Raw genomic sequence first — 72,089 nt, 5'->3', positions numbered from 1 at the left:
GTTGACCTAACATTAACCACATTTTAAAAAATCCGAAACTAATGAATTACAGTATAAACAAGAATTTAGTCAATTAAGAAATAAATATAATACATACAAATCCTTATTTACAGATGTGTCCAAGGATGGTGGCGCAGAAGCTTGTGTCACTGTCATTGGATCCAGAACAATATCTTCTCGATTGCCTGATAACAGCTCCATTTTCACAGCAGAAGCAAACGCAAAACTAACAGCTCTTAAATATATTAATAGACACCCCAAATATAAACAATATATCATATTTTCAGATTCTCTTTCTTGCTTTCAGGCTATAGAAATCTCTCTTGTAAACACCCACTTTTAATTGAAATAATTGAAGTGTATAATGGCCTTGCAACTGGCAAATACGACATCGTCTTTTGATGGTTACCGAGCCACGTTGGCATTTCTGGGAACACAATGGCCGATCTTGCTGCAAAGGCAGCACTCAACAAATCTGTGACACCACTTCTTATTCCTTACTCTGATTACAAAGCTAGCATTAGAACTTACATACGTGATCTGATGCAAACGAAGTGGGACACCCAAGTAGGTATCAATAAATTACATGAAATAAAACCTTATATTGGTTACACCTACTTTGGTTGTCAGTCCAGATTTGAGGAAGTCATTATGCGACGATGTCGCATTGGCCATACGCGTTATACTCTCAAATACTTGTTAAAAGGTAAAGATCCTCCGTTGTGTATCCCTTTTGATGTGAGAACCACGGTCAAGAATTCTCCATCATAAGGGATAAATATTTCAAAGTAAAAACTGTAAAGGATCTTTTAAATAATGTCAATTATCATTTTATTATCGATTTTTAAAAAGAAATAGAACTGATAGATGAATTTTGATTCATATGTTTTGTACATACATACATTTTTAGTATTGGTGATATTATGAGAAACTGAATTTGTGAGTGGCTGTACCTTCGAAGGGGGTTGAAGTAGCGTAAAAATATTGTCCTCCTGAGATGGTACGTAGGTCCCAAAACATTTCAAGTAAATTTAAGCCTACCAAATTTTTAATCGTGGAATGGAAATCATATCAAAAGATTATATTTTCGAGCTCACACAAACTCAGACTTTAGATGGTTCCAATATTCTTTAGTACATAGAATCTTGTCTATAAACCTACTTTTGTTTAAGATGGGGTATGTAGAGATTAAGATATGCTCATTTTGTAAAAATGCACCAGAAAGCGGAGTTCATCTCTTTTACGATTGTCCAAAATCTAAAAACATATGGAATCAATTTTCTAATTGGATAAAAATAACAACAGATATCACATTGAATACCGATAAGAAGAAAGTCATATTTGGATTCTCTGAAAAAAGGAACGATGTCCTTAATCTCTTGATAACAGTGGAATTTACTCTCTTTAAAATAACAACATATACTTGTACACCAAGTTCCGATATGATCAGAAATGAAATATGTAAAGTTTACAATATCGAGAAAACACATGCCATATCTTCTAGCAATTTCACCAAATTTGTTGGATTTTGGTCAGATTTTCATCAATTGTTTGACTGATGCTAACGTACAACCGACCAATTTTTTCCTACAATGTCTTTTGTTATAACATGCTTACCAAACTCTGTATTCAGACGCATGGTTATATTTGACTGCTATTTGATGTCATGGTTTTGTACCTAAAAAAGTTGAATAAATTTATTTTTTTTAAATTAATCGTAGTATTTTTTTCATTTTAATGTATGGCTAAATCTCAGCATAAACGCCAATGGCTGAAGGAATGGTGTAAATCCAGCTAGGGTCCATGCAGGTAGCAAAGGCACTGTAAGTCCCCATGGTCCCTAGTATGGTGATCTACCTTCAGTTGTTGGCGATTACTAGCCCATTTTTACATTGTATTGTCCAAAAATAGTTTTCTACTTTTAAAGATATATACAAGCTAGTTTTAACTCATTTTGTGATTAACTAGTAATATTTTACTGCCCTTCGTTGACAGGGTTTTATATATATTTAATCTATGTATTATGAATTTAGAACTAGTTTTAGTCACGATATGGCTGATACATTGCCGATGTGACTTTAAAGTTTAACTCACTCACTCACTCTTACAGTACAACTTGTTGGGCGGATCGAACAGATAGCACACTGCTTGTAGAGTCCGGCAGAGGCTACAAAGGGAAGGCACCGAATTTAACTGACACTTGGGCAGTAGATAGGCTGGGTTGACTGGTCAGTTCGCCCCTTCTGTCCTTTGCCTGCCTCCATTTTGGTGTGTCCGCACTCCTCTCGCTGTCTGGAGGATTCCGGGTGCCAGTGCTCCTCTCGCTGCCTGCCGGCTCTTCTCTGACGGCTCTCCTCTGATTGCCTGGCCTGCTTGCTTTTTAAAGGCAGGTGGACGGCTAACAATATGCGGCGGTCGGCAGTTCTCATGGACATTTTCTGCTTAGCTGGTCATATTTTGACGAGCTTGACAAGTGTGCACGACAATAATGTCACATATGGTTGGCCAGTTGTGACAACCATGTGCACTTCATTGTAATTTCAAGCCATTCCATACAGAAACGTTACTTCACACGTTGTCCTTGATCAGGTTTTCCTTCATGTTGATAGAAAGACTGAATTTTCTGTCAGGTATGTTTCAGCAGGACGTGTATGAGTTGTGAACAAGAGACGTCAAATGCAGTGCCTATCGCCCTGCGTCTCAAGGGGCATTGTACACAACGCAAATGGAGATGTCGACACCTAGTGTGCTTGTACAAACCTGAATTCGATCTCCTAGATACAAACAACAAAGAAATCCTAAGGCATCTGTACTCCATGCAGGGTCGTCTGTACATTTCTGATCATGAATACCTATCAAAATAGTGACGATACCTGATGTTTGCGAAATTTGGGCGTATAACAACAATCTCTTCCTGATTTCTTTCAGGTGAACAGCAACATTTGACCAGCCTTTGCATATATTTATGATAGATTCCAACAGTAGGGGTATTATTACATAGAGGTGATACAGGATGTTCAAAAAGGCGAGGACATGCGTTAATGCCTCTCAGTGATCAAGATTTCAAGGGGCGGTGGGGTAGCCTAGTGGTTAAAGCGTTTGCGTGTCACGATGAAGGCCCGAGTTCGATTCCCCACATGGGTACAATGTGTGAAGCCCATTACTGGTCCCCAGCCGTGATATTGCTGGAATATTGCCAAAAGCGGCATCTAACTCTTGCCTTCCAGGTACACAGATGTTCACTTTCTAATGGAATAATCATTGGAAGAGAATCTGACAGAAGTATTGTTGGCTGTTTTCTTGCGGACTATGGATTTGCTCAGGTAGAGAGCTCTTGAAAGAGTAAGACCATAATTATGGTTTCTCCAGTTTTGAAACCGACAGATGCAAATAAAGCATCTATACTGACAATAGCCAGAAACATATTCCATTGGGCTAAAATTGCAAAACTGATGGAGATGATATGAGTTGCCTCTTAGTTTGTTACTGAAATACGATGAGAGTTATATTGGAAGAGAAACCTGCTCCATTACAGTGTTTACTGGTCACAATCCACCGACTGAGGAAAACCAGATGTTGTATACAGGTTGAAATAAAACATTTTTGGTGACCTAATTGAACACCTGGCTAACCTCATTTCACAGGGGTGTCAATGACCTTGTACTGAGCTGACCTAAGAAATCAGGGTCATGGGTGTCCGTCGTTGGTCTCGGGGATTAATGACCCCGTACCCCGTGGGAAAACGGATCCGGTGTGACTCACGCTGACTGGGAGGTTAATGACCGCGGACTCGGTGGGATCCGGCGTGACATCATAGCATCACACCATGACATCATGCCATTGTTTTGGACCAATCAGCACAGAGCGAACTCACTCCGGTGTGACTCACGCTGACTGAGGGGGGTCAATGACCGCGCGCCCCGTTGGAAACACATCATAGCATCACACCATGACATCACGCCACTAATTTCGACGAATCAGTGTAGATCTCACTGGACCACTGACCACAAACTAGTTTCATCCGGTTTCAATTCTACCTATAAAAATCCCTCTGACAGTGAGTTGAGGTTAGGGACAGAGAAAGGACAGCCAGGTGTTAGAGAAGCACGTGCACAAGTGCCGACAAAGTTATTGATTCATTAAACTGTGCTGTGCCGTCTCCATCCTTTCTCGCACACCTGGCTGTCCCTTTCTCTGCACTCCTCCCTCGTAACAAATAGTGAACTGTGTCAATATTTTAATGATAGTTTGTTAAACAACTTTTTATTTTTAGGACATAAATTCTGAAAAAACTCACATAGTTGGTCTGACGTTTTGATTATGATCAGTGTTTCATTGAGTATTTTATGTTTATTAGTTTTCGAGTTAGATTGCAATTCATCGGTCCGCTTTTGAGCCAAACGGACTATAGGGTGTGTCAGCTTTGTGCGTTCTCGTCATGGAGATTGTAATGCGCTTCCCAACCTATTTAGGAATGCAACTTTCATGGAATTCATCTAAACTTCCATCAGGAATGGGTGTAATTGTTTATTGTTAGCATGAAAGAGTAATATATGAATGACAATGCACTGGTGTATATTATTATTATATGGGTATTTATATAGTCCTATAATGCATCCCGCATGCATGCTCAAAGCGCTGGTAAATTTTTCCTTGGATGTCAATCTCAGTCATATTACCATTCTCAACTCCCCGGGGATCATCTTGCTGCCGCTAGGCACACCAAGTTAATGTGGCTTTCCCTTTCTAACCAGGTATACATGACAAAAAACAAGATAAACTGATTTCATTTTTTTTATTAGCTCCGCTTCAAATGAGTAGAACTACGGGATAGGAGCGCTCCCATAAGGCTACCTTACATCTGTTGTGCGAATTGTTTTATTGCCCCTCCTCATCGTCCTGAACTTCACTCTCTTCATCAGATGTTATGTCATCATCTTCAATCAAGCCTTCGACCCAAGACTTATATTGATACAGATTGGAAAACACGTCATGATACAGATTATTCTCCTACTTGTTTCAGTATTCCTTGTGTCTTTGGACGCAACTGCATATGGTACAGATAAGTAATAAATCGGGCATACGTCTCTTTAAATGTGCTCCAGATGAATTTGTTCAGTTCGGCTTGAATCATGTGTTCGTTTGAACCTCTTTCATGTACAGCTGTCGTTTCTCATCCAAAAGTCCTTTATTCAGCTCACGTGTATGTCAATACATTTGTCTTATACCTTGCTCTTCTTTCGAGATCAGCCATATTTTTTTCCCTGTTTTGTGTGACATCACTTAATGATTCATCATCATCATCATCATTTTCCATTTCAGGACATTGTTTATCGTGTAAATGTCTTTGTAAACTATGGTTATTGCTAAACACTTGACCACAATAGTCACAATCTGACAGTGAACGTGGTCTCTTCACAGGAGAGAAGTTGTGGTCTTCCTCCCATTTCCTTTTAACTTGGGGTATCCCCGGTGGACCCACTGAAGACTTTACGGGACACCAGTTTCTTCTGTGTTTTTTGCAAATCCTGCACGTCTTGAAACATGAGTCCACAGACATCACAAGATGGCATGGTTGGGAGGTTTGCACTGGTTGCTGCTGCTGCTGCTGCTGTTGTTGCTGCTGCTGTTGTTGATGTTGTTGTTTGTTGTTGTTTGTTGTTGTTGTTGATGCTGCTTGATATCTTCTGAATGTTTTGTTCGAATACGACGGGACAAGTCATGAGACCAAACATATTGTTTGGAGCATACGGGACAGGAATGCATAATGATGTTCACATGTCGACAGTCCTACTACAAATGACACATTTAGCCTTTTGTCTCTATTTAAAAATATGTTTTCATTCGCTTTGTTGACACTGCTTCCATTGTGTTTTCCCTATTGACGACACTTTCCCTTTCTCTCTTCAACTTGGCTTCAGCCTGCTGAACCACTTGTTGGGTGGGAGACTTGAGTGCAAAAATCTCTTCAGAAGAAGGGGGTAGGTCCATCTTGACGCCTTGCTTCTCGTAATAGATCACATAATCATCCACGTTAGTAAAGGGATTGGGATATCCTTTAGCCTGCAAATAGTAATATTTGGTCCATTTCTTAGGGTCGTCCAGATAGGGTCTCCAGTATTTCCTGTTCATTTCCTCTCACACAGAGGTTTCTGAAGTGTCACTATCACGGGTCCATGGCTAAATGAAGCTAAATCGACGTTTCTCCTTTATATAGATGTCTGCTAGCTTCTAACTCCTAAAAAACATGTTGTTAGTGGTTCGATCCACGGCCCTCTGGAGCCCAGTGTGCTTCCACTGTGCCACTCCGCTCTCCCTTCACCTACCTACCTTTGTTAGGACTTTTATACACTGCACCAACCAATGACAACCAATATTGATTTATTCTCAAATAGTCACAAATACATACAGTATCGTACAATGAACATCACACTCTTACACATGTAAATCTACATGACTACTCCCAGCGGACCACCTCTTTCTGAGGTACTCCTACCAGGGCCAAATACGGACAGTTTGGAGACTATTTTGCATGTTCGACCCAAGGATCATCCTCTACGTCCCAGTTCTTGAGAACAACACCACATTGAACACACTTGCAAGCGTCCCTCTGATTAAGTACACAAATTCTGCCTGGGCCATTTGACTAGGACTCTGTTTCATCTGCACAGGCCAAGACTGAAAAGGAATTCAGCTGTTCTTGGAACCGTGTTCGAGGTCTGGGAGGGATACTGTCCATACATAGGTACCCACCTAGATCATCCTGTCTGTCTCTAGTCCCAACAATGTCATGGCTGGTATCTCTCTGCATTCCTCCAAAGCTTTACAGAAGAGGGTGTAAGCTTGGGGGTCCTCGCCGGGGAAGGGTATCTAATAAAGCTCGGACATGGTCAAACGAGGTTTGTGGTTTTTCGATAATCTCTGCCTTCATGAAGATGGTAAGGACTTTAAACTGCATCAGTTTGTCCACAACCTCTTCTACACGCTGTATAGCTTGCACTAGACCGGAGCGATTCTTCCTCAGGATATCACGGTGAACAGCTTCCATCTTCAAGATAAACAGCCAACAGAGAGAGAGAGAGTTGTATAGCTGGATGTCGTCTGTGTAGTCAGGGATGAAGTGATGCATGATCCGAAATGAAGGGGTTTATATATTTTCATTCCAAAAACCGGATTAAACCAGTTGATCTATCCATATTCCATGATGTAAAATTCTCTTTCGGTTGCTATGCACCTGATCTAAAAATACCCCTGGGAAAGTTTTTGCGGACTATTGCATAACAAGAACCTCATAAAAACAATCTTCACAGTTGTGAGGTGGATGTTCTTGCCAAATCGTCAGTAGTTTCACCTTTTATAGCGTAAGCAGTACTGTGTTTCGACTGATCATAATCTTGCTCCTTGATCCCACTTTCAAAAGCATATTGGCCTTCATTCCGGTCATCTTTAGTGCTAAAACACAATACGTTCACTCGACCAGTGGCACAGACGTCTTCTTCATCACATATTTCGGGGCAAAATCGATTGTTCCACAGTAAATCCTGAAACCAAATAAAAAAACATGTGTCACATAAAAAATGTCATCCGTGAAGAGAAGGTTATTTTGTGTTTTTCTATTTCAATCTACAAATATCTCTAGCCTGACGAGTAAAAAAAACAAAACATACAAACGAAAAGACGAAATAAGACCTATTTTTTTAAAACCAATGAATTTCTTAAAATGTTTACCTTGCACATGCCAGGTGTATCGTAAAGGTCTTCTAACTTCAAACTTGCGTAGTCGTCACCCCAGACATGGACAATCAACAGCATACGCGAGGCAGTGTCGGAGAGCAACTCCCCTTCTTTTTGTTTTTCTCTAAGATTTCGATTAAATCCTCTTTCTGTTTTCTTTGATACTAGCCATGTCCATGACTAAAATGATGCAGTTCTAAGGGTATCAAGCTACCAGTTCGAACGCTATAAATCGGCCAGCTGAATGGTAACTGACTTAAAAACTTTGAACCTATTTATACTACTCATGCAGCTGATGACCTTAAAATTGCATCAAAACCCATCCTGACAAGGTGATTGTATAAAACGAACAAGCCCACTGCTGTCAAGGTCATTGTACCCTGTGAAATGAGGTCAGCCAAGTGTTCAATTAGGTCACCAAAATGTTTTATTTCAACCTGTATACAACAACCAGACATATCAGACTGCATGGTCACGTGGTATTTGTCTGGAAATCAAACATGTTAAGGACGAAGACAAAGTAATTTCAAACGCTCGTTCTGGACCCGTAAAGAAATGCAAATTTGCTCAGTGTGAAAGGAGCATATAGTTTGTATGGCGATTGTGTAGTGAATGTGAGGTCAGTGACATCAAATACCGTCAACGCTACTGACATATAGACCTCTGAAGTGGCAAGATTCTCACATATCGGATGTCAGAAGTATCTTTTTTATATAGGTAGTATTTTTCCTGTACCACGATTGGTCAAAATACCGTCACATGATTGACTACAAAACACGATATTGACTTGAGTTTTCTGATAATTTACGATATTGACTTGGGTTACGACAAGGAATCCCGTACGAAGGGGCTTGACCAATCAGATCACTCAGATAGATGGCACAGTGTGTGCATTAAAGTTTATGTTAAAACGTTTCTCTTCATTATATAACAATTATAGAGTTGTATATTATTATGTAATATTTTCCCGGCTACCTGATTGGTCTAGAGGCGGTCACCTGACCGTCGACAGAAAGGCATATTGACTCCAACCCAGGTCCGACCAAACGTTCTATTGACTTGAGTTAATAAAAATAGATTGTGACGTCAAGCTATGACGTCATTGCATTGTGTACATGTCACAGTATTGTTGACATAACGTTATTGGTTTGTAGCGAAAATACAATTACTTTTCTTGACTAAATGGACATGTTTTGGTTTTTAAAAGCTTGTCATAGTATGACATGGTCACTCATACAATAACCTCTATGTCCGTGTTCTCCATGTCATGTTGTGGGTTGTTTTGTTGTTTTACGCCGCACTCAGCAATACTCTAGCTATATGGCGACGGCCTGTAAATAATCGAGTCTGGACCAGACAGTCCGGTGACCAAGATCATGAGCATTGTTAGAAATAAGCAATTGGGATACGATGGCTTGTGTCAACCAGTTCAGTGTGCCTGAGCCCCCGATCCCATTAGTCGCTTCTTACTATAGGCATGGGTTGCCGAAGATCAATTGTAACCCGGATCTTCACGAGTACCCCATATCATGTACCATTTATTTGAAGGGGTCGGTAAGGTAGCCTGGTGGTTCAGGTTGAAGACCCGGGTTCGATTCCCCACATGGGTAAATGTGTACCCATTTCTGGTGTACCCCGCCGGGATATTGCTGGAATATTGCTTAAAGCGGCGTAAAACTCACTCACTCACTACGTTTCTCGGAGGAAGTTACCGACTGCTGTATTTATTGGAAATCGTTTTCTAGACTGATAACTTCATGCGATAGATTAGGGAATAGTGAAATGCGCAGATCTTTCATTATGTGATACACGTTTTTTCCTAAATCTGCATATTTCAAATACAACACCTTTATGTGTCATCGCCTCAAATGTTCTAGATGATGTAGGACTCTGACGTCACTTCCGAAAACGTCTACAAGATATCGGAGTCCTAGATGCCATTCTATCGGTGTTCCAACTGTAAGAAGTGACCCATTAAAGTTATCGGATATCGACTGGAGAGCGAATGTGTCCGGTGACATTATGTATTTCATATTCGATGGGAAGAGACAGAGAGGAACCCAATCAATCAATATTTTGCCTTCAGGAAACAGTGTGTCTCGGATTTTCTCATCCTCAAGCAATGACGTCATAGTTGATGAGTTGACCTCCTCCAGAAGACCCGATTTCTCTGATGTAGCATTAACATCTTCAATACTAAAACAGTAACTTAATATGGTCTGCAAGAAGAAAAACAGATGATATTAAATATAGAAACGCTCGTTCGCAGCATTCAAGTAGAACTGTAGAAGTGCGTCCATTGCAGGGGTCGTGTGGTCGTAGGTGTCAGCGCAACATGAGTATCTGCTGGAACATGACGAGTGTTAGCCTCCTTGAATTGCAGTATGTGTTGACAAGGTCAAGTATAGCTGTTCTGTTGTCTTCGTAAATAAAATAGTTTTACATGTTCATGCTAGTTTTAGAGTCCATCTGTGATACTCTAGTTATTTTACAGTCCTTCGATGACTGATTATTTAGCAACTTAAATTTATTGTTTATGTAAAACATTTCTCGTCACTATATGGCTGAAATATTGCCGAGGTAACGTTAAATGTTAACTCACTCACTCACTATAGTTGTTCTGACAGCGAGAACAAGCGATAATATCACTTCTGGCGGAAACGTAATGTACGATATGCCGTTTTCAATGTGTGCAAAACATCATAAAGAAGGTACTGTATGTCGCTACATATATCCGAAAAATATATCCCGAAAGAGTGTGACATTGACTATCTAGACGATTTTCCATTGAAATCTATTTTGTACGTTCTGGGGTACTTTTCTTTAGACAGACCATTTCAAGTGACAGCAGTATCAAATAAGATACATCGAATACACGCTTAAACTTGCAAAATGTGTAAAACAAATACTGAATTCATGTTTGATGTCATTGTGTTTATATTAAAGCCATTCTGTGGGAATGCAATGTTACACACTCAAGTAACTCAGGCAGTCTGACCCGTTGTGTCTGTAATCGAACCCAGAATAAGAGCAGGGTTGTATGATGTAAGATGATATCTCATGTACCAGGTTTCATCAAGACATATTGAATGCTCAGAGTGAAAGTATTATCCTGAAACCTTAGAAACCCAATATGTAACAATTATATAGAACGTCGAAATAGCAAAAAGCATCGGCGTAACTGTCATGGTGCCCGATTGATATATGCAAGCGGAAAATGGTTACTGTGCTTCATTTAAAGAGGTGTAAATGTTATGTTGTTGCAAATAGCATATTATTTGTTCATTATCTGATATATTATGATCGCACATTGACAGCACTCATACCAGGTAAGTGTAGACGGGACGAGGAGTCCAGAAGAAGCATGGAATCCCTGTTACAGACTTGTCTTCTGCAAATACACCAAGGTGCTTGTGCCTAACAGTGGCGTGGAAGGAAGTTTGGAATATCACAGGACGTCGGATGTCGTGCTCCCTCAGCCAGAAGGCGGACGGTGGGGTAGCCTAGTGGTTAAAGCGTTCGCTCGTCACGCCGAAGACCCGTGTTCTATTCCCCACACGGGTACAATGTGTTAAGCCCATTCCTGGTGTCCCCCTCCGTGATATTGCTGGAATATTGCTAAAAGCGGCGTAAAACTCAACTCACTCACTCAACCAGAAGCGTACGGACACTGGTTGGTGGCATCCAGTGAATTCTCCGAGCTGTTTATGTGGCAGAAGTGTATACATTCAGTAGATGCACCAACAGACTATGGTTGTCTTGTTGATATGATATCACATCTTGAAGACCTGTCCGTGGCACGTTGGGTGAATCTATTTTGGTTGGTTGGTTGGTTTTGTGTTTTACGCCGCACTCAGCAATATTCCAGCTATATGGCGGCGTTCTGTGAATCTACAATGTGCACATAATTTGCTGAGATATTGCCGTTGTGGCATTACATTTCAATTCACTCAGTCATATTCGTATTAGTGAACCTACCTTTGTCAGTAAGTGGCGTTCGACCTAACACACTCAGGAAGCTCTGACACCAAAGAACTATTAATGTGGCCATATTTTTCCTTTCAACGAACTGTCGACTGTTATACAGGTTTTCTAATCGTTAGTAGTAAGGTGTCCATTTGTCAAACATCGTGAAAGGGTTACTATGCGTAACACTGATATATAGTGACAAACCTTTCTGAACTTCACAGTATATGTTTTCTCAAGACATTTCTTCTGTGCTTCAAAGCCGTTGTTACTTGAGGATATGACGTCGTATTTGATGCTGCCTACGTCTCTGTATTCCGTGTAAACGTGTTTGAGTAAGGCGACCAAAAACCCCTTTTCCTCGATAGACCATCTTTACCCTGCTTGCTAGTACAAGAAAGGTCAAACCATCGTCGATCAGGATAGCGGTGGAGAAACCAACCTGCGTGGACGAGGGGTCGGTAATAAATAGCCCATACATTATCACAAGGTATCTAGAACATAGTCCATCGTCATTAAGACTAACGCAGCAGAAACCAACCTATTGACAAAGATATCATTTGGAACAGTGTAAACCTTGGATTTGTTCCTTAAGATTCGCATAGTCATGAAATATGGTGTACCCAGAAAGATCCAAATAAGAATCGGTCTTCAGTAAACCTTTCTTTTTGTAAAAGGCAACTACCGGGATCGGGTGGTTTGGCTTGGTTGAGTCCCATACACTCTTGCCGCATAGTTCTTGGTATGAGTCATGGGATTCCGTATTGTGGTCTTGAATGGCATGAGATAGTCACAATTGTTATCAAGGTACTCACAATCTCTTTCCCGATGATGTAGACGTACGACTTGGCGTTACGGTCGCCCATGAACTTGTGGTAACGATGGCGCAGGTAGTCAGTCCCCATGTACACGTCCCCGATGTCCATGACACCGTCAAAGTCGTCAACCGTGGCACGCCGTATGTGATAGTCCGACATGATTTTCCTGCAAGGATACATGGACCCGGAAGTACGGGAATGAATTTGGGAGTAAGACGGTGGGATGGAGGTATGGGTGGGGGTTGGGTTTGGGGTTCAAGGGGGGTGAAAATGAGATCCCGGTGCTGGATGGGATTGTGAGTCGGTGAGACAGAAGTCAGAACGTAAATGTCCCGAATTCCAGTGCAGGACTGTGGCGTTTAAGAAACAAACCTCATGCACTCACGCCAATCTCGCACTCACGCCAATGATTGCTTACATTCAAGTCTCGGCGACAGTACTTTGACTATGCTATTTGAAATCACACATTTAATATACATGAGCTCACATTATACATAAATACATTCAGTACATGAGTCGAAATGCATCTTGGTAGCTCTCGACATCCAGCTACGATAGATTGAAGAGGACTAATTCATGGGGTTTTATTTGCGTGAATCATCTGATGTAATTAGATACGTATCCATTTTCACAATTATGCATGGCTTCTCACATAATACCATATGGCACTGCACACAAAGTGATTGCTACATCACGAATTCCAAATATAGTGTAAGTGGATTGTTTAACATGTGAATCTAGTAAACAGACTGATGTTACAATGATATCTCGCCCAATTTGTTTAAATATTTTAGGATTAAATTATAAGCACATTCCTCTTTAGCTATTCTATGGAGGTCACCTGTTTAAATATAATACTCTGTGGTCAGTCGAGTATGAACGATATGAGGTGAGGTGAGATGAAATTGGGTTTTTACGTCGTGCTTGAGAATATTTCGCTCATATGACGACGTGCATGCGTGTGTACCCCACTCAGACACATTATACTGACTCCGAGCCGACCAGTCCTTGTTGTACCCATTAATGCCGAGCGCCAGGCAGGGACCAACAAGTACCATATTTTAACGTCTTTTGGTATGATGCGGTCGGGGAGCGAACCCGCGACCTTCCGCTCTCCGGGCGGACGCTCTAACCACTACACCACGGAGGGGGTCATGAACGATATGAAATCCACAAAATCATGAAGGCTGACTACCTAACGACAAGGATAGGCTGCAGTGATAAAGGCGCGGCGCTGAAACCCGCGTGACTAAGTGACACTGTACGCCGACTGTGTAGGAAATTACTATTGCTATTCGACATAAGATTGTCTGGTCCAGATTCGACTACTTAACATGGCCGTATTACCACGATAGTATAACGTGCATTAAGATTAATTTGCAAGTTTGTTTCAAATCTGTGTGTTTATGCTATGCCAATAGCAGCGTTAAATATGCAAAAATACTATTTTCTATTTTTTCCATTGTATTTATGCTCTGAAACCCAAACATGAACACGTTCTGATGCATTTATCACCCAGACTGAACATGTATTGAGGGTCTGAGGATACCCAATCGCCCCTAGTGGTACAAGTCCCCACATGGGTACAATGTGTGAAGCCCATTTCTGGGGTCCCGCTGTGATATTGCTGGAATATTGCTAAAAGCGGCGTAAAACCAATCTCACTCACTCACTTCCAGAGGGAAGCATATGTAAACTTACGTTCTTCAGTTGAGCCTTGGTAAAAGTTAGAAATCTGCAGTAAAGCACACACAATTCATCAGTCACATACCTTCAGTGATGCGATGCCACATAATCTATTCATATGTCACCCAGGCGGCGTGTGGATCTTATTTCATTGCGTTATTTATGGATTCTTTCACTTAATCGAGCAGCGGAGCTCATAATTACAGAGCATCGAGTAATAAACCTAATTTGATTAATTGTAAGGCTTACCGTAGCGAGTAAATTTACACATAAATGACACATGTTGGAATATCGCTGCTTCCGACAAATTATGAGGGTGTAATACATATGACAAATAAATTTCATTTGATGTTATGTAGCAATAAATTTATCTGATTAACAAACAGACACAACGGAAACTGTGAACAAAAACCCGTTTACCTGTACACAGATTATATATTGACGGAACGTTTGGAACTATTTTGTATCAAGTCATATATCCTTCACCTTCACCAAAGGCATCGTATTCACTTCTGAACCAGTCACTGCTCTAGCGCGTCACACAAAGTGCTCACTCTATCTGCCCTCTTCTTACTCTCTACAGCATGTTGGGTGGTGGGGTAGCCTAATGGCTATAGCGTACGCTCGTCACGCCGAAGACCCGGGTTCGATTCCCCACATGGGTACAATGTGTACAATGTGCGAAGCCCATTTCTGGTGTACCCCGCCGTGATATTGCTAGTGTATTGCTAAAAGCAAATGTAAAACTACTCACGCTCCGCAGCATGTTGATCTCCAGGCGCTCAGTGTTCAACGTCCCAAGCCCTATATCACCATGGTTGACTGGAATTGACACAATCCCCTATGGGGAACTACACATACAAGCAATAAGGGGAAACTACTTGAAGTTTTATTTCAATATGTCTGTTTAATGATAATCCCACCACATATTTACATTATAATTCATCTATAACAGACTTTGATCTCCTTAATATGTTTCACTTTAGTCCATGACAAATTCTGTGGAATCACAATTTTCCAAACATTCTCAAAACTATGACTCCATCTGATTTTCCTCTGCCCTAAAGGCACTGGCCTACGTCTGAAATACTCTCTTCAAACAAATGAAAACCTGAACTGTTCACAGATGTTTCCGACCGCGGGCAGTTATTCTCTGATGAACTAAACACAATAGCCGATGAATGTATTCCTAAGTCCTCCGCAAAAATGACTGCCAGCAAGCCGGGAAGGCAAAGGAAAAGGCTGAATTGTATCTGTCGCAACCCTATGGTTTCAAAGTGTCATCTATAAAAGATCTTTTTAATCATCGGATTTTTAAAAGAAACTGAGTTAATTCATACATCTTGACAATGTGTAGAGAGCTGTTGTGTAATATTGGTAGTGTTTTATTTTAAACTTGGATGGTTAGTGGCTGTATCCTTAAAGGGGCTTGAAGTAATGTAAAACTCTTGGCCCCATGAGAGGACATATCAGACCGCATCATTTAATATATTTTCTTCCAGCCACGTGTGTAGTCTTAATATATTTGTGTATTTTAATCGTTGGTACCATTGCATACACTCGCCAACAACTGAAGGGATGGTGGGGAACCGTGTAGGAAGCAGGCGTATTTAAGTCCCCACTGTCCCCAGTACGATGGTCCGACTTCGGCTGCTGCCGCTCAGTAAATGTGTTGTAAGTAAAACCTATCAGAACATATGTAACGATCATTACCATGCGTCCTAAGCAAAACTGTTATAAACAGTAAGTAAATATTCAATATCAAAATGTGTTTGAGGAATTTGTTTTGAAATATAACTTTCCTTCCATATAAACTGGGTCTCATGGATGTATAACTGAACTAATCTCTGTGTCGCATTATATTTCAACTCATTCAGTGAGTGTGTGTGCAGCTGTAACGTCAGCAAATGAAATTAAGGAGAAATGAAGTCTGACTCTCTCATTTGCCGCAAATAGCTAACTGATTTCATCGGAAACTCTTTTCAAAATAGATCATTTCAGACATCGGAAAATCTAATAGAGGAACACCTAGATCTCTCATAATATCTTTCCCGATATTTCCTAATTCGAATACAGCTATGATCTGAAATACCACGTCCCCCTGTGTCAGCGACCGCAGATATTCTAAGTGACGTGTCATGTGATGATGTATGGCAGAGGCATCACTTCCGAAGACATCCAATGAGTACCTCATGCCACGTTCACACCATATTGGTGTTCCTACGGTGAGGAGTGACACGTGGGAGTTATCGCCCCCTTGACTGGAGAGCCAGTGCGTTTGGCGCGAGTATGTATTTCATGTTAACAAGTAACAGTCGCAGAGGAACCCAGTCAATTATTATCTTGCCTTCAGGGAAAAGTTTCTCACGAGTATTCTTGTCCTCAAATAATGACATCATAACTGACGAGTTGGCTTCCTCCAGGACTGGACCGGTTGTGGGGGCGGGAGTATCTACATCTTCCATCTTGAATTGGTAATTGAGAAAACACTGAAATGACAAGAAACAATATAAAGGTGTGTCTCAGTATGATACATGTGAAAGTTCGCGTGTGCCCATGTGCTTATTGGATTCCTGACATTGACTGTCACATTTGTATGCTTTCCTGTTGAGTACTAATGGTCCAGCGAGTACAACCAGCGGCATACAGTGACGTAATTATGGAAGTTTCTACCATATCAGCGTAAAGGAAATAATGTGTTTTAGGACATGGTGACAAGGAAACTGTTTATCAGAAGAAGCATTAGTTGTCACAGACTCTGAAACAAATATACCCATGTCATGATACCTAACCATAGTTATAATGTCTGTACAATTCTTCTGAGTTCACACGCTTGTAGTTTATGGTTAATCTCCAGGGCCCCGTTCCTCAAAGCGATCATAGCGCTACGACAGTCGTAAGTCTATGTTAAAGTATGGGAGTTACGATCATCTTAGCGCTACGATGGCTTTGAGGAACGGGGCCCAGATGTCATCAGTGTTGAGTGTCAGGACACAGTGAGACTCCCCTACCAATCTCCGAGTCCCCAGACTGAGCTAACAGCTGTTCCTTCTCTATCTCCTGCCCTAGCACTCAGACAAGTGTACTCTGATGACATACTAACACACATAATCTCTTGAGCATGAGCATCGATCTACGTAAGTGGCACACGATGACATGTGTCAACCAAGTCAGTGAGCCTGAGCACCAGATCCCGTTAGTTGCTTTTCTCACGACAAGCATGGGTAGCTAAAGGCCAATTCTAACCCGGATCATCACGGGTGATTATTATTATCAATAAAGGTCGTTGTATTTGATAGAAACAGCATACCTGCTCTCCAAACTATATCATCTGACCACTTTTCCGCTCCAAAGAAGCCAATTAGTTTTCTTCCTGTTCGTATATCAATTATGGTGATCTACCTTCTGTTGTTGGCGATCTATAGCCTGTTTTTATATTGTATTGTCCCTATAGTGCTATTAGTTTTAAACTTTCCACGCTAGTTTTAATTCTAATTGTGATATTCTAGTTGTTTTACTGTCCTTCGTCGACAGGTTTTTATAATGTACATGTGTTTCATTTCAATATCAAATGTTCTCGTCACGATATGGCTGAAATATTGCCGATGTGACGTTAAGTATTAACTCACTCACTCACTCACTCACTCACTCGTATATCAATTACCAACCTTTCTGGAAACTTCAGTATGTGTTTTCTTCAGGCTGTCTTTCTTAGCTTCAAAGTTGTAATCGTTGGTTGTCATTGCGTCGTATATGATGCTGTCTACGTCCTTGTACTCAGTGTATACATGTGTCATTAGACGGCCGTAAACGCCTTGTCCACGGAAGCCCTCCTTTACCCTGCTGCCTCGTACAAGAAAGGTCAAACCATCGTCGATCAGGAAAGCGGTGCAGAAGCCAACCTGCGTGGACGGGTCAGTCATACATAGCCAGTAGTAAATGGCATGGGCGGATCCAGGAATTTTTTTTATTTTTTATTTTTATTTTTATTTTTTTTTATGTTAATTTTATTTTTATTGGGGGGGAGAGAGAAAAAGAGGGGCGGGGGGGACACCCCCCACCCCCATTTGGCTCTGCCAACGCAAAAAAAAATCTCCAGTGTGGTTTTAAGTCATTTTGAAAAGGTGGGATTCGAACCCCTGAAACCCCCCCTCTGGATCCGCCAATGAATGGCTCATACATTATCACAAGTGAACAACAAAAGTCTGATAATCGTTCACAAAATCTCGTTTTAACTGCTTTTCTGTGAAACAGACATACAATTTTAACTGCTATTTTTTTGCTTTTTTATGTCAAACGCAAACTTCTTGGTCTAATCGAAAATGGTTTTCTGACGCTGACATTCTATAAATAAAAAGGAAATCTATTTCAGAAAAAAATGAGAAGAAATCTCGTTTGCTTCGCGTTTTACACATATACCAATTTCCGATTGAGATGTTACGAATGATAAACTGCGTGTCTTGAAAATGTGAAAGATCAAAATAGCTTCCCATTCATCGAATATTTACCAGACAGGATTTTAAAGATCTCAACTTCGTATTTCTTAGATATTTTAATTAAGATTTATACAGAGTTTGTCACTTTACAGTTGTGACACTGTTTATTATGACAGCTGAGCGTGTCACTTACTATCTCCTCACCCACGACGTAGACGTAAGACGTGGCGTTAGGGTCGTCCATGAAGAGATGGTAACGATCCCGCAGGTAGTCAATCCCAAAGTACACATCCCCGATTTCCATAACACCGTCATAGTCATCAACCGTGGCAGGCCGTATGTGATAGTCAGACATGGTTACTTCTGCAAACCGTCATGAAGTACGGAAATGAGGATTAAATAAGACAGTAAGTGAGTAAAGGTAGCACAGATTAATTAGGTTTCCTGTCGCAAATATGACTTCCTAAAAATGTTTGAAAGCGTATTATACCTCCAATTTGGCCATCACAGGAAAAGAGGATATATACAGTGGTTCTAGGAAAAGTCTGGCTTTACGCACTCAGAGAGAAAGTTGTGAAAAGTCTCCCTCTCTCTCTAAGCCCTAACTCCAGTGTCAGCTCAGTTGGTTGGCCTAGTTGCTTTATCAGAGCTGACTTAGAAAAAAGAAATCGGTTTCGGTCAGGACGACCCGACACGACGAACCCTTGGTTCAGATTACCAGCATGTTCAAATACTTTTTAAAAAATCCAAACAGCTCGTGTTTCAATAAATGTATGTTGGTATAGCTCCATTATTCAAACATAGCGGCCTTCTCACATGATCCCCAAATATCATAAGATACTACTCACTGTTAGCACACCTTACATAAGAGTGAATACTGAACATGTAGCACAAACACTACCGACCTGACTGCATGTAGAACTCACGAGTCAAACGTGGCCCGTAACGCACAACCTCGCGGAGGTTAGTCGTTGTAGGTCAGCCTGCATAACACGACTGATAGTTGGTTAATTATGTGCACTCGAAGAAAATACTTGACCTGTCCAGATTTAGGTTAAAGCAGTCAGTCAGTCTATTTATGACAGCGCATTGGTCTCCTGTATAGTCCGTTTGACTGACTGTTAGACCGATGAATTGCTCACTAACACTAAATCTAATAATTGCAACAAATCCAAATTTTGCACAGTCCCATGAAATCGACAGACCAACTCTGATGATTTGTCTGATAATTTTGTACACCCGAATAAAAAAGTTGTTTAACAAGCGACCATTATGTTGTGTCACATTCGTAACTACTCGCCTCTTTCCGTGATCTACAAGAATGCCGGAATGACACGAGTAGTTACGAATGTGTTGTGTCACTGTTCGCTATTTCGTACGAGGGATGACCAATTGCTGGTAGAACAGCCAGGTAATCAACAAACGTGTGCAGTGAAATTTAAATTTCACACGTACAACTGGCACACCTGGCTGTTCTACTAGCAAGTGGTCCTCCCTCGTAAGAAATAGCGAACAGTGACACGAAATAATGATCGTTTGTTAAACAATTTTTTTATTCGGGTGTCCAAAATTATGAGACAAATCATCAGAATTGGTCTGTCGATTTCATGTGACTGTGCAAAATTTGGTTTTGTTGCAATTATTAGATTTTGTGTTAGTGAGCAATACATCGGTCTAACAGTCAAACGGACTATGCAGGGGACCAATGCGCTGTCTTAAATAGACTGACTCACTGCTTTAACCTAAATCTGCACAGGTCAAGTATTATCTTCGAGTGCACATAATAACCAACTATCAGTCGTGTTATGCACGCTGACCCACAACGACTAACCTTAACGGACTATAGGAGCAATTGTAGTTTATTCGGTGTGAGACTCGTTTACATTGTTCGACATCGAACCTCCAGCATTCGGGTTGAATCGAAGGGAACAGCTGTTGTTTGCTTATACATACGCTCAGTGTTTTTAACTATCTATGAATGGGTATCTGTTCATAAATTGTTGTGACTGCTTCACTAAACATAAGAGAGAGAGAGAACTGCATTTGTCCAGGCAATCTCTACCAAAGAAAGAGTTGACTGTACCATACCGCATCATGTACAAATGTCGTGGAAAGTGTTTGAATAAATAAAGGTTCTAAATAGGGTAAACAAAGTAACTATAAGCTTAGAAATAGTACTTCCATTTAAACTATTAATTGTAGAACGCGAAGATATTCTCAATCATTTTTACCGAGCGCGATTATGACGTGGAATTCATTGCCTGATGGAGCTGTTAACGCTATTTCCCTGAATCAATTTAAAACCATGATAAACACAACAGAAACTCACAATTACTTTGATTTAAATTTTGGAACTAGATTTTGTCAAATCGTTCATTGTCGCCTCAAGCCCGGCTGTAGTGATCTAAACGCAGACAGATAATCGGCATATATCGGACACACCCAGGTGCTCATGTGGTTATTATAACGAAGACGTTATTCACTAGCTTTTAACATGTCCGAACTATCAAAATTTAAGAACAACTGTGTATTTTATTTTCAAGGATATGATGTTAAAACTACTTTATACGGTAACGGCGCATTTAATAACTCAACTAATAGTGACATTCTTAACTCATTACACCTGTTGATTTCTAAAAGTAACCGCTTCCAGTGATTATCCCCTCAACATATATATTCAGTGTAAGACAAATTTTATATAACGTGATTTTCTGCGGCAGCCCATTTCGTTGCTAGGCATAACTCAACACCAGAACGAACATATTTGTTACTCAATCAGATATTTGGTATTATTCTTTTGTTGTCAAACTATTTCATTATGTATCCAGCTATTAATTTTGAACAATGTACTGGAGCGGCGTGAAAATAAGCCACTAGGCTTGTTCGCCTATCCAGGTTTCTGCTTTGGCGAAATAAAAATATGTTTAAACCAAATAGGGTATTTTAAATGTTATAATAAATTGCGTATCATGGTGTTTTAATATATGCCTCTCTATTGCAATAAAAACATATCTAATTATCTCAATGTCAATCAATCATAATGACAATGGCAATACTTTATTACACGTGAGGGAATTCTTGTGTAAAGTACAGAGCTCAAACATTGATAAAATGATTAAATTATTTTCATACAATAAATTACACACATATAACACGCTAACAAGGTTAGACAATCACTAGGAATCATTTAAAAGATTATTACTGACGGGAACAAAGGATTTCATGGCACGATTGGATTTAAAACGGGGTAAATTATAACGGCACCAAGAGGGCAGTAATTTATACTCATAGTGGATGGGATGATCTGGATCAGATATAACCTTACGGGCTGACTTCAGAACTCTCTCTTCATATATTTCATTTAGGTTAGCAAAAAATACACCTGCAATTTTACTGGCTAATAAAACTATTCTGGTGAGACAGTTTCTGTTATTAAGGGACAAGGTTGCATACCAGCATTGTACAGAAAAAGCCAGAATGCTCTGTATAAAGCACTGATAGAAAAAACACATAATTGATTGATTAACATTGAAAGATCTCAAGTTGCGCAAGAAGTGTAACCTTTGTTGACACTTTTTGAATATAACAAACACTTAAATTAACGTTTGATTTCAGCAATCAATGAATAGTTAATAATAATAATAAGTTATAAATAGCCAGTAATTAGCAGTTAATCCTATTATGCCTTAGCAGGCCACATCTTACCCAAGCGTGCTGATTGCCAGCTACATGTACACACCATGTGTTGGCCGATGCAATCTCTTGTAAAATTACAATGTCGGTTAAATAGAGAGAGTCAATTTACACTAAAAACATGTTTTGGGACCTGATTTGAGTGTCGGAATTCGGAATAGAGGTATGTCGGATTAGAGGGAGTTTAACCCTAACCCAAACCCCCTATATGATGTTATATAGGGACAACTTCGGGACCAAATAAGTACGTCGGTTTACAGCTAGGGAATGTCGGATTAGAAGGATATGTCGGTTTAGCGGGAGTTCACTGTACGAATTGAATCTTGAGTCAAAAATAAATAAATAAATTTAAAACACTGGCAGCAAGGCAGTTTACCTAGCGCATTTATATCGCTTATTTATTTTCTTCTTTTATTCTATCCATAAAAAGTGTTCCACTCCGCTTATTATTGTCGCTGTAACTCCCTGTCTGTTCACAGATCTCGCCTGCCTCAGTGATACTCACATGTCCACTCGTAGACTGGCTATCGTATCCTCCGCTTGGCACGGCAACTCTTACTTGGCCAAGACTGCTCGCTAAGCTGGAACCCCGTCTCTCATATCCCACGTTGTATCGCTGGTAAAGTAGACTGGTTTCATGTAATGTATATCGCCTGCTATTGGTTGAAATACAACGAGGAGCGCAAGCGCTGTTGAACAGTGCAGCTTGCAAAAGTGGTCAAGGGGAATTAACTCTGACCGCCTACAGTGAAGCTCTGATTCAAACGATGATATCATTCTCGCTGTAAGGAGCTTTCATCCACTTCCGGTAATGAGAAACGTGTTACAAGCGTATCTTCTTGCGGTAAAAATATCCCAGGTTTGTATAGCTGAGATCATGTTTGGTGTTGAAAAAACCCCAAGTTTGCCAGTATATTTGTGATTTAATTGAACACGTTGTTCGGAAATGTGTCACAATGCTGTTCTGTTGAACTGTTGAATGTAAACTAATGTCAAAGTTTCTTATGAAATATTATCTTTGCTGGAGTGAGTTACAGAAAATGTAGTACTGAAGCCAAAATTTATAGATTTACTAAATCACATGCTGAATGAAAGAACTCCAAGAAACATTGAAAAAACTATCAGGTGCAGCTAAATCAGTTGCAACACTATCTTTTTTCATGTTTGTAGTTTGATTCTAAGTTAACAATATTCCTTCCATTATCAGCTTCCCCATATGTCATTAAAGGTATCTCTGGATCTACAGGTCAGAAAAATGTGTCAGTATTCAATTCAGCACCAAATTCTCGTCAGGAGAGTCGCAGCCATAGGTCACACATTCTAAAACCTACTTACAGTACACAGCATGCTTAGTGTAACAGTGTAGATGTAGCTCAGTCATTGCCTGTCCTGCCCCCAAATCCCAAGATGGCAGGATAGGATTCTCAATAAACTGTCTGTCTTTGTTGTGTGACTTATGACAGAGATCATCCTCAGGAGAATATGTTCTGTTTTCCAAAGCTGCTCCCGCATTTTATCTTAAATTCTTTCAACAAGGCCAGCCAAAATGTGTAGAATTCAATTGAATCAATTTAACATGTTTAAAGTTTTGAGTGTTTTATGCAAGAACTCATATGTTATTTTTCAATGTGATATAAGCAGTAGCATAACGTGCTTCACTTTGCCATTTGGGGAAATGTTTTTATATAAAGACATTGGTGCCACATATAAATGATAATTGATATACATCAAAATATGAATTGATTACAAAACAAATGAATTGTGTATGGTATCGTTTTAAGATTACCAGTGCTGCACTGGTGACTCATGACATTACTAATGGAATGTTGGTTACAGACTCTGATTATTTAGGCAGCTGGAATCTCGCTGTCAGTGTACATTGTTTAGGAATACACCAGCAAGCTGAAAATGTTACTGTTGACGTTTGTCACTTTACACATTAGATTAGAGCCTGAATCTATTCTGTTCAGTCAAGTAAGCTGATCAATTCTTCCGAGACCTCCCCTCTGAAGTCAAGGTGAAACATGTATGAGGAAAATTCATGTTGTGTCATTATTTTGTAATTTTCTTGATATATTTACTCCTGTATACTGCTTAACTTTGCTGCTATATATTATAAATGTATTATCATGTGTGAGGTTGTTCCCGGTATTTGGACAGCATCGTACAAACGCAACCATCATCAACATTAGCGTGCCCCTGCATGTGGACTCGTCAACTGTGACATGTGATTGTTTCTCGATTGTATTCAGTCTGCGTCTTTGTCTTTGTCTTAAATGTCTTGTGTTTGTAAAATGTCTTGTGTTTGTATATCGTGTTGTGTTTGTGGGCCTCAGTACCTTACACATGATTATGATGAACTTGAGGTGTTGGAGTGAATTAGTAAGGAATTATATATTGTTTCAAGTTGCAAATTTACTGCCAACTTCAGTTGATGAAATATACATAATTTTTTAGCATGTTAAGTATGTTGAGAAAAGGTATAAAAATGTAGAGAGACCTCTGATTATATTTGCAGAATCAGTTGTGTTTCCTGCTTTTAATCCTGCTAGTCACGCTAACTGATAATAGTGATATGGACATGAAGTATGCAATTCCTGTCTCTTTACAGAATTTAAGCTCAAACCGACACAGCTGTCATCTTGGAGACTGAAATATTCTTTCCTGTTTATCATCATGATTGAAATTACCTGTAATGACCGTCTTGGAAAGAAAGTTCGTGTGAAGTGCAAGTATCCTTTATCAGAGTGTAAGAGGTTATAATTCCCCTATATGCCTCAGCATGCTATTACCATTTCATAGAACTGGGAATTAACGTGGGGATTCCACGTTAAAATTGTCCCCAAGAAATCTATGCTCATCAATAGAGGCAAAATCCATCGTCAAGTTGGTCAGATTGTTTTCCCAATGAAGGCATCTATGCTGTTATCAATAGCAGGCAAAACTCTGAAGATCCGGGTAGAATCTTCATTGTCAGCAGTTGGTCAGATTTGGTGATTTGACTTGACACATGTCATGCCAATTACACAGATCATGCAATTGCTGGATTGTCTGTTATCATAACAGACACTATAGCTGGAATATTGCTAAACTCACTCACTCTACACTACACATGATTCTTACAAGCCAACCACATACAACTGGAATATTGCTGAGTTTGACATGAAAATATAGGTTCTTACTGGAAAACAAGGATAAGTTGAGCACCGACCTGACAGTTGACCCACTCATGTATGAGTGCCACCCACTGGCGCTTACCATTGTTAGCGAAGGGCCCCCAGGTTGTCCGCGATCACCGACGTGAGAGTCTTATGAGCAAAGCGTGTGCAGCTACATGCGGAATCAATTTCATTGTCATGCAGTACACATGGACTAGCCTATATCTACTCTACCTTTCATAAACCAAATGGGTTTGCTCATTGCCGTGCACTGCCTACTTCACAAATGCACTAGCCTATATCTACTCTTGGCTTTGCATAAACCAAATAGGTTTGAAGCTCATTTGTGGTGTCCCCGCACCGTGATGTTGCTGGAATATTGCTAAAAGCGGCGTAAAACCAATATCAGTCAGTCAGTCAGTCACAAATGCTCTACGCTGGTCCAACTTATCCTTGTTTGCCAGTAAGTGGGTTTTACTGAATTGGATGTCAAAATTCACTGATTTACTCATGATATGAACATGATGAATCACGCCATCCCAACCCATTTATCAATTCATCATTACCTACTTTTTAATGTGAAGTTTACAGAATTTACAGATTTTTCATTTTCATTGAATGTGAGGATGGTCACCTGACTTTGAATCTGACATTCATAAGTGTATGAACAACTCATTTTGATGTTTACATGTCTTTCAAGAGCTGTATTCTTGACAAGACATGAACACAGACTGACTACATCCACATTCCTGGGGAAAACCTACATCGATATGGCTGTAATATTGCCGATGTGACATTTAAATAATAACTCACTCACTCTTGGGGGAAAACCATGCTCAATAAATATACAAGCATTGTTTCTGATCATTTGAATAAAATCTTGAACTTAACCATGTTAATGTTTGAGCATAAACTGGGGTATAGTTTGATTAATACAGTTTGGGGCTCACTCTGGGAGGATTAAGGGCACTGGGGTAGCTTAGTTGTTGAGGCTTTTGCTCGTCACGCCGAAGACCTGGGTTCGATTCCTCACATGGGCACGATGTGTGAAGTCCATTTCTGGTGTCGCCTGCCGTGGTATTGCTGGAATATTGCTAATAGTAGCATGAAACTAAAAACCCACTCACTGTGAAGATTTATGCTCCAATGAAGTCACACAAGGTGAAAGTCAGTTCTTAAATAATGTTTCAACATCACCAGAGACCATGTTAATTTCCACTTATGATAGAAAATGCTAAGTCTGATGGCACAATGGAATTAGAATTGGAGAAATTAACCAAAGTTACAGGCAAAGTGGTTGATTTGAACAATCTCAAATTACCTGCTAATTTTCATTAGCATTTCACTGACCAATGAGATATCTGTTATTTTGCTTATTGCAAAGTGAAGTTGCATACCTGAGACCTTACAACTTCTTTACATGATCTCAGAGAATTATTTTAACACTTATTATCTAAACTGAGTTTGAGAGTTCTTGCCATACCTTTTGTTCCAGAGAAAGGGTCATTAAGGTACCGGTATATCAATTGCTCATATAGTTCCTGTCTCCTCTTAGAACTCTTTCATTCTTCATTTGAAGAGCTACTTTCTCTGTGTGGAGTTGTCTCCCCTGAGCACATCAGAACCTATGTTTGCGGGGTTGAATCCCAATTCCCTCTTTGTGTTTGTAGGTTTGCCAGCTCCCTACTAAAGCAAAGATATCTCAGACAATTGTCACATTCTTGCTTGCAAATTATTCAAGTATTCAGATTTAAGGAGACATATTGGAACAGAAATGACTCCGACTCTACTTTGTTGAACAGAATATCTCTAATTTTAAGCAAACTGAAATGTGTTCACAGGAAGATTAATGTGTTCATACACCTACAGCGTGAATGGTTGCTGATGCAATCAAACCCTATAGTGTGTTTGGCTCAAAAGCGGACCGATGAATTGCAATCTAACTCAAAAACTAATAAACATATAATACTCAATGAAACGCTGATCATAATCAAAATATCAGACCAACTCTGTGATTTGTTTGCAGAATTTATGTCCTAAAATTAAAAACGTTGTTTAACAAACTATCATTAAAATATTGACACAGTTCACTATTTGTTACGAGGGAGGAGTGCAGAGAAAGGGACAGGCAGGTGTTAGAGAAGCACGTGCACAAGTGCCGACAAAGTTATTGATTCATTAACCTGTGCTGTGCCGTCTCCATCCTTTCTCGCACACCCGGCTGTCCCTTTCTCTGCACTCCTCCCTCGTAACAAATAGTGAACTGTGTCGATATTTTAATGATAGTTTGTTAAACAACTTTTTTATTTTTAGGACATAAATTCTGCAAACACCTCTCAGAGTTGGTCTGACGTTTTCATTATGATCAGTGTTTCATTGAGTATTTTATGTTTATAAGTTTTCGAGTTAGATTGCAATTCATCGGTCCGCTTTTGAGCCAAACGGACTATAGCATTCAGATGAGACTTGATTTTCCCTATTGTTACATGTTTGTAATATTACTTACTGCACTTATACATGTACTTGCTACTCAATCCAGTCACACTGGACTTGTTGATGCCTTAACCCAACTCCAGCTCTGATGACACCATAGGTGACCTGAAGAAGTTGATAGCAGCACAGACCGGCACCAGGTGGGAGAAGATTGTTCTCAAGAAATGGTATGTAAAGCAGTCACCAGGGCCCATGGGGATTTGAGTAATACTAATATGATTTCAGGAGGAAGATTGGACAATTCTACTGTAAAAGCATAACCAGTTTTACTTCAAATATATATATACGTATTCCTTCATTTTTCTTTAAAATATTATTACTCTCTTGCGTTTGGACTTTCAAATCTCGAGTTAAGATACCAACTTAAAGGAGTCATCAGTGGTCTTTAGAAGAACACAAAAGAACTTTTAAACATTTTTTTTAAAATTTATTTTTCATAGGATTCATAATTTGTGCTTTTGATTAAATATCATTCAGGTGCTATATTCCGTAGAACTTGAAAATATGGAAATGAGTGTATTGATTGAGAAAAAGGGTAAATTTATGAATTACTTACATTTTTTGCAAATCTTTCCGTGATTGCAGAATTGGACATTTTGTCTAGGACTGGTTTTAGATTTCAATATCTTATTGTTGGGCATACAGAGTATGGGATCAGGTATTCAGGCTCTCAACTGACTGCATTTACCTGTAGTGATAGGACCGCCTGCGTGGTGTAGTGGGTTCGATCCCACAATTGTTGTTCTCTGCCTGATGCTCGGCATTAATGGGTACAACAAGGACGTGTCTGAGTGGGGTATTCATGCTTAACTGCGGCATGGTATCTCAGCGAGCTGGCACTATAGAACCAGTTTAAGTCTGGGCTAGTACAAGCAGCCACACACACACGCATGCACGTCGTCACATGAGTGAAATATTCTTAAGTACGACGTTAAACCTCATTTCACCTTCACCTGTTGTGATAGCACATGGTGAGACAGAGATTCACAGGCTGCTGTGATAACGCTGGGTGACAGCAGCCTTCAGTATTCACTCACACCTTCACCTGTTGTGATAGCACATGGTGAGACAAAGATTCACAGGCTGCTGTGATAACGCTGGGTGACAGCAGCCTTCAGTATTCACTCACACCTTCACCTGTTGTGATAGCACATGGTGAGACAAAGATTCACAGGCTGCTGTAATAGCGGCTGGGTGATTCACTATTCACTCACACCTTCACCTGTTGTGATAGCACATGATGAGACAAGAGATTCACAGGCTGCTGTGATAACGCTGGGTGACAGCAGCCTTCAGTATTCACTCACACCTTCACCTGTTGTGATAGCACATGGTGAGACAAAGATTCACAGGCTGCTGTGATAACGCTGGGTGACAGCAGCCTTCAGTATTCACTCACACCTTCACCTGTTGTGATAGCACATGGTGAGACAAAGATTCACAGGCTGCTGTGATAACGCTGGGTGACAGCAGCCTTCAGTATTCACTCACACCTTCACCTGTTGTGATAGCACATGATGAGACAGAGATTCACAGGCTGCTGTGATAACGCTGGGTGACAGCAGCCTTCAGTATTCACTCACACCTTCACCTGTTGTGATAGCACATGGTGAGACAGAGATTCACAGGCTGCTGTGATAGCGGCTGGGTGACAGCAGCCTTCAGTATTCACTCACACCTTCACCTGTTGTGATAGCACATGGTGAGACAGAGATTCACAGGCTGCTGTGATAATAGCTGGGTGACTGCAGCCTTCAGTATTCACTCACACCTTCACCTGTTGTGATAGCACATGGTGAGACAGAGATTCACAGGCTGCTGTGATAACGCTGGGTGACAGCAGCCTTCAGTATTCACTCACACCTTCACCTGTTGTGATAGCACATGGTGAGACAAAGATTCACAGGCTGCTGTGATAACGCTGGGTGACAGCAGCCTTCAGTATTCACTCACACCTTCACCTGTTGTGATAGCACATGGTGAGACAAAGATTCACAGGCTGCTGTGATAGCGGCTGGTGACAGCAGCCTTCAGTATTCACTCACACCTTCACCTGTTGTGATGGCACATGGTGAGACAGAGATTCACAGGCTGCTGTGATAACGCTGGGTGACAGCAGCCTTCAGTATTCACTCACTCCTTCACCTGTTGTGATAGCACATGGTGAGACAAAGATTCACAGGCTGCTGTGATAAGGCTGGGTGACAGCAGCCTTCAGTATTCACTCACTGATAGCATATGATGAGACAGAGATTCACAGGCTGCTGTGATGGCGCTGGGTGACAGCAGCTTTCGGTATTCACTCACACCTTCACCTGTTGTGATAGCACATGGTGAGGACAAAGATTCACAGGCTGCTGTGATAGCGCTTGGGTGACAGCAGCCTTCAGTATTCGCTCACACCTTCACCTGTTGCGTGTCTTCATGGTTGAGACAAAGATTCACAGGCTGCTGTGATGGCGCTTGGGTGACAGCAGCCTTCAGTATTCACTCACACCTTCACCTGTTGTGATGGCACATGATGAGACAGAGATTCACGAGGCTGCTGTGATAACGGCTGGGTGACGGCAGCCTTCGGTATTCACTCACACCTTCACCTGTTGTGATAGCACATGGTGAGATTAAAGATCTCACAGGCTGCTGTGATAGCGGCTGGGTGACAGCAGCCTTCGGTATTCACTCACACCTTCACCTGTTGTGATAGCACATGATGGGACAGAGATTCACGGGCTGCTGCGATGGCGCTTGGGTGACGGCAGCCTTCAGTATTCACTCACACCTTCACCTGTTGTGATAGCACATGGTGAGACAAAGATTCACAGGCTGCTGTGATAGCGGCTGGGTGACAGCGGCCTTCCGTATTCACTCACACCTTCACTTGCGATAGCACATGGTGAGACAGAGGTCACAGGCTGCTGTGATAACGCTTTGGGTGACAGCAGCCTTCAGTATTCACTCACACCTTCACCTGTTGTGATAGCTTACATGATGAGACAGAGATTCACAGGCTGCTGTGATAACGCTTGGGTGACAGCAGACCTTCAGTATTCACTCACACCTTCACCTGTTGCGAGCAGCGCACATGGTGAGACAAGATTCACAGGCTGCTGTGATAACGGCTTGGTGACAGCAGCCTTCAGTATTCACTACACCTTCACCTGCTGTGATAGCACATGATGAGGACAGAGATTCACAGGCTGCTGTGATAACGCTTGCGACAGACAGCCTTCAGTATTCACTCACACCTTCACCTGTTGTGATAGCACATGGTGAGACAAAGATTCACAGGCTGCCGTGATAACGCCAAGTGACAGCAGCCTTCAGTATTCACACCTTCTGCCTGTTGTGATAGCACGCTGATGAGATTAGAGATTCACAGGTTGCCAGGATAACGCTGGGTGACAGCAGCCTTCGAGTATTCACTCACACCTTCACCTGTTGCGACAGCTTTGTGGGTGAGACAAAGATTCACAGGCTGCTGTGATAACGGCTTGGTGACAGCAGCCTTCAGTATTCACTCACACCTTCACCTGTTGGGCGATAGCACATGGTGAGACAAAGATTCACAGGCTGCCGTGATAACGCTTGGGTGACAGTAGCCTTCAGTATTCACTCACACCTTCACCTGTTGTGATAGCACATGGTGAGATTAAGCAAAGATTCACAGGTCTGCTGTGATAACGCCAGGGTGACAGCAAGCCTTCAGTATTCACTTCACACCTTCACCTTTTGCGATGCGATAGCACATGGTGAGACAAAAGATTCACAGGTTGCTGTGATTAACGCTGGAGTGACAGCAGCCTTCAGTATTCACACACACCTTCACCTGTTGTGATAGCACATGGTGAGGATAAAGATTCACAGGCTGCTGTGATAACGGCTTGGTGACAGCGGCCTTCGGTATTCACTCACACCTTCACCTGTTGTGATAGCACATGATGAGACAGGATTCACAGGCTGCTGTGATAACGCTTGGGTGACAGCAGCCTTCAGTATTCACTCACACCTTCACCTGTTGTGATAGCACATGGTGAGACAAAGATTCACAGGCTGCTGTGATAACGCTTAGTGACAGCAGCCTTCAGTATTCACTACACCTTCACCTGTTGTGATAGCACATGGTGAGACAAAGATCTCACAGGCTGCTGTGATAACGCCTGGTGACAGCAGCCTTCAGTATTCACTCACACACCTTCACCTGCTGTGATAGCACATGGTGAGACAAAGATTCACAGGCTGCCGTGATAACGCTTGACTGCAGCCTTCAGTATTCACTCACACCTTCACCTGTTGTGATAGCACATGATGAGACAGAGATTCACAGGCTGCTGTGATAACGCTGGAAGACAGCAGCCTTCAGTATTCACTCACACCTTCACCTGTTGTGATAGCACATGGTGAGACAAAGATTCACAGGCTGCTGTGATAACGCTTGGGTGACAGCAGCCTTCAGTATTCATCACACCTTCACCTGTTAAGCGATAGCACATGGTGAGACAAAGATTCACAGGCTGCTGTGATAACGCTGGCAGACAGCAGCCTTCAGTATTCACTCACACCTTCACCTGTTGTGATAGCACATGATGAGACAGAGATTCACAGGCTGCTGTGATAACGCTTGGGTGACAGCAGCCTTCAGTATTCACTCACACCTTCACCTGTTGGGCGATAGCAATATGGTGAGACAAAGATTCACAGGCTGCTGTGATAACGCTGGGTGACAGCAGCCTCTCAGCATTCACTGCACACCTTCACCTGTTGCGATAGCACATGGTGAGACAAAGATTCACAGGCTGCTGTGATAACGCTGGGGTGACTGCAGCCTTTCAGCATTCACTCACACCTTCACCTGTTGTGATAGCACATGGTGAGACAGAGATTCACAGGCTGCTGTGATAACGCTGGGTGACAGCAGCCTTCAGTATTCACTCACACCTTCACCTGTTGTGATAGCACATGGTGAGACAGAGATTCACAGGCTGCTGTGATAACGCTGGGTGACAGCAGCCTTCAGTATTCACTCACACCTTCACCTGTTGTGATAGCACATGGTGAGACAGAGATTCACAGGCTGCTGTGATAACGCTGGGTGACTGCAGCCTTCAGTATTCACTCACACCTTCACCTGTTGTGATAGCACATGATGAGACAGAGATTCACAGGCTGCTGTGATAACGCTGGGTGACTGCAGCCTTCAGTATTCACTCACACCTTCACCTGTTGTGATAGCGACAGAGATTCACAGGCTGCTTTGAAGAAACGCTGGGTGACACCACACTTTGCTATTTACTCACTCACTCATTTGTCTTCCTAACATGTCCCAGCGTCCAATGGTTTGGAGTAATTGGAGATCAAATACCTCATGGGCCCTCATTATATTAGTTTTTTTCAGGGTCTATCCTGGCCTCGTAAATGTCATTGGTTCACCCAATTATCTGCGGTGATACAATTTGAAGTGTATAGTTGCAGCCTATTGACGTACCAGAAACCTGTGATTGTGGGCTAGGTTGTTTAAAGGTTTACAATCACCAGGCCTGTTGGTTTCAGCAGAGTGGTAAATGTCTCACACCTGCATCACCTGCGTTTTGTTTTCAATAAAGTCACCTCAAGATTAGTTACTACTATAATATCACAGCAATGTATCTGTCATTTTGGTGTTGTATGCTGTTTGTTCTAATAATGGCAGGGAACTATATGCATTTATTGAAATGCATGCTGTATTGAAAAAGACTTTAGCATTTTGATAGATCTGGATTATATTCTGGATATGACCAACGAGGGATTTGTCCTTTCCGAGTCATCTCCCTTAATCGGACTGTGGGTTAATGCAGCAGTTAATGACCAGGGTACCGTTGTACGAAACAACCCAAGCAATAAGTCTAGTGTAAATCTATGTTACGATATGGGAGTTTCTGTCATCTTAGTGCTAAGATTGCTTTGTACAATGGCACCCAGGGGTGTGCCACTCACATACTCTGCCAAAATCGGAATGACAAATTTTCCACTGAACTGTGGATCATCAGTACCTCTATTGCTTGTTAAACATTAACACTGTTTTTGGTTTCAGGTACACAATCTTCAAGGACCATGTGACGCTAGGCGATTGTATCCTTTCCTATATGAGAAACATTTCAACGAATAACCTAGCCCATCCTGTCAAATGGTAATGCTGTAGGAGTGGTGGTGATCCAGGTGTGAAGCATACCCCACAGAAGTTTGTCCCCAGCTTGGATACAATATGTGAAGCCTAGTTCCCGTGATATTGCTGAAATATGCATAAAAGTGGCATGAAAACCAGCTGAATGACTCTGAGATAAATAAATCTGCTCACTCACTTTCATCCTGCCTCTTGAAGCTGTTATTCATCATGCCTCATTCTCAGAGTATACGTTTGACTCCAGGATGGGACTTACCCCCCCAAATGTACTGGAATTTGTACTAGAATACTGAGAAAGTGTAATCCCAAAATGTGACATGTTACATCTGACAATATAGAACAAACTTTATGGATAACAACTTCTCTTTATTCGTGAGTGCGACGTTTCGATACAGATTCTTGTACTGTTGTCAAGCATAATGGAACATGAAGAAGGGGGAAGTATATATATACTGGATGTAACAATGTAACAAAGAAAACAACATAATTAACATAATTGGCTAGGCAGAAAGCTGATGAAGCCAGAGAGTAGACAAAGGACAGGCGTGGAAGCCAATGATGTACAAATAATAATGAGATGTTTATACAGCAGAGTTTATACAGTAGATTGGGCTTGGTGGATGAGTGCATCTGTACAAGAATCTGTATCGAAACGTCTCACTCTCGAATAAAAAGAAGTTGTTATCCATAAAGTTTGTTCTATATTGTACTTCCCAACTTCTAAAATGCCACTCAAAGAATTTACATTTGACAACATTTGAAAAGGCCTTGTGTGTTCATAGCTTCAGTAATTTACACCAATGTACACTTGTCAGAGGGATACGGAAGGTTTGTGTTCCAGTTGTCAGACTTAAACTTGAGTGAAAGCAGTGGTGGCGGGTTCGGCGAGATCGCTGATTTGTGTGCTGGTGATTAGGTGGCTTCAAACCCCTGATGAGATTCAACCCCCTAAACCACTAAATCTGTATTTCCCCGAGAAAGTGTATTCACAAATACAACATGTTACTTTTGCGTGTTAGCATAACCCTTTGGATCTGTGCCAGTTTACACTTGTCAGAGGGGTGCACAAAATTGCTGGCTTGAATTTTTCATGAAACAATTTTGCTGCAGTGCATTGCATCTGCATGTATTCATGGTCTATGCAAGCCCAAGAAGTAGTTAGGACAATCTGGCTACATCCATGTTTGGTTTAAATTTACGTAATCAAATTAATTAATTATATAATTATTCCAGCAAGCCAAGCCATTTACCTTAACATACACCAAGATGAAATTCACGATGGGATGAACCTTGAGCTGTATTATCAATGAAGAGTGGTTGTGAGGAAAGTATCGTCTGTGCTATGCCTGTCTTTAAGCAAGTTACCTTGGCTGCTGGCTCCCTGTACAGTGGCAACAATACCCAGTGTTCCCAGGGTGGATGAAGAATGACAGTTGTATATATGATTCATCAGTCTCATTGGAGCTCAACATTATAATCATTTTTTATGATCATCCATACTGTCCATCTTAGTTCCATCACAAGAAAGATTTGTTTTTCATTTGGTTGCTTATGAATATTTTCTTACCATCAAAATTAATCAAGAAATACGTCTGACAACTCGTAATCATGCTTTTTAAATTGAGTATGAATTAAGATTTAACAAAGAATGTGATTCGTAAAAAATAACAGTCTAATACGAATCAGATGTTTAGTTTTCGAATCATGTGAGGTTGCCTCAGGTTAACCCTCAATAGACTTGGACTCTTCATTCCAAATGAAGAATATGGGCGTCTGTAACACTTTGATCTGTAAGCTTCATGAATCAAGATGGTTTTATTTCTTAACCACCTTGTTTTCATTTGTAACAAAATAACAGTCTCAGAAAGATACCATTTGCATCAGAAACAATAGGATATATAATATGTGGCTTTCAGAACACCCAGAATATATTTGTTTTCAAAAGAAAGAATTCAGATAAATAGCCATTTAATGGTTTTGGTTGATAATTTAGAACCATCAGTTCTCATTGACTGATAGAATGTTTATGTGCATGGAAGAATCCTTAGTTATAAAAGACAAGTTAATTGATGGAAGGTTAGTTATAGATGCAGCATAGAGGTTACGTATTTCTTGAGGACATGTTTGATCATTTGATTGTCAAGCATCTTCGGGAGCTTTAAGGTGATAAAAATGACAAATATCAGTCAATGTGGTGTTGGTCTGTGTTGGTGCAAGTTGCCCCACAGAGTTCTGTCCCTTCCAGGATCTGGTCATCTGTCTTTGTAAAATACTGTCTTTATGTATCTTTGGTTTTGAGGGCATGTGCTCATTTCAGTCAGTCAGGCCAGGCTAATTGTTGGGTAACTGTGTCTTGATATGTTTCCTCCATGAAGTATACAGGGGTTGGTGGGTAGCCAAGTGGTTGTCATGCTGAAGACTTAGGAACGTTTCTCACATGGGTACTCACTCTCACATGGGTACAATGTGTGAAGCCTATTTCTGGTGTCCTCCTTGATATTGTTGGAATATTGCTAAAAGCGGAGTAAAACTAAACTAACTCACTCACTGTATGATGAATATCTGGTTTGGTTTAAAATTACACAATTTATGGGGATAATCCATAACGAACTCACATGGTGGTTGATGAAACAACCATACGTATTTGAAACAACCACTTCACCTCAACCTACAGATCCCACTAGTCTGACACTGATTGGTAATCATTCACCCTTTTCAGATAAATATATCAAATAAACATGTATTAGGTCTCATAATGCAAGCATTAGATGTAATCTACATAAGTGTATTTTGATATTGTCAATCCGTGTGAAGCCATTTCTGGTGTCCCACACCGTGATATTGCTGGAATATTGCTACAAGCAGCGAAAAAAACCTAAACTCAGTCACTCACTCAGATGATATTGTCAATCCAATTCACTTTCAAGATACTAATATTGAGGAATGTTGTGGTTCGTGACAACCAGTACCCATTGTGAAGGTTCTGCATGTTTGAAATTGATACATATGTGTTTATATAAAATGCTCTCCCAGTGATGTTACCTTTATGTCATGTTGTCAAATACTGATGATTTGTTTTTAATAAAAGAATTCATTGATTAAAGCGTGTCATGTTTGTATCTCTAGGGATGTGTTCCTCACAAATACATTTAGTGCATACACAATATACTGTAAAGATCCCGGATAGGATTGAGACTGCCTCCGTGGTGTAGTGGTTAGAGCCTCTGCCCGGAGAGCGCAAGGTCGCGGGTTCGATCCCCGGTCGCGTCATACCAAAAGACGTTAAAATATGGTACTTGTTGGTCTCTGTCTGGTGCTCGGCATTTATGGGTACAACAAGGACTGGTCGGCTTGGAGTCAGTATAATGTATCTGAGGGGGGTATTCATGCTTCACTGCGGCATGGTATCTCAGTGAGCTGGCACTATAAAACAAGCTTAAGTCTGGGCTAGTACAAGCAGCCGCACATACACACGCATGCACGTCGTCATGTGAGCAAAATATTCTCAAGTACGAGGTAACACCCAATTTCACCTCACCTCACCTCACCCCGGATAGGATTGATCTTCAGCTACCCATGTTTGTCACAAGAGGTGAATGATCATGTGGCCAGGTTCACTGACTTGGTTGATGCATGTCATCGTGTCCCAGTTCCATACATTGATGCTCATGATTTCTATCACTGGATTGTCTTGTCCAGTCTCGATTATTTACAATCTACCGTGATTTATCTGGAATATAATATTTTTTTCTTAAACCCTTTGAGTTGTTTATGTACAGAATAACAATTGCGATGTCTGTGATTTGGTCCTTCATGGGAGTACCCATGAAGATCCGGGTTAAAAGTGGTCTTCAGTAACCCATGCCTGTCGTAAGGGGCGACTAACAGGAACAGGACGCCGTTCCTCAAAGCAATCGTAACCCTAAGACGATCGTAACTCCCACACTTTAACATACTGTAGACTTACGACAGTCGTAGCGCTAAGGTGATTGTAACTCCCATACTTGAACATAGACTTACGACAGTCGTAGCGCTAAGGTGATCGTAACTCCCATACTTGAACATAGACTTACGACAGTCGTAGCGCTAAGGTGATCGTATCTCCAATACTTGAACATAGACTCACGACAGTCGTAGCGCTAAGGTGATCGTAACTCCCATACTTTAACATACTGTAGACTTACGACAGTCGTAGCGCTACGAAAGGGGGCTCTGGAGGTGAGGCTCGCTGACTTTGTTGACACATATCTTATCCCAATTGTGTAGATCGATGCTCATGATATTGATTGTCTGGTCCAGACTCATTTAATTCCAGAAGACCGCCGCCATGTTGCTGAAATGTTGCTGAGTGTGGCGTTAAACAACAAACAAACAACCTTCAGGGGAACTGTTCTCCCTACATGTCATGAACAAAATCAATTCATATTTTTTTGTAAAAGGTTGCTCACTCCCCTCTAGTACATATGTACAGAATTAATTAACCATCCCCCACCCCCCACACACACCTCCCGAGAAGTTCTTCTGGGCGAGAACAAAATGGCTGACCTTTCCATAAAATCCCCCCTCCACACACACGCACGCACGCACGCACACACACACACACACACACACACACCATAGGCCATAAATTACGGTCTCCAATGCTCTTTCACCAGAATGAAACTGGAACATTTCCGAATCAAAACATAATATTTTTGTAGACGATGTAAATGTCCTCCGTGTTGACCCTCACTAGTTTTATGACAAACTACTTATCGAGGGTATATCTATATTGAGCTCCATTCAGTCCCATGGCATGTTTAGGATATATACCTACTGTTTTGGATAACATGGCCGATTCCATATGAGAAATCAACAGGTATCGAATCTATGGAAATATCAGTTGAACACGGCGGTGTCGACATGTGTTAATATGTGAACAGTTTTGGAATTATAACTCCAATTTGAACGACGGTTGTTAAACCAACATTTTTTATTCGGGTGTCCAAAATTATGATACAAATCACCAGAGTTAGTCTCTCGATTTCATGTGACTGTGCAAAATTTGGTTTTGTGCAATTATTAGATTTTGTGTTATTGAGCAATTCATAGGTCTATAATGAAATCAAACGGACTATACTATCGTAATCATGCATGTATTTTGAATGTATGTTTTTTTTTGTCGTGACAACTTCACTGGTTTCACAGACACACTGACCGCTATCGTTGTCGGGAATAAACGGACGTGAGAAGGATTTTCAAAATGCACGAAAAGGGAATAGATGGTTTTGACAGACCACGGACAGAAAACAGACCAATCGGAAAACTGTTGCCTGAAAGCAAGAACAAGAATACTCATGTTGAAAACTATTTATCACTAAAAACATGACAAATACACGAATAATTGCACAATGCAAATCTATGTACAAATGAGGAGGTACGAAATATGCAGAAAAGACAATTGATTATGATAATATGGATAGTGTTATAATGCGATGAACCAGTTCTGTCTCTGGGTACCATGATGGGATAAGTATGCAGATGCGATACCCTGGCAGGGACTACTTGGTGTAAATCTTATTGTCTACTGTGTTACTGTATCTAAGATATTGAGTGGATATAATATATTCCTGAACACTGGTTACGGGGTGAGAATATTTATTCTATGTGTAATAATAACCACACGAAATGGCAATAGGACGTAGACATAAAGCGTCGCCAAGCCAATCAAGCGTAAATTTGCCAGACATGAGAAGATGTTGAATTCCAACACAAGAGTGAGTGAGTGAGTTTAATTTTGCGCCGCTCTCAGCGATATTCCAGCTATATGGCGGCGGTCTGGAAATAATCGAGTCAATCGAGACAAGACAATCCAGTGATCAACAGCATGAGCATGGATTTACACAATTGGGACACGATGACATGTGTCAACCAAGCCAGGAAGGCTGACCTACCGATCCCGTTAGTCGCCTCTTACAGCAACACAAGACAAACGTATTGCTTGTGCAAAGAGTGCGTGTGAAGTGCTGCCTTTAATTAGGAGAAAAGGCCGATGCTCCAACCATATCAGGTTAAAGGAGGGCACATAATAATGTGGTGACCCTATCTATCCACCCTTAAGTTTTGATAGAGAAAGCATTCATTAGTACACATGAAAAATAGTATTTCTGCAGCTCTGATAGTAACTGTTAACATACAAATATCCATCAAAGGGCATGTTAGGCATGAATATTGTTAAAGGACTTAAAACTATTATGTACATGACTGTCAAAATACATCATAATGCATCTGCCATATTATGTCGGTGCATAACAATTGCCAAAATCTATTGTGTATTTATCAACATCTCATGCTGAAGGTATGACTGAATGAAACGAAATGGTTTTACCAGTACACGAAAACAAATCTAAATTTAAGCAATCATACTATAACCTAAACTATAAAAAATGAATAGAAATCTTCGTAAAGGAAACCAACATGTATTCCCATTAAGTCGTATGTACACCATGCATTACTTGTTTAAGTGGCATTTACAAGCTGGTATGATGAATAGGAACATTTGTTATGGATAAACAACTTCTTTGTTGCAATAGATCGACGTTATCATCACATGCTTGATAACGGTGTTCTACATCGAAACATCGCATCTATTGCAATAAAGAAGTTGTCTATCCATTAAACGTGTCCCTCTACACCACGTATTGTCATGTTTAGTGTATTAAAGTGCTCAACACCACTAATCTCTACCGTGACAAACATCCATGATTTCAAGGTCATAATGGCTAATATCGCAATGTGACCTGAACGTCAAATGGCTTCGGGTTTCGAACGAACCCAACACCAACCCCATAGTCGTATTCCGCAACTTCTGGAGGTCTGCTGAAGGAGCACTTCTGCAACAGACCAGTAAAGAACAGGAATATTTCCATCCTGCCCAAGAACTCTCCAAGGCACTTCCGCCTTCCAGTAGCAAACGGCAGGAACTCCTCCAGCAGAGCTTTGTTGATCTGCCCGGAAGAGTCCAGGAAACGTTCAGGACGGAACACTTCCGGGTCGCCCCACACGTCAGGGTCGTGGCTCATGGAGTAGAGGTTGATGAAGACGACGGTGTCCTTTTTTACGCTGTATCCTTGAAACGTGATGTCAGTTGTAGTATAATGCGGTAGTGATAGAGGAGCTAGTGCAGTGATGCGCATGATTTCGTGTATGCAGGCTTCGGTGTACACCATCTTTCCGCGGTCTTCTAACGTTGGTCTCCGAGACGGCCCCACAACGTCGTCAATCTCCTGCTGTACCTTAGCCTGAACCTGTGGATTGTCAGCCATGTACATGGTCGCCCACTCCATGGTGGTAGCCACCGTTCCAAACCCTGCACCAAACAAATCGTCAATTGTTGAAAAGATCCGAGCACTACCCAACACCTGCACGTCCTCGCTGTTGCTGTCAACGATGTCTACAAACCCATCAGTAGCGTCACGGAGGTGATTACGATCAAAGGTAGTCACATGTTCCTCCACTTTTTTCTTACGCGACTCAATGAATTTCTTGATTAACCGGCGAAAATTAGTCAATGTCCATGGGATCACAAATCGGAGCCAGGGAAATATGTCAATTGGATTTCCTGTCGATACTGTCTCAGTGAACTCTTTAGATTGCAGGATGAAGTCTGTGAAGTCCGTCCTTTCTCTGATGTCTTCCTGGCGACCATAGCAGATCTGGTATATGATACTTCCCGCAGCAAGAAACACGTCATCGTGCGGACAGAAACTTGTTCCTCTTTTGGAAGCAAATGAGTCAACAACTGTATCTATCTCTCGGTGAATAGCCTCTTCCATTGGATTGGATTTGGCATTTGCGAAAGTTGCAAGGACTTTATTGGCCATTTTTCTGTGTCGTAAATAGTCCTGACTGAACTGACTAAAGCTTACACCTTGACCATCATAAAGGACAGACGATGACGTTGTGTAGAACTGCGGTCGTCCAGAGAATGCGTCACCTTGTTCCACTAAGGCCTCCTTAATTGCTTTCTTGCCATTGATTACGAGAGCTGGCCAGGTGCCTAGTTGAATGCGGAAAACATCCCCGAATTTCATTCGTAGCTTTTGGAAGGTGACGTGAGGCTCAGTTCCCAGGAGAGGCAGATGGCCGAGGACTGGGTATCCCCACGGTCCAGGGGCTGCGTTGTTATTACTTTGAAAGTATCTGAATAACTTGATAGTTGCGAAGGACGCAATAAACGTGGCCACTGCAACCTGGATCTCCATTGAGGAAACTAATGCTGCCATGCCTCCTGCTGACGAGTGTTGCCCTACCATGGTTCTGAAGTAAGATGAAACTTCGTCTGAATCTGAAGAAATATATGCATGTTTTAGACAAAACCCATCTGAAGTAAAGATTATGTATAAGTTATGTATAATATGTTTGTATAACTTGCAGGTTTCTTTGATTGGCATTCTAGAAGTTGAGGCGATGAAGAATGAGGACAATTTTATGGTTATACAACTTCTTTATTCTGTATAGGCGACGTTTGGACATCGATTCTAATGTGCTTGTCAACGACATTAGAATCTATGTCGAAATGACCCCTATACAGAATAAAGAAGTTGTATATTCATACAATTGTCCTCATTATTAATCTGCAGGTGTTCATGAGTATTTAAGGCATTGGAAATCGTTGTCAAGGCGATCCTTGCAATGTTCGCCTTCGAGGTTACAAAACTTATATAACTATATTATGTAAACAGGGCATGCACCGACATGATGGGGCGCCGTGTCATGAGTATATATCGGTGTTAGATAACTTCTGTACAGCTAAACGACTCTTATTCACACCAACATGCACGCAATATGTGAAACATTTATATGGCTATCCTTGCATAACGTCCAGTTCATGAACTAGTTCTACATGTCTATAGCGAACATATACTCACCCGCTTCGTGTTTACAAGCCTAAGTCGTCTGCTTGAAAGTGTGTCACTGCTCACACAGACCCGTCCGCTCTGCAACCACGTGACTTAAACACGTGACCCACATCGCGGACAACCGGCTCACCAGTAATTTGGGGTCGAAGGTCTCTCGCCTTTTTTCGTTCATGGGCTCTGCGAACGAAGCAATGTACACTCTTTGAGTCAGTCTATATTATTTGTGTTTCACTTTCCCCTTCCCCGTCCTCCACTATCCCCCTGCTGAAAAACACGTTATCTATGTTCAAACAATCGCCCGCTTGAACCTATATCCTTCAATGGTGGTAAAACACATGCCCTGTCTGTACAATACAGTCTTCGCTCATGTCGCTTGTGGGCTTGCTCATGCAGACGACGGCTGGGGGTCATGTCAAAGTGCCCCTTTGTGTGGTCCCAGCATTCCCCTATGCTACACTGGTTTCGACGGCCTGTCATGTTAGGCATGAATTTAAAGGCCTTGTTCTTCCCTGAGTACCTCTCACCCTAAAGCCCTAAATGTTTTAATGGGTCTCGAGGTGGTGTGGTGGGGGCTTAGTTTGTGTCAAAATTATATGTGTGAGACTGCGTGTGTGTGTCGTGTGTGTGTGTGTGGTGCGTGTGTGGTGGGGTGTGTGTGTGTGTGTGTGTGCGTGTGTGTGTGTGTGTGCTGAGAGTGAATAAGTTTCATAACATCATCGTAAGTGGAGTATTTACACCGCGCTCGACGCCTCCCATTCTTGGTGTATGTCACGTACGGTTGTTTAGTCAGCTTTGCCCCCCAAAAATGAAATGCACAATGCCATTTTAGAAAGTGGTTAAATGTAACATATGTTATATTTGGGCTTAAACTTTCTTTAGTAAAGTACAGATTCTAGTACTTTTTGGGTTGAGTCCCATCCGGGATTCGAACCCACACCCTCAGAGTTAGGCACCTAAACGCCAGCACACAAGTCAGCCGCCTAGACTGCTCAGCCACCGCGGTTTCCACAAACATGGAAGTCGGACAACTGGTAGTCTAGACTGCGGGCTTTGTGTGCCCCTCTGATAAGTGTTAATTGGCCCGGCTCCCACGGCCGACAGCTATGAAATACACAATGCCCCTAAAGTAGCTGTTCGGTACCCTCAGTGGTAAGAGTTCCGTCCGTAACCCCCGCCCGCAATGTATTCTATTTATTATGATTATTTCTAGGGTTTAGGTTTAGGGTTTAGATTTATCACTTTGTTAGGTTTAGGGTTAGGGTAGGCTTTCTATAAAAACAATAACATCTATTCTTAGGCATATAATGATAAAAAACGGGGGTATTTTGGCGGAAATCTTTCCAATACGTTAAATTCACATAACATATGAAATATAAATGGGGGTTCATTGACAAGAATCGCATTACTACTTATCAAACTGAACACAGGTCCTGTGTCATACAGCTGTATAGCTATAGTGTGTTTGCAGTTAAAACGTACCGAGAATACCCCCCCTTGTAATAGAAACCAATAATAGCGATTTCAAACTATGATCGTTTGTTAAACAACTTTTATCTTAAGTTGAATAAAATTCTAAGATTTAAATGTTCAACTGTCAAGGTAAAATTATGAAGATTCGCAATCTTCATTTGACATTATTTTATTTACTTTTTTGTTTAAAGTGAAATTCATTGGTACGTTTTCGCTGCAAACAGACAATATATAGTCCCGTATATCTAGTTCACTATGAACATACTTGTGACGTACAAGGGTTATGCGTATGGGGTGTGTGGATTGAGAAAGGTTAATACATACAAGTTTGTGATATATAGTGTATAACTTTGTAGATATGGCATATAAAGTAGCTTCAAAGTTGATATGAATAATGTGTATAGACCTATAGTGTCAGTATACAAGGTTTATAGTCTCAAAGTTGGTATGTATAAAGTGTATAGACCTATAGTGTCAGTATACAAGGTTTATAGTCTCAAAGTTGGTATGTATAAGGTATATAGACCTATAGTGTCAGTATACAAGGTTTATAGTCTCAAAGTTGGTATGTATAAGGTATATAGACCTATAGTGTCAGTATACAAGGTTTATAGTCTCAAAGTTGGTATGTATAAGGTGTATAGACCTATAGTGTCAGTATACAAGGTTTATAGTCTCAAAGTTGGTATGTATAAGGTGTATAGACCTATAGTGTCAGTATACAAGGTTTATAGTCTCAAAGTTGGTATGTATAAGGTATATAGACCTATAGTGTCAGTATACAAGGTTTATAGTCTCAAAGTTGGTATGTATAAGGTGTATAGACCTATAGTGTCAGTATACAAGGTTTATAGTCTCAAAGTTGGTATGTATAAGGTGTATAGACCTATAGTGTCAGTATACAAGGTTTATAGTCTCAAAGTTGGTATGTATAAGGTATATAGACCTATAGTGTCAGTATACAAGGTTTATAGTCTCAAAGTTGGTATGTATAAGGTGTATAGACCTATAGTGTCAGTATACAAGGTTTATAGTCTCAAAGTTGGTATGTATAAGGTGTATAGACCTATAGTGTCAGTATACAAGGTTTATAGTCTCAAAGTTGGTATGTATAAGGTGTATAGACCTATAGTGTCAGTATACAAGGTTTATAGTCTCAAAGTTGATATGAATAATGTGTATAGACCTATAGTGTCAGTATACAAGGTTTATAGTCTCAAAGTTGGTATGTATATAGTGTATAAACCAGGGCTTCCTTTAAGAAAGCACTAAGGTGATCGTAAGTCAATAAGGTAACCTTAGTGCAGTGTTAAAGAATGTGAGTTCAGGTTAACCTTAGTTAAGGTTGCTTCGTGAAAGGAGGTCCTGGAGTTTCAGTATATAAGGTATGTAGCTGTAGGTTTGTGGTACAGTTTTACAGATGTAAGGTTAAGAAAGATAAGATGTTCACAGCTGTCACGTTGTGATAAATAAGATACATAACTCTATGATTGATTACATATAAGGAATTATAGTTATAGGTTTGCGGTACATAATGTGTATAACTGTAGAATTGCTGTATTCAAGGTGTGTAGCTGTAAGGTTGTGGTATACAAGGTGTGTGTATATGTAGGGTTGGAATATACAAGTTATGTTGATTTTGTGAAGGAATTAATACGGGATGTGGTGCATAAGGTCAGCAGCGGTAGGTTTCTGGTATAAAAAGGGTCCGTAAGACGTTTAGTCTGTCAGTAGGTGTATGTTTTATGTCACTGTGACTGGGTTTGGTAAACACAGAGGCAGATAAATCAAGCAAAAGGCATCACCTGCAGAACTGGTTATCGACAACGTCAATATACCAGAAAGCACTGCATCATGAGGTCTCTGGGAAACGTTGACTGTTTTGAAGGTAAAACGTAAAAGAAATATCGGCGCTACAGTTTGTTTGATGCAGTGATGGAAACTATTTGGCCACCCACGTATTTAGTCCATTATCATCCCAAAGCCAGATAATAGCGATTTCCTTTTAAACCAACAAATTAAGGTTCGTAGAAACTTTAAGACCAGTTCCAATAATCTCGCCGTTGCCAGGTACAAGAGCTTCAAATAGCATGTCAATATAGTAAGCATGTCAATACTGTAAAGTGACCCAGACAATGTGAAGCCTTGAGCGTCTGATAGGCGATACTTCTGGCACCGACAATAGGTGCACTGGCAGGACGTGAGAGGAAAGTCAACAGACGCACGGATAGAGATAATGAACAAAAGCAAGAACTGTTTTGATATGTACAATGTCGACCTTGGCGCGGAAACACAAGAAATGTTTAATTAGAGACCACCGCAATATTCTTGAACATATAAGTAAACTGGCGCTTTGAATTGGAAATTAGTTCCCAAAACTTGTGATAGATAATCATGTAAAAGCCAGTGAGACATATATAAATATCCGTCTGCACACATTTCCTTGAGATCGCCAAGGACGTCTGTCAATCATGTTGTCCTCGATTAGGGCAGCGTTTTTATTTTAAGTGTTTCACGTAGCCACCGTGATCTAAACTTAGGTCGTTTCGGTTGGTTTGAAAAAGAAAAATAAGATTTGAAAGGAGACAAAAACATGTATAACTGTGACTTTGCTTTATTGTTCCTGTTTATGAGTGGGTATGGGACGAATTCCTGTTTATGAGTGGGTATGGGACGAATTCCTGTTTATGGGTGGGTATGGGACGAATTCCTGTTTATGAGTGTGTATGGGACGAATTCCTGTTTATGAGTGGGTATGGGACGAATTCCTGTTTATGAGTGGGTATGGGACGAATTCCTGTTTATGAGTGTGTATGGGACGAATTCCTGTTTATGAGTGGGTATGGGACGAATTCCTGTTTATGAGTGGGTATGGGACGAATTCCTGTTTATGAGTGGGTATGGGACGAATTCCCCCGTTTTATGATATACGAATTCTGTTTATTTGTATCATTCCTGTTAATACGAATTCGTTTATGAGTGGGTAAATAACCTGTTTAAAATATATAAGAAGCAATAAATCATTTTATCATGTTAATATTCGGGAAATAACCTTTTTAAAATATAAACAGCAAAATCATTTGTCATATTTGCAGACTGTGAATCAATAACACAGATTGCACTGCACGTAGAAGCAGCAGAGAAAACCAAAGACCAATAGCAGAGAACATCAGAATAGACTGAATCAGATCTCACAAAGTTAGACACCTCGGTCATTAAAACGTTTCTTTGATCTTTGATATATGATAAGGTATTAATAAATATGATGTTTAGAAAGAAGAATGTTAATACCAAGCACTGAGCTTTCTTGTGAATATTTACAGTTGTCCGCTACATACAGCCTTCATGCCAGCACTGATATTAAGGTAGCGATTGAACCAGCAGTACGTTCTGAGTTTGAGTCGGCGGAAATAAAAACAGTTGTTTTTAATTTGCGGGTCGGCAGACATATTACAGTCGGTCGTGCGATGAGAAACACAAAATACAAGATATTCCCCTTATCCGTATAGTACGGAATAGCTCTCGCGCATGAGCTTAAATTAAAAAACCCCACCCAGATTACAACACCCGATATTTTCAATGGAATAAGAAGCCTGTTTATGAAGAACGTGGCTTCAATATTTGCTCATACGTTTACATTGCTGCTGAAGGTGTAAATGTGACACCCGAAGAGCGTACCGTGTACGTGAAAGATTTACGTAACATCTGCACACACTGAACACGTTCATAACTCCATACATGCGAAAACGTAATAACGTATATTCTTATTAAAACATACGTCAAACAATATATCTTCACATATTTATTATTAAACAAAAAACAATCTGAAATCATTGTCACATTCAGAACAAAAAGATTAAGTTTCAAACGTTTATTGTACCAACCCCCAGATGTACAAAACACGCCATCATATACACATTCATTTTTATCAAAACAGTGATATATGTCTTAAATCTCGTATCTCTCACATGCAATTCACATTTAAATTACATGCACATACCCAGGCTTTTCAATCCTCACCCAGATATACTCAAACCATGATACACTTATTCACCTGCACACAGACCCTCAAACACTTATCTAACCAGACTTACTCATCGGCACAGTTGTAGCATTATAACTGTTATAAGGTACATGTTCATAGTGATACCAGTAAATGATGGTTACTTTGACAACAAGGTAGCAGTGTCCGTGTTTGGCATCAATCCTCTACCGGTGTCAGCAGGCCTCAGTAGTTCCACTGTCCGACTCATCAGCCTAAAATGGCCACTACTCCAGCCTTGGTATTACTCCTAGTGATCTTCACGCTTGCCCTCTGGTCAACAGCATACCACCCTCTCGCTGAATATCAAGTTCAACAGTCCGTCGATGATTTGATGAGTTGGTTGCTGCATATCATTAATAGGTGACGTCATTGTTATGGGTGACTTTAATGCCAACTCTCAGGCCCTAAAACTGATTTTTCAAAGGACTGTCGTAGTTTACTTCTGTCTGAACTCAAACAAAGGTTCTTTCTAGAATCAGCTAACCTCCTCAGCATATACACTGGACCAGTGAGTACATTTCAGGCTTATGACGGCGGCCCGGAGTCTACGATTGACCACATTATCATACCTAAAGATATGCTGATGCTAGTAAGTGAGGTGAAGGTGCTTGATGACAACCCACTAATTATATCTGATCACCACCCTGTACTGTTCACTTTGCAAGTCAATGCTGTTGATTATGTCAAAGAGCTGTCCGGTCATCAGAAACCTGCATGGGATAAGGCAATAAAAAAACGGAACTATTAAAGATTACACTTTTGCTGTTTCACACTGCTTATGGGGAGAAGCTCTCTTGCCACCAAATCCCACTAAAACTGACATTGAAAGAAAATATGAATCAGTTATCTGGAGTTTACAGAAAGCTGCATCAGAATGTCTGCCAAGTAGGAAATACAAACCCTTCTTAAAACCATATTGGAATACACAGGTAGCATCTCATCACAACCACACGAGACTAGCAAGACAAATCTGGAAAGACGATGAATGCCCAAGAGGGATGGAATTTGATTCTTTTAAAACCTACAAAAAAACTAAGGATATATTCAGAGATTTCCTAAGACAAGCAGCGCAAATGTATGAGTCTGAATACTTCAAGAATCTGGATAACATGCAGGACATTGACCAGAAGCTGGTCATTACTGGGAAGAGGAAGTAGTAACCAACAATGGAATATGCTCAATGTTGATGGAAAGTTAACCAAAGACACACAACAGATTTGTGATTCGATGGCTGACCACATGAAGCAGGTATTCAGTGACAAGGATGAGGACCATTTTGATAGAGACTTCAAAACTGATATTGAGGACAGGGTCAGTGAACTGAAATGTTTCTAAGGACTTGTACACTTCTAAACGTGAAATATAAAATGTGTGCGCATCTCAAATATGGCGGATCGAACCTGCATACATGCCTAGCTAACATATTTAATAGTATCATAGACTCTGGCATAATACCATGTGCCTGGAAACATGGAGTTGTAGTACCTATCTACAAGGGAGGTGGGAAGCCAAAGACTTCACCGGACTTATACAGGGTAGTGTCACTCTTACCAGTAATCTTCAAATTATTTGAAACCATTTTAGACAGGAGGATACAACAGTTTCAAGGCTACAGAACATTTCCAAATACGCATCAATGCGGATTTCAAAAAGGTCTGTCCTCAACTCATGCTTCATTTTTCTATCAAGGAGGTGGCTGTTCACTACATAGAGCAAGGTGATTCACTGAAAGCTGTGATGCTGGACAGCACAAAGGCCTTTGATACGGTTTGGCATAGCGGGCAGCTATGGAAACTGCATGAAATGAAGATTCAAGAACCTATTTGGAGGATAATATCTAACTGTTATGAAGGGATGAAGAGCCGTGTGCTAGTGAATGGTAAGGAATCCTACTGGTTTAATCTAGAGAGAGGTGTCCGGCAGGGCGGAGTTCTCTCAGCAAATCTATTTAGTGTTCATCAACAACCTGCTTCGAAAGCTTACATCATCTCAAAAAGGGGCAATGGTCTTGGACGTACATGTTTCTGCCCCAACACAAGCAGACAATATCACAATGTTGAGTCCTCTGACAGCTAACCTGCAAGCTATGACAAACATGTGTGTTCAATACAGTAGCATGTGGCGCTTCATGTTTTTTGGCATCAAAGAGTACTGTGATGTCATTTGGTAGAAGGGAGGCAGCCCAAGTGAAAATATGTCTGTACGGATCCAACATCCCTAATGTAACTGAAACCAAACATCTTGGCATTGAGTTGAACAGTAAATTAAATTCTTGGAACAGAACCGCAAAGGCCTGCTTAAAGCTAAAATCAACCTCAATGGCATTAATTAAACATGGAGTCCATTCACACGCCCTAAATCCACTAACCAGTTTAAAACTCTTCCAGTCCATATGTTTACCAAAATCCCTAGATCCTTGCAATCGAGCGTGGACATAGATTCGCGATGAAGCTGGCACAAGGACTTCCCAGATGCACAAGGACTGACATTTGCAACGCTTTCCTTGGTGTCCTTCCTGAAGGAGCATATATCGACAAACAAAAACTTCTTTTCTTTGGGAGACTTTGTCATACAAAAAGGCAGAATATATCATCTCAGTTATTTCTCACTCGGTTGTATTCCCTCAGATATAACTGTAGCAGTACATCACTGGGCTTCATACCTGATATTCGTCGACTTCTGCATAGATATGAGTTGCAAGAGCATTACCATTCCTTTTAGCAACAGGAGTATTCATGACGTACATGTCCTGGAAGAAGAAGGTTAAAGCCACTCTTAAGCAGCACGAAGAGAGGCAGCGGGTGACCAGAACGGATGACGATCCCGACCTGAAGCACTTCAAACTGATTCACCCCCATATCCAACCTCACATGGCCTGGTTGGTAGACAAGAGTTATCTTTCCTTGAAATCCTTGTGCAGAGTGGTTGTCCAGCTCTGTGCGTGTTGGAGACCTGGCAAAGTCAAGGGACAATGTTAACTGTGCCATGAGGACTACTGTGATCTTCTGGTGCACACTGTGTGCTCCTGCCCTGGAACATCTGGCATAAGAGAGAGTCTCTGGTGCGACATCATCAACTGCAGTCCAATTGAGGTCAGTGTCTGCCTTCACAACCAGAGTGACATTGGACTGGTATCCATGCTGCTATCCTGTAGACCTCCGTTACAGCTGAGTGATGACGAGACATTGCAATATGCCACAACCATCATAACTCACATTGCGTCCTTCAACAAACGTGTGGAACTGTATGACAGTCAAACTAATTTTTCTTTAAAAAAAATATGAATAAAATAATAATACACAAAAAATGACAATAATGATGATAACCAACAACAACAAAAAATGTATGCATGTATAATGTAATTTAATGTATATGCATCTCATTGTACTCTCCTTTTGAGGAATAAAAGCTTATATGTACTATAGTCCTTTTATGCATTAATGTCATTTCAAACACGACTTGTTCAGTTGCCTGACAATATTATATTACCTCAACAAACAATTTAATAACCGTGCATATATCCCTGAAATTTACAAATGTACAATACCACAAACCGTCAAAACATCCCCTAATACTAATACATTGCTTATTCAAAATAGTCGGTAAGTTCACACATTGCTTATTCAAAATAGTAAGTAAGTTCACACATTGCTTATTCAAAATAGTAAGTAAGTTGGGGGGTGCATTCCAACTGGATTCCGAACAAAGGTCCAGTTTGCAGACGGTATTTACCAATATTATGGAGGATGGAAGTGAGTGGGTTTAATTTTCCGCCGTTTTTAGTAATATTCAAGCAACATCACGGCGGTTCCTGATGTCGGTTCCTGATGGCACCAAGCGTATTAGGGTGTACAGTTCCTGATTGGTTTATCTGCGCTACAGCCTCCTGAACTGATTCATAAGACGACAGTACTAAATACTAACTGTTCTTACACGTCATGAAGTAGACGTTCAGAATGAATGAATACTATCGCTACAGCATCAGCAATATAACGGAATTTACTAGTAAAAGCTCCAACTTGTACCAATAAAGTAGAACCAAAGGTTCATAGTAAGTGGTACATATCACACAAAAATGGAGAAAAACTCACAATTGAGACAATATATTTTTCTTATCATAATCAGTTTCTTTTAATAGTGCTATAATGTTTTGACAATGGACTTGAGTAAATAGTGTTTTAATTCATTGTAGAAACAGCAAAATACTTATGACGTATTGACACTGTATCCATGCCGTCTAAAAGGATATATTGCACGTTTACCTGACACTGGCAAGGAGTACACTTACGGGAATGTTCCCCTTTTAGAAGGAACGTATGGGTAAAGAGGGCATGCCAAATTCGGCACCGATGTAACACAATATCAACTCTACGACAGGGTCGCCTTTCAGAAATTATACGATGGAAAGTTCTCGACATGGCCCAGACGGTTATTAGACAACATGTTATGTGACAATATCTACACACAGCTACCACCTACGTCTTTCAAATGTGACATGAAGATGGAACATGTGTGAGTGCTTACATCTACTGGATTTGATTTCTTGAATCTTATGTCAAAATATGACATATAAGGCATAAACTATCTGACAAATTTCACCATTGAACAAGGTATTTTCTTCACACCAACCTGATTACCCCAAGCTTAAAGATCTTTCCAATCAGGCCTGCCTATTGTGTTTGGTGTACCTATTGTTCATTCAAGGACCAGGACCGTGGTGACTTGGCTATATGTAAGCTATGTGATCCGCGCTTCACCATGTGTCTGATTATGTATACGTTTCCCTGGTTACTGCTTATCACAATGTTAACTTACACCTCGAGTGACTTGCAATCTCTGGCTGTAAAAAAACACGACAGAATACCAGCCACTACAATTAAAACATTAAGAGACTTTGGCACCTGTCGCATCAAGAAAACACGTCGAGGTTACCGTGGCGGACGTTGTCAACAACGTTTCACGTCTCTCTTCAATTAAACTAAAACACTTAAATGAATAATGTACATACAAGGTGCATACTTTGAAGTTTGGCACTATCAACTCAAGATCAGCTAAAAGCTATGATTCCTCGACTGATAAGGCTCAGTCATTGTGTGATCTAATTGTAGACAATAACCTTGATGTTCTGGTAGTCACAGAAACATGGTTACGTAAGGATGACACAGATAAGATTGCCATCGGCAAAATGACTCCTCCTGGATTCAAGTGCATTCAGGTGCCCAGGAATACCAAGAGAGGAGGAGGCGTGGCCATTGTATATAGAAAAACTCTACAGTGTTCAAGGATAAAACTCACAAATTGGGAGTCGTCCTGCGAAGTTCTAGCAGTGACACTATCAGTGGATAATCAATCCATAACCCTGATTGTGGTTTTACCGTCCACCTGGGCAAGAAGCAACTTTCATTCAATCTTTCCCTTTGCTGCTTGACAGCATTGTGACACTTCCTGGCAAGTTACTTATGTGCGGTGACTTCAATCTTCATGTTGATATGCCACAGAGGAGAGACGTTGTAAGGTTCAATAATCTTCTTCAATTTCACGGTGTGCCAGCATGTAAAGGAGCCCACCCAAAGCAAGGGGCATATTTTGGATCTAGTTATTACTAGAACTTGACATCACCGATATCACACTGGACCAGTCAGTTAAGTCGGATCATTTTGCCGTTCTGTTCAACACGAACATCATTGCCCCCAGGCGAGAAATACAAGAAGTGGTGTTCAGAAGATGGAAAACTATCAATATGCCTAGCTTCAAACAAGATCTCGACAATGCCCTGGTACATCATGGGAACAGATCCGCTGATGAAAGTGTTGATCTGTACACTGAGGCATTGAAGGAAACTTTGGATAAGCATGCACCACAGGTAACAAAGAAAGTTACAATACACCAAAATGCCGCTTGGTACAATGACAACATACGCAATGAAAAACAGAAACGCAGAAAGTTAGAACGACAAATGAGACGGACTGGACTATTCATTCACAAACAGCTTTTCAATATCTTAAGGAATATGGTTACCTCTTTGATAGAGAAAACCAACTTTTTTGTTGAGCAGTTAAATGGAGCTTCTAATGTTAAAGAGGTTCTTTCAAACAAGCTCTTGTTCAAGAAAACAGATAAAGTTCTACCAACCTTGGATGCACTGGATGAACTCACAAACAAGTTTGCAAAGTACTTCAAAGATCAAAGTTATAAGGACATGTTTGGAAAATCTACAATCTGATACCTCGCCTGCATACAGCGAAGATATAAACTGTTGTGATTTCTCCCCACTGGCCTTTTTCAGTGATACAACTGAAAAAGAAGTGGGTGAGATAATTAAGATGAGTCCGGGAAAATCATGTTCCCTAGACCCTGTGCCAACATGGTTCCTAAAGGAGTGCCATGACTCTGTTGCTCCTACCCTGATGCACACAATAAACACATCTTTCTCAGAAGGATCAGGGCCACTGTCAATGACGGAAGCTGTTGTCAGTCCTCTCATAAAGAAGAGCCAGCTTGACTCTGAGATAATGAAGAACTACAGGCCAGTATCTAACCTGTCGTATTTCCCAAAACTCATGGAGCGTGTTGTTGCATCAAGACTGAAAGAGCGCATGGAATCAAACTGCTTGTTTGAAGTTATGCAATCTGCATATCGGCAAGGGCACAGCACCGAGACGGCGCTAGTTCGTGTGCAGAATGACTTATTGTGTGCTGTTGATTCTACAGGAGGATCCATCCTAGTCTTACTGGATCTATCCGCTGCGTTTGACACGGTAGACCACGGCATCTTAATCTCCATCCTTGAACGTAGGATCAGGGTCACTGGCCTAGCGTTAAAGTGGATCAGGTCGTACTTATCAAACCGACATCAGTCAGTGTGTATTAATGGAACAATTTCGGAGAAGGAAGAACTTCAATTTGGAGTGCCCCAAGGGTCAGTCCTCGGTCCGATTCTGTTTGTCATTTATACATCACCACTTGGAGACATAGCCCGATCACACAACCTTGCTTTTCACTTGTACACAGATGATACCCAACTCTACCTAGGTTTCAAGCCTCTGCAGTTGTCATCCAGCGATGCAGCATGTTCGACAATTCAAAATTGTATTGCTGATATTCAAACATGGATGACCAGACATTTCCTGAAGCTGGATCAAGACAAAACAGAAATGCTCATTCTCTGTTCAAGTTCAACACGACAAAGGTTGTCTTCAATAACACTTGAAATTAATGAGTGTATCATTGAACCCACTGATCATGCTCGCAATCTTGGGGTGATATTTGACAGCACTTTTAGCCTTGAAAAGCACGTCAATAAAATGTGCAAGAATGCCTACTATTTCATCCGCAACATAGGGTTAATCAGGAAGTACATCAACCAACAAACTGCTGCAACATTGATGCAAGCATATGTAGTATCTCGGTTGGACTATTGCAATGATCTGCTGCAGGGGATTCCAGAATATCTTCTGAGCAAGTTACAGGGAGTCCAGAACTCAGCTGCCCAAGTTGTGACACGCACAAAGAAGACAGAGCATATAACACCTGTTCTGATGACATTGTACTGGTTACCCATCCGACAACGTATCCATTACAAAATATTGGTACTGATGTTCAAAGCCTTGCACAACACGGCACCAGGGTATCTCTCAGACCTTGTGCAAGAATATCAACCTACACGCCATCTGAGGTCATCACAATAGCACATGTACCAGACAGTAGTCAGCCGGACCAAGACATGTGGTGGAAGGTCTTTTCAGGTTGTCGGCCCAGGTTTGTGGAACGAATTACCCCTCTCTCTTCGATCAGTAGAGACATTCAGTACTTTCAAATCCAGATTAAAAACTCATTTATTCAGCATTGCATATGGAGTTCAGCAGCGCTCTTGTGCAGTCTTCTTAAGACTGGATATTAGCGCTATATAAATGTATATACATGTAAATGTAAATGTAGCAAGTGGCAGCTGGTGAAATAAACGATTGTCCTAGACCTGGAAAGCCGATGAACGTGATGACCGAGTCCCATTCGTCTACCCATGCTGAAATGGAGTCATACTCGCCACCAGTACTATCAAAACGAGGCTGCCGCGCCGCCCCTTCATCACAGATAGGTACAGGAACGTGCAGGCTCCGAGAAAGCCGCATCATGAGCTGATGGTGTACGCAGCCTGGATCCCGGGGTCTGCTGCGCTACGCTTCGACACTGACACCGGTAGGGTCTGCCCAATGGCGGCCCTCACTTCTGTGCGAATATCAGAAGAGGGATGGCTAAACAAGCTGCACAGTGTCAAGGCAATACCTGCAGTACCAACATAAAGCACTTCCAGTTGTTCTATCTCCTGGATGGGAAAAGGAATGATAATCACTATACTGTCTTCAGTTGAACGTATCCGTATTTTTTTGAGACATGTTCTCTTTAGACAAAATGCTGACGGTTGTAAATCCTGTATCAATAATTGTATTTCGTTGAAGTTATTTTTAAGTCCTCTGCAATTCGACTGAATTATATTTGACAACTGAGCAATGGTGGTATATTTTGCAATCTCGCTCGTGAATGTAAGGAACTATTGCTCCGCCTGCTGTGTGGGTTAGTGAGTGTTTAACGTCAAATCGGCAATATTTCAGCCATATCGTGACGACAATTGGAATCTTAAGACTAAATACACAAGGAATAAAAAACTGCCATCGATGGGCAATAGAATAACTAGATTATCACAGTTATAAGTTACAAATAGTTGATAGCATTTAAAAGAATAGATAATATACAACAACACATCGTAAAATTGGGCTATAGATCGCCAGCGACTGAAGGTATATCACCATACTAGGAACCATGGGGACTTACAGTACTTTTGCTACCTGCATGGACCCTAGCTGGATTTATACCATCCCTTCAGCAAAGGACTTTCCCCATTTAGTTTATGTAACAATTCCTTACTATGGGCCATTTTATGAGAATTATATAACATGTGTATTCCTCTATCGGCGTCATGTAAAACAAGCCCTGTGATAGCTTTCCTTTGTGTATTACAGAGTCAATTCAGTAACACTAACGTAACCATCCTACTGCTATTGTTACTCCAGCTTGCTGGCGACATCGAGTCGAATCCAGGCTCACAAATGCACGAGTTTCATGACAAAACTCTATCTTTATTTCATCTTAACACCAGAAGTATAAGAAATAGACTGGAATATCTTAGCGTGTATGTTTCCGATAACGACATTGTTGGTTTCACAGAAACACGTTTAGACGACAACACCGATAATGTTTCAATGAAGTGGACAGGTTACCATGACTCTATTCGTAAAGACAGAAACTCATTTGGCGGAGGTATTATGATTTACATCAGAAAAACATTAGCATTTACGAGAATGCAAAACTTAGAAAACATTCATGATGAAACTGTCTGGATACAAATATACCTATCTGTAAAACCATTAATCATTTCTCTAGCATACATACCCGAGTATAAGTCTCTAGAATTCTAGAAATGATTAGACGTAAGTATTGAAAATGCTCTAGGTGTTACAAGTCGAATTACTATAATAGGTAATCTGAATGCTGACCTTCTGTCTTGTAGAGGTAATCACCTTAAAGATATCATGTTAAATAAGTGTTTGAAAAATATTATAACAGAGCCTACAAGGGTAACGCAACATTCTAGTACTTTGCTTGATCCACTTATAATCAGCGAAAAGTAGAAATAATTGATGATTGTGGAGTTATTGAATTCGACGGATCGATAAGTGATCGCAAGGGCACTTACGTGGCACTAACTATGACAGTTAATACACACATTTCATATACCAGAGATATATTATGTTACACCCAAGGTGATTATACATCCTTAAATGCACTTATCAATGAAACAGATTGGACTTAATTGTCAGTAAATTGTCAGGATTCTAAATCAAGCTTGTGAAATATTTTACCAGTATATTTCTCAAATCATGTATCCCCAACAAAGAAAGTCACTATAAGGCCAAATGCCAAACCATGGTTCGATTCATGTCTAAGACGTGAATGCAGGAAAAGGGACAGGCTACGCAGAAAAGCAAAAAGAACAACGCTGTTATCAGATATTACAAAATTCAAAAAGCAACGACAAAAAATCAATAACATGAAATATTATGCAGAAGAAAATGTTTTGCTAATGTAGACACTTTTCGCCTGGATTCATATGCTGAAAGCAAAAGTTCATATTGGAAGCTACTACGTTATCTAGTAAAACAGTTTGGCGCGAATACCTGCATACCGTCTCTTAAATCTAATGATGATCATGAAAGTCCATCTGGTTTCTCTGACTGTGAAAAAGCGGAAAGATTGAATGAGTATTTCCAATCTATTTCATTAGTGGATGGAAAAAATGTATGTCTACCATATTTCAATAAACGAACCTAACCTTTGACACCCTAACTATATCCATATTTGAAATTGAAGATGTCATTAGATGTTTACACGTGAAAAAGGCGTCCGGTCGTGACAGAATATTATGTCATCAACTGTTGAAACACGTTGTACACTCAATAAGTAACGTTTTGTGTTTGTTGTTCAATATGTTTTTGCAAACACGTGTGTACCCTTCTGAGTGGAGAGTTGCCAATGTTATGTCTCTCTTCATGAAAGGTGATCCAACTTTAGCTGCCAACTGTAGACCAATATCCCTTATAAGTTGTGTTGGTAAAGTATTTGAAACAGTTGTCTTCAAACACCTGTTTCATTCTTTTCATGCTAACAAGCTCCTGTATAAATATCAGTCTGGTTTTTAGCCAGGACATTTCACTGTAGATAAATTAATTGAAATATACCACCGGGTTTGTGAATCATTGGATAACAGATTTTTTTTGTATGGTATTTTGCGATATATCAAAAGCGTTTGATCGTGTCTGGCACAGAGGATTATTGTTGAAACTTGACAACTATGGTGTAAGCGGACAGCTGTTGGGATGGTTAGCTAGTTATATAAGTAATCGCACTCAGAGTGTATTTGTCAATGGGTCAGTTTCCAAGCTGAGGACTCTAAGCGCTGGTGTCCCACAGGGGTCAGTTCTTGGCCATTTTTTATTCATTGTATACATTAATGATATAGCAGATGAATTAGATTGCTTAACGCGTCTATTTGCTGATGACTCGTCTTGGGGTCACTCTTCACCAGATAACAGGATTATTGAAATGAACCTAAATGCTAATTTATGTAAGTTAAATATTTGAGGTAAAAGACGGCTAATTAAGTACAACCCAGAAAATACGGAAGCTGTCCTATTCTCGATGAAAAATGATATCGACATACCACATCTTTACTTTGATGGTATTGAAATTAAAATTGTTGATAATCATAAACATCTTGGAGTTAACCTTACCCACGGCGGAAAATGGGCTGGCCATATTCAAAATATGATACAAAAAGTTTCAAAAATGCTTATCTCCATGCGACTATTGAAATATGTATTGTGTAGGGGTACTCTTAATAAGATATATACCGTGTTCATTCGGCCGCATCTTGAATACGCATGTGAAGTCTGGGACGGGTGTACTCTTAAACAAATACATAAACTAGAACAGATTCAGTTACAAGCAGCGAGAATAGTTACTGGTTAACGAAAATATACATCACGTAAATTTCTTTATTTTGAAACTGGATGGACAACATTACAAGATCGTCGTAGAAAACGAAACCTATGTTTGATGTATAAAATTCAAAATGAAATGGCTCCTCCATATCTAATAGAACTGCTTCCCTTGAATGTTAGTTCTAAATCAAAGTATAAGCTACGCAGTACTCTTAATGTATATCGATTCCTATTCCAAGACTTAAACATTCAAAAGAATCCTTCTTTCCATCTACAATATGCTCTTGGAGCAATATACCAACCACCGTTCTTAATTCAAAAAGTGTTTCAACTTTTAAATCATGTATAACCGATAACCATGCATATGCACCTCAGTATTATTAGTGTGGTAAAAGAAAATTAAATATTACTCATACCAAGTTGCGTTATTCTGTTAGTTGTTTGAACTTTGATTTGTACAGAGTTGGATTGAAAACTGATTCCATTTGTATATGTGGTGATTCTATTGAAGACTCGTATCATTATCTGTTTGAATGTCTATTGTACAAACAACGGAGATTTAACTTCGTTTTATCTGTTAAGCGCATTTGTTCATCAGTAGATATTTCAGCTGACCTTAAACTTCTGTTAGATGAAAGTGCAGACCTATCATCATGTGAAAATACAAATGTATTCAAGTTAGTGCAATCGTTCATTAGTGAGACAAAACGATTTGTATAGCATATTGATATTATTCTGTATAAGCCCTATCTCTTTTTATTTATATTATCCTTTCTTGTCCACTATCTGTCATCTTTATTTGCGGGAATCTAAATTACCTATGTACAAGCTAAGGAGAGGGTATTCTTTGGAGTTGGTATAAGTTGGAGAACGTGTTCCTAATCCTTTTCTCTGTGAATAAAATATGTTTGAAACAAACCTGTGAAGGTGAAGGAATGGTTGGTGTTTGTTACCTGTGTAATAAAAGATACGAGACATAATCTGCGATATTTTCGTCTTCACTTTTCCTAAAAGAAAGATGCTAATTACATTTCATTAATGTGGTCGTTCAGATCCATGTTTTATGTATACAATTTTGTGACAATGGCGAGCTGACACTAAATATCAACGCATATGTCGGTGTTGAAAATAGGGTGTGTCATTGTTTACCTTTCGCCCATTTATCGACGACTTTGTTTCTCGAAACTACTGAAAGAACGTTTTCGTGCATTAAACGTAACGATGGGCGTTGTCTTGTTTACGTATACTTTGTCATACTATCGATGAAAGTGTTGTGAAAATATTTAACCACCAGTTCTTAAGTAAATATATAGCCTGTCGCCCAGTAGTGGAGGCCGCGATTTGGGCAGACCTTAATGAAAAGAATCCAAACAGTCGTTAATGGACTGATTGAAGAATCAGGTACAAATAGCGGACGATCCAGAAGTTGATTGATGTTACGTTGTCATGGTAACGTTATATATTTCCACTGGCAAGCTCTGCGTAATTAACGAAAATGTTTACATGTCTTCATTTATTGTCATTACCCTTGATACAGTATTGCAAAGCTTCGTGATTTAACATAAATACCGAAGGTACCGATAGGGATTACAATACAAATGGCAACAATCATCAATTTTAATGTGCTTACTTCGTGTGAAAGGATGTTTTCAAAGTTAATGGTCATTAATTCCAAGCTCAATGGATCCATGTGAACTTTCATTCCAGCGCATACAGGAATTAGAGTCACTGATAGAGCTTTAAGTAAGAGCTGAAATAATTACACTGCGAACAAGCCTGCAAAACACAGAAGCCATGGTTTTCACTTCGGCATCAACACTGTTGCTTCTCGTCATTTTATCAGGGGCTAGCTCTAATGGAATCCAGTCGCCAATAAAGAAGCTGAAGACACATTTCAAAGGTAACGCTGCTGAAGCAGGAATCAGTGTTGACCAAACCGATGACAAACAGGTGAACATAAGTATACTGCCAATGTCCATCTCTTATCTCAATGCAGCCGATCAGACATTCACCTTTAGTGCCGGTGTCAGCATGAGCTGGTTTGACCAAAATCTGGCTTGGAACAAAACTGAATTTGATGATATTGAAAGTGTGACCATCTCAGAAGATTATGTGTGGGTGCCGTCAGTTGTCATCCCTAACGGAATCGACAACGTTGTACCGGCGTCAGTACAGTCACCAAGCATTCGGAGCGAAGGAACTGGAACCCTTCTAATAGTTCAGAATTTTAAGACCAGTTGTCAGATAGACATAACTCTGTACCCGTTTGACCAGCAGCGATGCAGTATTCTGATCCTGCCTGTCAATGGTTACACACTTGATGTACGTGCCACTGGTTCCATCCTTACGGACCGACCGACTTTCTTCATTGAGAACAGTGAGTGGGAGTTGCTTGACATACTTGCGAAAGTGGAAGACGTCGAAATGAGAAGGATATCAACCGTTGCATCGTTTGAGTTTCTTCTGAAACGCAAAAGCATGTTCTATATAGTGAGTATCATCTTACCCATGACTCTTCTCTCTGTGCTCAACGCCTGTGTGTTCCTCCTACCAGCCGACTCCGGGGAGAAGATGTCCTACCTCATCTCCATATTTGTGTCATATGCAGTGTTCATGAACTTTGTCAATGACTCCATCCCCAAGTCTGGAGAGGTGTGCCGACTGTCTGTGTACCTGACCCTCGTTCTTTGCCAAAGCTGTCTTGCTATCATCACAACTATGGCCACACTCAATGTCCGGAATAAGGGGCTCCTATTTCAAACCAAGACAGGTGTTCAGCCAGGAAATGACAAAGTAAACATGAACAGTAACGAACGTCTGAAGTCTCAGTCAAATATCCGCCGCACAGACCACGTTTTGTTTGGGGTGTTCCTGCTGCTGGCACTGATGTCCCTGTTGGTGTTTTGTGTATAGAAAGGAATTCGTCCAGGGTTCTACATTAGAACTCTCCGCTGCGATGGAAGGCCTCAGATATAATCACTATTTCAAGTGTGGGAGTTTCAAGAGATGTAATGTGTTGTGTGGGTTCCTTCAGTAATAATTTATGTTGGATCAATGGTATGTGTCTAGACAGGTGTGACGTAGTTTCTGTCATTGCTGTAAACATGTCTGTGTGACCCATCTACGTAAAGCCAAAATAATTTGGGCGTTCAAAATTTATTGAACGACTTTTTACGCATTCCATAATCAAATGAACCTGACAGTGTGATGGCATGTCAGTGACAACTCAAGTAAGTGAGGAGTTATCTATGCAAATACCGCATGGAGACAATAAGCAAAGTCATCGATATTGACCATCCAGGATTCTTAAGTCAGCTCTAAATATAACAAACATGGCTTAACTGGGGACTCATTGTACGATGATTGCCACTAGGTTCACTTAGAGATGCATTAGTTGACGTGAATCAGTGTTTCATGTCCAGACTAATGCTCATCCAGATAGTGATCAACCAACTTACGCCGAAATTTAAAACATTTAATGAGCAGGCAGAAACAAATGAGATAATCAAATTGCTTCAGATAATGGTGAGGATCTACAAGTTTGTTTTTTTTATTCATGAGCTACATGCTGCCTCATGGCAAACTCAGGATACTGATAACACTCATTATGAAATGTATTTGATAACATGTTGACAATGGGATTATTTCCCGTCATCATGCCGAAATACTGAAATAATTCCAATACCGAAACCTGTCGGGATCATACTGATCCTTCAAATTACAGGGCAATATTGCTTATTAGTTGCCTCTGTAAAACGATGGACTGAATGGTCAATAACAGATTAATATGGTAATTGGAAACAAATAACCTGATCACAAATATGCAATGTGGTTTTAGGAAAAATAGAAGTACCATTGATCATTTGGTTAGATTGGAAACGTTTTTTAACAATGGCATTATTAATAAGCAAACCAATGATATAACCTGGCAACAATATAATGTTAACAAATCTTCATGAAATCGTTCGAGCGGCCGATGTTACATTTTATATCACAGTTTGCAGCAATATTTCACCTTATTTTATGTTATTATTATCAAGATCAGAGCGTACAACAAGACAGCGTATTCTTGGTAACGTTGTTTAATATAAAACTAAATCGCTTATCTTAAGTTTTAATGGGTCATTATTTGTAGATGATCCTAATGTTTCGTCAACAAAGTTTACCCAAAATTTTATGATATGGCATGTTATTGAAAATTGGAAATATTTCAGATAAATGACCACGTTACACTATCTGAAAACTGCAAAGGGTCACACTGATAATATGCTTCGACATTATCCGGGACAAGTGTCTCTTAAACTAATAGAACCAGTAATACGTTTGTCTGTGTTGTATGTTTAAATTCCACGGTCAAATCACACGCGTGCGCTATATACCTTCATGGCATGCTCGCGACTGACCATCAATGCTTTGGTCCAACTGAATGACATCACTTCAAGTTCCCATATCTGTAAACGCGATTATCTCCGATAGCTAGAATACGTATATACTATAATACGGATGGCAGTCACTAACCATGGTCTCTTTAGCAAATGTATTCAGGTGTGTAACTTTAATGTCTTCTAGTTCAATAAATCTCTACTATTGCTATTCTATGCTAACTTGACCGCCTCCGTGATGTAGTGGTTAGAGCGTCCGCCCGGAAAGCGAAAGGTCGCGGGTTCGATCCCCGACCGCGTCATACCAAAAGACGTTAAAATATGGTACTTGTTGGTCCCTGCCTGGTGCTCGGCATTAAAGGGTACAACAAGGACTGGCGGGATCGGAGTCAGTATAATGTGTCTGAGTGGGGTATTCATGCTTGACTGCGGCATGGTATCTCATTGGGCTAGCACTATAAAACCAGCTTAAGTCTGGTCTAGTACATGCAGCCGCACATACACATACACACGCATGCACGTCGTCATATGAGCGAAATATTCTCAAGCACAACGTTAAACCCAATTTCACCTCACCTCACCTCTATGTTAACTTAAATCTTATTGGACATCTCTTTACTATGTGTTACCCTTGGCACTACCTTCAGGTTTATGTGGAACGTGGCATCTTCAATATATATCTAATAAATTCTGCATTACTGTTTAGGATCATTCGTTACTTAATACTGAGTAACACTACGCTGTTTTGTGACGATTATAGAATGTATAGAGTGTGTCGGGTATCTTAACTATTGTATTACGTTGTAAACACTATGCTGTTCTGGACATATATATAATGTAGATTGTGTGAACATCCACTGAGGTGATGTGTAGAGTACGGAACTATTGTTGTGTTAATTGGAATATGTATCGTGATTAATGTATGTGTCGTGGGTGATTGCATTGTTAACATGTTCTAATAATTAATTGTAAACTTTTCTGTCATTGGTTAATTATATACATCGTTCAGTGGCTGTGAAATAAACTCCTCGTTTATTTACTCAGGTGTTGTTCATATGTTATATGTGGGTTGGTATTGTCAAGCGAGCTGATTCCCCAACACTCTCGTTTTAATATAGAAGTAAAATATGCCCATGGTTGAGAAACAGTTGCAGCTTTGTCTGAATAGAATTCATGATTGGTCAGAGCGTAATGGTCTGAGATTGTCTAAATCTAAACCAAACACACAACATTGCATCCTTTTCTGTCGAAAATACATACCAAATGGCACACCCAATAAAGTAGTAAAGGAAACCCCAAATGTTTGCTATCATTTTTGATTTGATAATCATCATACCTTCTTGTCACATGTTAATTATGTTAAAGCTAAATGGTTGAAGGCACTAGATTAAGTAAAGGTGTTCAAGTCGTCCCTCCTTCACTTATATAGAACACTTGGCCGTTCAAAACTCTAATATGGCTGCATCATGTTTGATGGAGCCTGTAAAAGCAACCTTAAACTGCTTGATTCTATTCACCATCAAGGCCTGAGACTATGCCTTGGCTCTTTACGTTGAGCTAGCGACCAATCATTAAACAACGCCGCATTAAACTATATTTGCACTACATAGACACGTTATATTCTACTGAGGTCAACCCTGCATACAATGTGTATTTTATCCTATTTTTATGACACTTTTACAGTAGAAAGACATTGCTTATTTCACCTCTGGGAATTAAACCTTTCATTTCAGCATCTGATATTGAACTCGATCATATACTTGCTCTCTTCTCCACATTAGCAATTAGTAAATCCACAAGTGGACCTCACATTACGCAAACAAGATAAATCAGAAACATTTCAGTTACAGTATTAACAAGAATATAATCGGATAAGAAGTACATATAATACCTACAAATATATATCTACAGATGGATCGAAGGATCGAGGCACAGTCACCAGCGCCACTGTCATTGGATTCAATACATTATCAAGTAGATAACTCTTCCATTTGTTCAGCTCTGAGATATATCAAACAGTCTAAACATTAGCAATTCATAATATTTTTGGACTCGTTGTCCTGTCTTCAAGCTATTAAAAACAGGTCATGGTAGCACCCAGTTTTGCTTGACATATAGCTGAAATAGGTAATGATGTGTTACTGGCGAATACGACATCATCTTTTTGTTGGTCGCCCAGCCATGTTGGTGTCACTGGTAAAAATCACTCTCAATTAATCTGTGTCACCACTTCTTATCCAATTCACCGATGACCTAGACAACCTTGAAGCACACACCTATAATGTGGTGTTATATAACATTAAGGAGAGTGAGCATGATGATTCCTATGATTCTTGTAAATATCTTGTTAAAGAGATCTTAAACAAGCATACACAAGACTGCATGACGTCGATCAGACAAGGGCGATCGCAATTGAGGAAAAGGTAACACTCGTCGGCCACGCCCACTGATCGCGAAGTTTACATGTCAGTGTCCTCCCAGCGGTCAAGATTCCAGACTGCATAGATCGGGGTATCAAATGATCTGATCTGGGCGTCTCATCACTAAACCCAGAGTACAACACGAGTACAAGTAACCAGTGATGAGTTAGGTAGTGCTGTTCAGTTGAACAGGACTGTAATCGGATGCAGAGGGAAATCAACCAAACATTGGGAACACCACCTTTCCGAATATAAACTACCGGGCAAGGAAAGTTATCACTTTTCAAATAATTGTATACAAACACTAAAAAAACAACGCTGGTGCAGGTTTGAACCCAAGCAGAAAGCATTCGCCAAAGGGCAGCATGGTCCCAATAACAACGGAGCTGTCCGAAAACTTTGTACGAATCGAGCATTTTTCAAAAACGTGAAAAACATAATTGTTGGACATTATTCCAAATGAACGTGCATGATTTTGGTATACATACCGATGATGGACAGAGCAAGTATGCAGTAACGAAAAAAAAGAATTACGCAAGCGCAACGTGACAGAGGGATCGGTATGGCCAATATGGGTGCATCACAACGTCAGCAGACAAGAACCTCCAACTGCAGCCAGGCCACCATCAGCAATTGATATACCGCCAGAACAGATTCGTGACGGCAGCGATGGCGACAGCACTGGGACACGCCATCAGCAGACGAAGAGTCCTTCGAAGACTTGGTATGACTGGTATAGGAGCCTACCGAGCCCGCTGTGGAATGGCCCTTAACCCGTCTACACCGACTGCAGTGAGCAAGAGAGTGCTCTTTAAAGATGAAAATCGGTTAAGTCGGTTCAGAAACCATGGCACAGTTCGAACCTTTAGACGTAGAAGTGAGCGACTGCCTCCAAACAGCGTCATGATATGGGGTGGTATTTGTAGCCAGAGATCAACAAGACTTGTTATTATAAGACAAAATATTATGGATATCAATTTCTTCTTTATTATATACACAACGTTTATGGGCTATTCCTTGCCCCTTCGTCAGGTGAGTACTTACTAACAGTTGTACAGGATATATATACTAGTAATGTTCACGAAGCCAGGGTGATTTTAAGCATGTATATACAATAAATAGCGGATATAAGATGAAAGAATAAATTATACAAAAGCAGATATGGTGTTGTTACAGTGGATTCAGTGGGTAAGTGGTAGAAGCCATTGAGTCTAATTGCTGTAGAAAACGGTGGCAGATAGTCTAATGATATACAAAAGCTAGGATAAGATACAAAGTAAGATACAAAATGTAGGGATGATGCTGTTACAGTGGATTAAGATCGAGAGATTGGTGAAGCCATGAGTCTAGTTAATTTCCCAGGCATTGGGTTGGTAAACTCCTTGATCTCTGTTCATCTGTGGCGCTAATCTTTTGATGCAGATAGACCCTGAAATCTTGCGTCGTCGCCAGTCACGGATGTTCGATGTTATGATGGTTGTAGCTTGCCAGTCAATGGAGTGTGATGGATTGTTCACAATGTGTTCAGAAAGGGCTGACTTTAGATGTGATTTCTCTACCGACGTTTTGTGCTCTTTGAGCCTAATGCCAATGGGGCGGGATGTCTCTCCTACATAGCTGCTGCCACAGTCACACGTTAGTTTGTACATGCAACCCCTGGGCTTCTGAGGGATGTTGGTTGAGGTACATCTACCATTGGCCTTCAAAATGGTTCTTAGTGTTTTGTTAGAGCTGAAGGTCACATCTATACCGGCAGTTTTCTTGAGCAGTCGGCTGATGTGGTGGCTGATCTGACCTTGGTAGGGAATGTTTATTCTAATCGGGGATGGCTCAGGTTTGGGTTGGCGTTCATCTTTCTGTTGGAGGGTCGATGCTATGGTTCTGTCTACAAGACGTTTGGGATAGCCGTTGAGGTTGATGAATGTGGTTCTTAGAAGAACTGTTTCAGCTTGGAGATGTTCAGGGTCGCAGATGGATTTAGATCGTCTGGTTAGGGTTGATAAAATGGCGCGTTTGATCTGGGGGTGTTGGTTGGAGAGGTAATGTATATACTTGTCAGTGTGGGTGGGTTTTCTGTAGACGGAAAAGGTGATGTTGTTGGAGGAGTTCTGCAAGTGCACGTCTAGGAACGGAAGTTTCTGTTGGTCTTCTATCTCCATCGTTAACTGGATGCGCAGGTGCTGCTTGTTGAGATGGTCGAGGAGGATGGCAGGATCGTGGTCGGGATCCAGGATGGTGAAGGTGTCATCCACCTTTCTGTACCAGCAGAGTGGTTGGAAAGGGGATGTAGTCAGGGCTGTCTCTTCAAAGCTGGTCATGAAGATCTCGGTGATTAGCGGTTACAGAGGTGAACCCATGGGGAGCCCATGGATTTGTTAATAGATGTTGTCTTGCCAGGTGAAGTAGACGGTCCGAAAGCAGCTAGAAACTAATTTTACAATGCTATCCACAGTGCGTCTAGTGTCCAGGGTACTGATACAAGAGTCTGGTATGGCACGGAGGATGTGACACCACTAAACATCTCTTGGATCATCTTGATCGTTATCTGACCGACATTTAACTTCACCTCGGCAATATTTCAGCCATATAGTGACGGAAAGGTTGTTCATACACAATAAATACAAGTAGTTAAATAACCGTAACTGTAAAATAACTAGAGTATCACAAAAAGAGTTAAAACTAGCTAGCATATATCTTTAAAAGTAGAAAACTATCTGGGCAATACAATGTACAAATGGGCTATTGGTCGCCAACAACTGAGGGTAGATCACCATACCAGGGACCATGGGGACTTACAGTGCCTTTGCTACCTGCATGGACCCTAGCTGGATGACACCATCCCTTCAGCTGCTGGTGATTGTAGGAAACATTTAGCCGAATTTTAAAAGATAAAAAATACTACCCTTAAATGAGTGAGTGAATTTAGTTTTACGCTGCACTCAGCAATATTCCAACTATATGGCGGCGGTTTGTAAATAATCGAGTCTGGACTAGACAATCCAGTGATCAGCCATCTCTGTAGAGTAGGCTACTTCCATCTCCACTCTATTGGTAACAACCGCCATCTTGTAACCACAGATGCAGCTAAAGTTCTCACTCAGTCACTTGTTCTTTCCAGGATTGACTATTAAAATAGCCTACTGTTTGGAATCTCCAATGATCTTCTCTTCAGACTTCAAAACCTTCAAAACGCTGCCGCCAGAGTTGTCACTAAAACATCCAAATGGTCTCACATAACACCAATCCTCCAGAGTCTGCACTGGCTGCCGGTTGAAGCCAGAATTCATTTCAAGATCCTCACTCTTGTTTTCCGCTGCAGACACGGCCTAGATCCTCCATACCTCTCTGAGATGTTGTCAACATATATGCCTGCCCGTTCTCTCCGCTCCCAGAATCAAGATCTTCTCTCAGTTCCCCAAGTTCATCTCAAACACTTTGGCCATAGGTCATTCAAATATGCAGCACCAACCCTGTAGAACAGTCTTCCTAATCCCATAAAAAATGCTGCGAAATATTCTCATGATCATTTTGAGGAATTGTCATATCTTCCTCTTCAGCTCTAGTGACTCTTTTATATGTAGCGCTTTGAGCATGCTCTGGATGGGCTATGGCGCATAAGAAATATCCATTTATTATTGTTATTATTATCAACAGCATGAGCATCGATCTGCGCAATTGGGAACCGATGACATGTGTCAACCAAGCCAGCAAGCCTGACCACCCGATCCCATTAGTCGCCTCTTACTACAAGCATGGGTTACTTAAGATTCATTTTAACCCGGACCTTCACGGGTCTACAACGTTTAAAAACCGGTAAGCTTAAACTTAACTTTGAAAGTTTTGGGACTTATGTACCCTCTCAGGAGAACAATAATTTTACGATACTTTAACCCCCTTTAAGGGAACCGACAGGAACTCAAACAATCCCTCTTGGACTTATGGAACAGGATTCCTGCAAACGTCAATGTTGAGAACTGTGTTGGTGTGAATGGATGCCTAGGATGGTCACACTCGCTATTGATGACATGCCCCTGACACATGTCTCATTATGTGACTCTTTATGCACTTTTTGAATAAACTCTGATTTATGAAATTTCTAATTTTGATCTCTTGACTCTTTCTAAATACATTGGCCCAAATGCAAGATCAGTATTACAATGAATTTTCACTCGAATTATTGGAAAATGTTTTGTGTTTGTAAAATAGTTATAATAAATCTCACATACGTCTTTGTTTCTATTTTTGGTCAAGTGAAGTCGGTGATAACTTTCTTTTGCCCGGTAGTTTATATACTTTTACGAACTCTTCGTACGAATGCAAACGTACGATCATGCAAGGGACGTAATTCATCACGATAGAAATGCGGCAATGCTTTTGTCTCGAACAATTCAAAGAGGTAATCGTATGAACTATAACAAAGCAGTTTTAAGAATATATTATAGGTATGTGGATTAAGCAACTGAAATTTAAATCAAGTCCACTGAATTTTCTACCGATGGCACATAATCTCCACACACACTACACTTCTGTGATTGACAAACTCTGGTAATATTGCAGTAACAGCAAAGATTAATCAAATGGGTTTTTTTAGCTTTGTGTCCGTCCATAAAAGTGGTTGATGCTAATATTCTCTAATGAGGGTAGATGCAGAAGGCATGTGTGCATGACTGAATGACTCAGTGTAAACTGATCTCCCTCTGATGGTGATGACACGTATTGTAACAGAAACAGCAACTAGGATGTATCTTTTCTTTCGTTGTCTTATATGTTTCTTTAAGTTTAATTAAGTTTTACTAGAAACCGGTTTTTCTCTGGTGTATTATCATTGGGTGTTTTGTTCCTTGGAAACTGTGTGAACTACCTCCAATGTGTGTACGGCAGCAAAGACAAAGCAATTTACTTCATGTAACGAACAGTCCGCAGAAAGATTTAAAAAAATAGCTTCATTTAATAAATCAATTTCATTTCTTTATTATTATGATTTACAGATTAAAGATAATATGCTGCAGAGAGTGTTCGGGTGATCCTTGCACAGTCAGGCTGGTAAGGTTCATCATCAGCTCAGGGCCCTTGCCCCCTCTACACACAGCCCAGACAGCGAATGGCCGCACCGAGAACGATGGGAGCCTGACGACAGTGTACTTGGGAGTTTGCGAGACATTTCAAAGGCGAGCTT

At 40.6% G+C, this 72,089-nt stretch overlaps 4 protein-coding genes across 8 annotated transcripts; 1 reads left to right on the top strand and 3 right to left on the bottom strand.

Annotated features, from left to right (window-relative positions):
• Nucleotides 1-15,079: 15,079 nt before the first annotated feature.
• Nucleotides 15,080-22,938, bottom strand: LOC124270774 (histidine N-acetyltransferase-like). 4 transcript variants are annotated; one of them, XM_046705814.1, is made up of 4 exons: nucleotides 22,839-22,938; nucleotides 18,834-19,003; nucleotides 17,873-18,106; nucleotides 15,080-16,693 (listed from the first exon to the last, which is right to left on the bottom strand). In XM_046705814.1, exons 2-4 carry the CDS (start codon nucleotides 18,993-18,995, stop codon nucleotides 16,451-16,453), a joined length of 639 nt encoding a protein of 212 aa, XP_046561770.1. In that variant the 5' UTR covers nucleotides 18,996-19,003; nucleotides 22,839-22,938; the 3' UTR covers nucleotides 15,080-16,450. The 4 variants fall into 4 exon arrangements, with proteins under 4 accessions (XP_046561770.1, XP_046561772.1, XP_046561769.1 ...); XM_046705816.1 differs by lacking the exon at nucleotides 22,839-22,938 and adding an exon at nucleotides 19,680-19,800; XM_046705813.1 differs by lacking the exon at nucleotides 22,839-22,938 and adding an exon at nucleotides 19,546-19,685.
• A 17,518-nt stretch (nucleotides 22,939-40,456) lies between these two features.
• LOC124270773 (cytochrome P450 1A2-like) lies at nucleotides 40,457-43,147 on the bottom strand. Of its 2 annotated transcripts, none has more exons than XM_046705811.1 (2): nucleotides 43,051-43,147; nucleotides 40,457-42,439 (listed from the first exon to the last, which is right to left on the bottom strand). In XM_046705811.1, the coding sequence occupies exon 2, from the start codon at nucleotides 42,433-42,435 to the stop codon at nucleotides 40,903-40,905; it is 1,533 nt and encodes a 510-aa protein (XP_046561767.1). In that variant the 5' UTR covers nucleotides 42,436-42,439; nucleotides 43,051-43,147; the 3' UTR covers nucleotides 40,457-40,902. The 2 variants fall into 2 exon arrangements, with proteins under 2 accessions (XP_046561767.1, XP_046561768.1); XM_046705812.1 differs by having other exon boundaries at nucleotides 40,457-42,467; nucleotides 43,051-43,140.
• An 18,758-nt stretch (nucleotides 43,148-61,905) lies between these two features.
• Nucleotides 61,906-63,024, top strand: LOC124270770 (neuronal acetylcholine receptor subunit beta-3-like). The gene has a single exon (XM_046705807.1). The coding sequence runs from the start codon at nucleotides 61,906-61,908 to the stop codon at nucleotides 63,022-63,024; it is 1,119 nt and encodes a 372-aa protein (XP_046561763.1).
• Nucleotides 63,025-68,259: 5,235 nt separating this feature from the next.
• LOC124270769 lies at nucleotides 68,260-69,231 on the bottom strand. The gene has a single exon (XM_046705806.1). The coding sequence runs from the start codon at nucleotides 69,229-69,231 to the stop codon at nucleotides 68,260-68,262; it is 972 nt and encodes a 323-aa protein (XP_046561762.1).
• Nucleotides 69,232-72,089: the final 2,858 nt, after the last annotated feature.

Source organism: Haliotis rubra, unplaced genomic scaffold, assembly GCF_003918875.1.
Source record: "Haliotis rubra isolate DU_JTF1 unplaced genomic scaffold, ASM391887v1 Scf1546, whole genome shotgun sequence".
NCBI lineage: Eukaryota > Metazoa > Mollusca > Gastropoda > Lepetellida > Haliotidae > Haliotis > Haliotis rubra.
Note: the sequence above shows the minus strand (reverse complement) of the source record. Positions and strands in the feature narration are given on the sequence as shown.

What these genes read in the sequence shown, in the direction of transcription:
- LOC124270774 (XM_046705813.1), bottom strand. An exon ending in ACGTCGTGGGTGAGGAGATA is followed by an intron (nt 18,107 to 18,833) that starts GTAAGTGACACG and finishes CCGTCCACGCAG; the next exon opens with GTTGGCTTCTGCACCGCTTT. An exon ending in ATACTGAAGTTTCCAGAAAG is followed by an intron (nt 16,694 to 17,872) that starts GTTGGTAATTGA and finishes TTGTCATTTCAG; the next exon opens with TGTTTTCTCAATTACCAATT.
- LOC124270773 (XM_046705811.1), bottom strand. Translation starts at nt 42,435, where the DNA reads ATGGTAGGGCAACACTCGTCAGCAGGAGGCATGGCAGCATTAGTTTCC.
- LOC124270770 (XM_046705807.1), top strand. Translation starts at nt 61,906, where the DNA reads ATGGTTTTCACTTCGGCATCAACACTGTTGCTTCTCGTCATTTTATCA.
- LOC124270769 (XM_046705806.1), bottom strand. Translation starts at nt 69,231, where the DNA reads ATGACCAGCTTTGAAGAGACAGCCCTGACTACATCCCCTTTCCAACCA.